Source organism: Hibiscus syriacus, unplaced genomic scaffold (genome assembly GCF_006381635.1).
Source record: "Hibiscus syriacus cultivar Baekdansim isolate YM2019G1 unplaced genomic scaffold, ASM638163v2 tig00110503_pilon, whole genome shotgun sequence".
Classification (NCBI taxonomy): Eukaryota; Viridiplantae; Streptophyta; class Magnoliopsida; order Malvales; family Malvaceae; genus Hibiscus; species Hibiscus syriacus.
The window spans coordinates 4,715,807-4,787,895 of NW_024062764.1; the positions used below are offsets into that span (position 1 = coordinate 4,715,807).

At 32.7% G+C, this 72,089-nt stretch overlaps 3 protein-coding genes, 1 long non-coding RNA gene and 1 pseudogene across 4 annotated transcripts; 3 read left to right on the forward strand and 2 right to left on the reverse strand.

Moving 5' to 3' along the window:
- Window positions 1-14,597: 14,597 nt before the first annotated feature.
- LOC120129746 lies at window positions 14,598-15,012 on the reverse strand. The gene is made up of 3 exons (XR_005516780.1): window positions 14,930-15,012; window positions 14,692-14,797; window positions 14,598-14,613 (listed from the first exon to the last, which is right to left on the reverse strand). It is a non-coding gene; the product is annotated as an uncharacterized LOC120129746 (long non-coding RNA).
- A 23,101-nt stretch (window positions 15,013-38,113) lies between these two features.
- Window positions 38,114-40,421, forward strand: LOC120129554 (uncharacterized protein OsI_027940-like). The gene is made up of 6 exons (XM_039147019.1): window positions 38,114-38,243; window positions 38,674-38,860; window positions 39,531-39,684; window positions 39,924-39,961; window positions 40,057-40,123; window positions 40,216-40,421. The coding sequence occupies exons 1-6, from the start codon at window positions 38,239-38,241 to the stop codon at window positions 40,329-40,331; spliced, it is 567 nt and encodes a 188-aa protein (XP_039002950.1). The 5' UTR covers window positions 38,114-38,238; the 3' UTR covers window positions 40,332-40,421.
- Window positions 40,422-43,661: 3,240 nt separating this feature from the next.
- LOC120129765 lies at window positions 43,662-44,072 on the forward strand. Its single transcript, XM_039147191.1, has one exon. It carries the CDS (start codon window positions 43,662-43,664, stop codon window positions 44,070-44,072), a length of 411 nt encoding a protein of 136 aa, XP_039003122.1.
- A 3,015-nt stretch (window positions 44,073-47,087) lies between these two features.
- Window positions 47,088-48,843, forward strand: LOC120129818 (annotated as a pseudogene).
- Window positions 48,844-52,215: 3,372 nt separating this feature from the next.
- On the reverse strand, window positions 52,216-52,617 carry LOC120129743 (protein RALF-like 1). Its single transcript, XM_039147173.1, has one exon. The coding sequence runs from the start codon at window positions 52,595-52,597 to the stop codon at window positions 52,226-52,228; it is 372 nt and encodes a 123-aa protein (XP_039003104.1). The 5' UTR covers window positions 52,598-52,617; the 3' UTR covers window positions 52,216-52,225.
- Window positions 52,618-72,089: the final 19,472 nt, after the last annotated feature.

The window sequence follows — 72,089 nt, forward strand, 5'->3', positions numbered from 1 at the left end:
TTGAACAAGTCTTACTGCATCGGCAAACGAACTACAAAAAGGGATGAAGCTATTGAAAGACCACCGACAAATTATAAATCAGAGTCAAACGATGTAAGAAAACTATCAACAAACGTAAAACGCGTATCTAAAGCAATCTGACGGTTCAAAGCACGAAAGATTAACATGATAACAAATAAGTGTCATCTTGATCAATAATAGCGATGTTAAATCCTACCCTGAAAAATATAAACAAAAATCATGGTAAAAAAAATGAAAATTGCCAAAAAAAAACAGAGATAAACGCGTCAAAAAGACAGAGATAAACATGTCATAAAAATATAATTATTCATAAACAAACTAAAAAAATACAACTTACGGTCGACAATCAATGTCAAAACTTGTGTCACCGTCGGTTAAACAAAACCAAAGAATAAAAATTGATTTGATATGTAAAAAATAACACGAATTGCAAAAGAAAAAAAAAAGAGAAAAGAAGAGACGGAGCGACTAGGGTTTTTCTTTTTATAAAGAATAACGATACTTTAATATGTAATTTTATTAGTTGTGCATTTAAATCTTAAATGATATTTTTAGCTGTTTTATTCAACAATTTATGTAAATATATCTATAAAACCTTATATAATAATGAATTATAGAAAAACATCTTGATCATTTCACATTTAACTTAAGAGATCTAATTAATTAATGATATCAATTTAATTCTATATATTATTTTTTTAGGATACTAATATAACTATAAGATAACAAGTGTCAAATTTTAAATATAAATAAATTTAAACACGTATATAAATAAAATTATTTGAACCAAATCATTCGGAGACAGCAATATTTTCTTTATCATTATAATTGTACCTTAAGTTCAAATTATTCACATTATATATTATATAAATATTGAAATACTTAATTATATAAATTATGTTCATATCGGTTATATATATATATATATATCGTGCTTTATAATCGCGCCCATAGTGCTTTTGTATTTAGATAAATTTCAGGGTAAATTTTCATTTAGTATCTAAACTATCAATTTTGATTCGTTTTAGTACATAAACTTTTAATTTTTTCCAAACTATACCTAAAGTTTAGTTTTTGTTCCATTTTAGTATTCAGTTCAAAATTTAACGTTAAGTTTTGAAAAAATTGAAAGTATAAGTACTAAAATGGACCAAAACTGATAGTTTATGTAATAAATGCATTTAGTTTTTAAAGACGAGGTACTAAAATGAAATGGAAACTAAAACATAAGGTATGGTTTTGAAATTTTAGGTACTAAATGTGTAGTTTACCCTAAATTTTATGTTAATAATTTATTTTATTTTCTATTTATATAAAATTTTTGTTATGTTAATAATTTATTATATTTATATTCGATTTGGTACCGTTTACCCTAAACGGTCAATTAATCGTTATAAAAGTTAAGAGATTTTTTCTAACCGTAGCTAAACCATTAAGAAATTGTTAACCGCTAACGGTTAACCCATTATAGTTATTTGTAAAAAAAATCATTATTCATAATATAGAAAATTGTAGCGTTTAATAAATACTTACACTGGTGTAAGTAAATAAGATAAAAAAGTATAACACTTAACACATATTTATACCGGTATAAGTGAATAAAATAAAAAAAGGGGCAGCACTTAATATATAGTTACAGCGGTGTAATTATGTATATCGCCCAATATTTTAGTACTTAACAATAAACATATAATTATATTTGTTAAGTATGTTTATGTATTTATAAAGGGATAAAAATATATATTTAGTTATTGGTGTAAAAGTTTTATTAGAAATATATATAAATTAGAAATAATAGAAAATTATAATAAGTTATTTGTATAAAAATATAATAAATTAAAAATATATTTATAAATTTAATTTATTAACGATTAACCAGTTATCAAGATCCATAACCGTAATCTTAACCGTTAATAATCATTTTTAGTGGTTCAGTTAACCGAAATTGTTTATTATTAACAGTTTGGTTAATTAATTTGTTAAATGTAACGATTATACTGGTTAACGGTTACGAGTTTTTTTAAACACCCCTAACATATAGGGATAGATCGAAGGGAAGCGGATGTGGGCAGTAGCCCCCTAAAAATATGAAATTATTATATATTTTAGATTTTTCTATTTATTTTTTATTAAAAATTTGTTTCGTCCTCTGAAATTTTATAAGTTCAAGTTCGCCTTCCTAAAATTTTATAAGTTCAAGTTCGCCTTCCTAATATTTTATAAGTTAAAATTCACTCACTTGACATAAAATTATGTGTCCGTCCTTATATATATATTATTATTATTATTATTAGAAAACATTAAGCATCCTCATTTAAGATCTTTTTGACAATTTCAGCCTATCGAAATAAATTTTTCGCCAACTTTTCTAATACAACTTGTTGTATTTGTTGTTTTACGCTTCTATTTCCTTTTTCTTTTTTCAATGCCCCTTGTACCTAATGGGTCAATAAGGCTTTAGCATTTATATATAAGTCATTAATTGAGATAGTTTTACGAGTTAATTATTATTAATTCAATTTAAAAAAATATTAAAAATTAGGGATGAATATAGCTTAGTTGTGATCATGTTTTTGACTTATTCAATCTTGACTAAAAAGTTTAATATCTTACATTTGACTTAATCTAACTCCACGTTTGATGATTTTTTGTTTGATTAGTTTATAATAAAAAAATTAGGTTAAAACTCGCCTCGATCCGAAAACAAATAAAACTTTTCTACTTTCATTCGAGCAAGGAAAATAAAAAAATATGAAAAAGAATATTTTTAGTAAATATCATTATTTTCCTCCTTTTTCATTTGATAAAAATAAAGAGTTAATTGAAAAATATAAAGTGTCAGATATTATAGTAATTATTTCTAGATATATGTATGAGAGAATTATATTAATATCTGGGATCTTGTATTTTTTTACCTTAAATTCGAATTCGACCACCACCCTAGCTCAATTTAAAAAAAATGATCCAATAAAACTCAATCAAATCAAAATTTATCAAATCCGAATCTCATACTCATATATAATAAAAACGCCTCTTTCTAATGATAAAATATTATTATAATAATATTTTCATGTTTTCATATGCTTACATAATTCTTTTTTTTATTAAACTCATATAATTGCAAGGTAGTAAATGTTCTAAAGATTTTAAATCATTTGATAATAAACACTCAAATATTTTTGCAGACATTGGTGCTCAAACTCGGAAAATTTAGAAACAACAATCATTCCTTTAATCATTGAGATACCTAGTTCGTGCTAAACTTACATAATTCTTAAATAAAACAATAAAAAAAAGTCATACATCTAAGAATTGAACATGCTTAATAAAAATTCATATACATCAAATATTTTCTTTCATTTCTACAGTGTACGATAAAATTTAATACTCCATCCGTCTTATTAAATACACCTCTTTTAATTTTTAAAAAAATTTCATTCAAAACGTACTATTAGAAAATAAACAAACAACAACACTTATATTTCTTTTTCACCCTTATATGTCTCACTCTTTTATATCTATATCAATCATATTTTAGGAATAATTTTGTCATTTTCATTGATCAAATATATCTAGTAAAACTATGTGTATAATCAATATAAAACCCAAACTATGAGATAGAAGGAGTATTAAATTACATTTATCAACCGCAATTTTTCTCATTTCTTCATGAAAGTCAATGTCCCCACTGGTTACTTAGACTTGAAATGAATAGAAAGAGTGTTTCCAAGGATTAGAGATGCAATTGGCCTAATCACAACTTTGAATTGCTAGACGCCATCACATTTATCTTTGCCAAGTTTTACAAAACTAGTACTACTCTAGTGCAAGTTGAAATTCATAGGATAAGGCTCTCTTTTTTCAATTTTGTATATATATATATTTAAAATACAGCATGAATGTAAATATCTGTATAACACAAAGTGTATTTTATTTCATACATTAATAATACAACTTGAGGTGGAAACAGATAATCTTGAAGTTTACAAAATCTACAACTTATCGGATGCTTTAGCGGGAAATACGCCAATTACCATGATCTTTGCGCTTCAAGATAGAAATTGGATTATCAAGATAAACCATGTTTGCCGAGAAGCGAATGCTGTGGCAGGTAGACTGGCTACGACGAGTCATAATGCTCTTGTTGGAATGAATGCCTTCATTGAACCCTCGGTGGAGTTGGCCGATATACTGCCCAATGATATTCAGGGTTGTAGCTAATTTGCATCTGCTTATTTCGTAATGTGTTACCAAAAAATAATACAACTTTTTTAACAAATAACTATAATTTATTACAAAGATATATTCAACAATATTTTTAAAGATAGACACATGTATATTAAGAACATAAATTTTTATATAAGATAAACATAAATAAAATTTTAGAGTGTGAACAATTAATAAAATAAATAAATAACCGAATAAAATTCAAATTTTATAGTCAACACTCACCCAATTATCTATCCTAAGTCCGGCGTGGATCTACCAGTGATATACTATCATGTGTTTCTATAAATATTCAAATAAATAAAATACAGTGTATATTAAGATTCCTTACATGGAAGTGGACAAAAGAAAATTTAGGGAAGTCAAATTAAAACGTTTTAAGAGACAAATATGAAAACTAATTTTATATAAATTAAAAAAATTTATAATTATTAAAGAGATTAAATCACAAAATTATTTTCTGAGAGGATTAAAATATAATTTTACTACTATACTCATTTAAAATGTTACCATTTTTAATTGGAACAAAGTATCAATTTTATCAGATTTGGTGGAGACTAGCACTCATGATTCATCCTTGTTAGGGACGGGGCATGAACCGGTTGAGTCGGGTTTTCGATCAAACCGACTTAACCTGAAAATATATAACTTCCATCTAAAATTCGATTTAACTCAAATTTAGAGTGATTTCATCTGACCTGAACCCGACCCAATTTTTTAAGATAAAACTCAAACTCAAATCCGACCTGAAATAAATATATTCAATAAAAATAGGGATCTAATTGAAAAAATAATATATAGAGGATTATTATTGCAATTATCCCTAAACATATAAGGTAAATTTATATTATATATTAGGTCAGACCGAGTTAAGTATTTTTTACCCTAAACCCGAACCCAACTCGATCCGAACATTTTTTTTTTAAAAATCAATCCGACCTGACTCAAGCTCGATTTTTTTTTAAATACTAACCCAATTAGATCAGAAATCGTTGGGTTCGGGTCCCTCTCCCATCCCTATCCTCGACTACTTTTAGAGATAAATAATTATATTTCGTGTATCAAACAATAATATGAATATAAATTAAGGGAAATTATCTATTTGATCAGTTATTTATTATTTTTGTTAATGTTTTGGTCACCCAATTATTATTATTTTTAAATAATACTTAATTTTACATTTTGGTTCTATTTTGACCATCATTAAAAATTTAATAATAATGTTGACGTGTCATTGTAAGGTAATGACATGTTAATATTGAAAAATAATTTTAAAAATGACATGTCAGCATCACTATTAACTTTTTTGGTATAATCACTGGTATCTAATCTGTTAAACTTTTAACGATGTGCAACCAAACTAGAACCAAAACATAATATTATGTATGATTTTAAAAAAAATAATAGTTAGATGACCTAAATAGAAACTAAGTAATAGGTGGATGACTTAATAGATAGTTTACCCTATAAATCATTAAGAGTTAATTACACTATTTTCGTAACGTTTTTTTCAAAAAAAATTATTTTTAAGGTATAATCAATTTATATATTTTGAAAGTAGAATAAAATTTAAATCGGAGTCGCCATTGACCTTTGGGTTAGGTAGGTTGAGTACCTAAAACGTCTTAAAAAGTTTTTTAAAAAGTGATTTAAACAAATTGATCTACGTTTACCAAAAATTCATTTTTTATGGATCAAAAGTCGATTACGCATAGGGAAGGGTAAGCACCCCACAGCGCCCAAAACTGGTACATAATCATTTATACATCATCGTGGTAGTGGATTAAATAATGTTAGAAATCAAGAGTCATCTAACGATTTAATTTTATTTAAGGTTTTGTAAGGGACATTTATTTTATTTATTTAATAATAATAATAATATTAATATTAATGTCAACATAAAATGGTGATTACAGCTGACCCTCTTTACTTATTACAATGAAACTAGAATAGATTAAAGACATAAATCACTATTTTGTCGTGGCCATCGAGCTCTTTGAGCTACAAGTTCTTCTTATTACGAACTTCTTCTCTTAGAAATGCTTATCTAACTCCTTCTATGATGGAATCGAGCAAAGGTTGAACATGTTATTCTCATTATGAACTTATTCTCTTAGGAATGTTGATCCAACTCCTTCTATGGTTGAATTGAGCAAAGGTTGAACAAGTTCTTCTCATTTTGAACTTCTTCTCTTGGGAATGTTGATCGAATTCGTTCTATGGTGGAATCGAGCAAAGGTTAAATAAGTTATTCTCATTATGAACTTATTCTCATTATGAACTTATTCTCTTAGGAATATTAATCCAACTCCTTCTGTGATAGAATCGAGAAAAGGTTGAACAAGTTCTTCTCATTATGAACTTCTTCTCTTGGGATGTTGATCTAACTCCTTTTGTTATGGAATCAAGCAAAGGTTGAACAAGTTCTTCTCATTATGAACTTCTTCTCTTGGGAACGTTACTCTTTTTCTCTTTAAGATCTGAATTCTTTGTTGAAGTATGTTTCTTTCGCTTGTGAAGAGACAAATTGAATCCTTGTTGACTTTTAGTTTCCCGTCAAATATTCAATAATTGATAACAGTGGATGTGTACGCTCCTATTTTGTAAATGCCTAAATATGCATGAATGATATCATTTTAGTATTGTAAACATCATTGTCTTGTCATTCTCTACTTCGTCGTCTTCATTGTGGTCTTTGCTTGAGCCCTAATCTTTATTTCTCTTTAATTCTCAACTTAAGAATTACATATCATATATTTCCTTTGGGTTTTTGCCTTAAAGGTCTTAGAGAACCCCTTTTTCGGGTTTTCATCTTACAATTTTGGATTGGATTATCATCATTTTATTACACCCTTCCAAAAGTTGGGCCAATGACATCCATTATGTCTCAATCTGTCATACATCACCATCGACAGATATAAGTGTTGACACGGTGGTCTGATTTAGATTTTCTGCACTTAAAGGTTAACTCAAAGTAATACCAAGAAATCTTTTTTTTTAATTTAGGCTATTTTAACCTACTAATAAGATGCTAAAAATGAATGGATCTGAAGTTTGAATAGATGAACATGAAATTTATTGATGAAATCTAGAAATTTACAAAGTCATGGCAATCAATCAAAATAAGAGAAAAAATCTAGAAATAAAATACATATACCATAAGGATCTTTAGCACGAGTGTTCTTGAACCAATCACTTTTGATATAATTTGGAGCACTAAGGTGAGCCTCTATCTAGAAGATCTCAACACTGCGAAGATGTCTGCAGATGTGAAGCTTCTCTCGAACTCCTAGATCTCGAGAGGTTTTAATTGTCGGATGTCTAATATCAAGATGTATTTGAGCCGCCCTTTCAGGTTTTCAACTTAAATCCTTCATTTAGTTTCAATATGTACGTTGTGGATTTTCATCTTGAATCCTCCTTTTTATTCTTTTTTTTTCTTTTTTAAGACTAATATTTCTTGACAAAGTTTGAGTTTATCGGGTTCTTCAAAACTTCTCCATCCATTTCTTACACCATTAATGTTCCTCCAAAAAAGGCCTTTTCGATAACGTATGGCCCTTCCCAATTAGGCATCTACTTCCCACATAAGTCCTTGTGAATAGGCAAGATCTTCTTAAGCACTAGATTATCCTCTTTGAACTCTATCGGGTGAAATTTTTTGTCTTGAGATTGCATCATCTGTTTCTAATACATGTTTAAAGCATATGGCCTTTAACCTCTTTTCTTCGATGAGATTTAGATTATCAAATCGAGCTTGAATCCACTCAGCTTCATTCACCTTTATCTCCTTCATGATTCGAAATGATAGAATTTCAACTTCAACATGTACGACTGCTTCCATTTCATAGGCCAAAGAGAAAGACGTTGCCCCGTTGATGCATGCACAGTAGTTCGGTACCCATATAGGAAACAGAGTAATTTCTCATGCCAGTCTCTGTAAGTTTCAGTGGTTTTTGTGATAATCTTCTTGATATTCTTATTTACAGCTTTTAGTGCCCCATTCATCATTAGATAGTAGGTTACCTAATTAGCATACTTTATATTGAACTATACATAGAATTCATCCATCATTTTATTGTTCAAATTGGTGGCGTTATTTGCCATATCGGTCGATTATCTCTTTCTTTATGAACTTCAAAATTGTATATCTGGTGATGTTGGAATAGAAAACAACCTTTACCCACTTAGTGAAATAGTTAATTTTCATTAGGATGAAGAGATGCCCATTTGAGGCTTTTGATGTGAGTGCCCCAATGACTTCAATACCACACATGGAGAATGGTCATGGCACGGTCATGACATGCAGAGGTTGAGGCAGTGCATGAATCTTATCTATATATATTTGGCATATGTGGCATCTTTTTACATACTCAAAATAATATGTTTGCATCGTGACCCAATAGTACTAATATCTCATAGTTTTTCTGGCCATAGACAGACTATTCAAATGCGTTTCACATATCTCATCATGCACTTCTTCTAGAATACTTCTTGCTTCTTTGAAGTCCACAAATCTCAACAGGACTTGATCACTACCTTTTCTGTATAGAAACTATTCGTCAAGAACATAATCGGCTGACATTCTTCTAAGTATTTTTATCTATCTCTGGTCCATTATAGGATAGGTTTGATACTTGATATATTGCATAATATCATAGTACCATGGGTGACCATCTACCTCTTCTTTTATGCTATAACAATGTACTGGGGTTTAATACACTTGCACTCTGATTGGCATAATATCAGCTTTTTATTTTCTTTCAACATTGCAGCCAGTGTTGCCAAGGCATCGGCCATTTGATTATCTTCACAGGGGAGATAAGTAAAAGTAATCTCCTCAAAATTCTTTATTAGTTCAGGGACCAAATTTTGGTATTCAACTAATTTTGGATCCTGTCTCCCATTCCCCTCGTAGTTGATATACCACTAAAAAGGAGTCTCCATACACCTTGAGAACTTTGATTTTTCTCTCCAAAGTTGCTCTCAACCCCATGATGCACGCTTCATACTCTGCCATATTATTGGTTCAAAATAATTCCAATATACTTGTAAAAGGGTATTAGATCTCTTCTCGTGAGATTAACACTGCCACAATTCCTCGTCCTAAGGCATTAGAGGCTCCATCAAAATAAAGCATCCAATCGTTTGAAACACTTTCTTCTTCATCTGAGATGCACATCAAATCTTCATATGGGAAATTAAAGTTCAGAGACTCACAATCTTCTTAGGCACGAATTACGAGAAAGTTTGTTATGACACTTCTTTTATTGTTTTTTTGTTAACATACACGATGCCAAATTTATATTAACAACATCTGTCATCTTGTTATTCTACCACTTAAAGCTTGTGAATCCATCAAGAACTTCATAGGATTGAGTCTAGATATCAACCACATTGTGTGGTATAGGATATATTGCATGACCCTCTTGGTAACCCATACAAAAGCACAACACAACTTCTGAATTGATGGGTGTCAGATTTCAGAATCAGTGAACTTCTTGCTTAGATAATAAATGACTCTCTTCTTTTTTTCAGACTTATCAAGTTGCCCCAATACATATCCCATTGAGTTATCAAAGACTGTCAGGTGGATAATTAATGGTCTATCGAGAACCGATGCCACTAGAATTAGAGCGTTAGACAAATATTTCTTAATAACTTCTAAATTTTCTTGGCACTCATCATTCCATACTTCGGGGTTGTTCTTTTGATATAGTCTGAAAACTTGATCACATTTATCAGTTAACTGAGAAATGAACTGGGATATATAATTTAGTCTCCCTAGGAACCCTTAAAATTATTTTTGTGTACGAGGTGGTGGGAGTTCTTGAATTGCCTTCACCTTATCTGAATCTATCTCGATTCTCCTTTTACTAACCACAAAACCTAAACACTTTCCTTATATTAGCCCAAAAGTGCACTTAGCCAGGTTAAGCTTCAACTGATACTTCCTCAAGCATTAAAAAAGTCTTCTTAGATTCAGAACATGCTCATTCTCAGTTCGGGATTTGGAAATCATGTCATTCACATAGACTTCAATTTCCTTATGCATCATATCATGGAATAAGGTCACCATTGTTTTTTTATAAGTTTCCCCAACATTTTTCAATCCAAATGGCATTACTTTATAGAAGAATGTTCCCTATATGGTCATAAATGCCGTCTTCTCTATGTCTTTAGGGCTCATTCTTATTTGGTTATACGCCGAGAAACTATCAATGAAGGAAAACCATGAATGTTCTACAGTGTTATCCACTAACGTGTCTATGTGAGGCAGGGCAAAATTTTCCTTCAGACTAGTTTTTTGAGATATTTATAATCCACACACTTGCGAACTTTCTCATCCTTCTTCAGTATGGGGACTATGTTGGCCACCCATTCAGGGTACTTGGCTACTTATAGAAACCCTGTATCGATATATTTTCTTACTTCCTCTCTGATCTTTAGTAACATTTCTAGCCTAGTTTTCCTGATTTTCTATTGGACTAGCTTACACTAAGGCCTAATCGGTAGCTTATGCACCTCTATATTTGTGCTCAACCCAGGCATATCTTAGTATGACCATGTAAAGATGTCCCTGAACTTTTAGAGCAAACCTATCAACTATTGTCTTATTCCTACAGACAAAGTAGTATCAATCTTTATATCTCTTATTTCTTCTTGAGTCCCCAAATTCACAATCTCAATTTCTTCTTTGTGGGGTAAAATATTTTTATCTTCATTTTCCACCAGCCTTAGTAATTCATTAAGAACATTACATTCCACATCGTCCTTGTACTCATTGACTTTTTTCGAACACATATTCTGCTCGAACTTTACCTCATGATTGAATTTAAGAACATTCATGCTATTGAAATTGTGACATCTGCACAAAAAAATGATTCGAATATATATTGGGATAGAGACCAAGGTTTATGAAATGAATGTAAAGAATGAAGAATAAAGAATATGGTGCAAAAAATACAAAGAATATAAAGAATTCTTGTCATTTGAGAAATTAAAAAAATCTTTCATTAAGGATTTAGTAGTCTTAACATAGTTGCCCTTTACAAAAGGTCCCTTAATGCTCTCAAGAAGGAGCATAAGGTTGGTTCTAAGTATTACTCTGAATTAGTTTTAAAAACTACAGGGAGATCCTCTGCAATCCAATTATTGAGTTTTTAACTAGGGAAGCGAGGATGAATTCCAACAAAAAATTTTAGGTTTGTTACCCCCAACGATCATGATGATGAACAGTCCCTTCATAGCCTCATTAAATATCTCTTGGTCCTTTACTTGCTCACCTTCTCTGGCACTGATCAATTGTTGCTCTACATATTCCACTCCTCCATATTTGAAAGTGTCGTTCAAGTGGGGGATAAACACACAATTTATCGGGGTATCATCCCCTTTTAGATGAGCTCTTCTAGCTTCACTTCTCTTCTTTATCTCTTTGTTTCGTTGCTAGAAATTGGGTTTGAACCCTATTCCAAATTAGTCCCTCTTCATCTTGATATATATGGAGCATAAGTTTTCCTGTAGACGCTTACCAAAACCCTTTCCAGTCTTTGGCCCTCTGTCTAGAGTTTTCCTTACCCTCATCTTGGTGCAGTTGGATAGCCTAGAGCATGGCATTTTACTTGCCTCAGCAATGTAAGTCGTGTTGATAAATTCCAACACCTTAAAAGAACACTCCAATGTATCATAATTGGTTTCAATGTATGGGGCATCTGTTGTTACAGAAGCAATGATCTTTTCTTCAGCCCCCAAGCTGACTAGTTTTCCATCAATAATGAACTTCACCTTATGGTGCATAGATGAATGGACTGCTCCTGTAGAATGGATCCATGGTCTCCCACGCAAGTAGTTGTAGGTCAGATGGATGTCCATTACAAAAAAAAAAATCAATGTTGTAAACCGTTGTCCAATAAGTAAGGGTACATTTATTTTTCCCATCACATCTTTTTGTATTCCATCAAATACTCTGACGACATTATGGTAGTCTTTCATGTGCGATCTTTCTATGGGCAATCTTTGTAGACTGGTTAGAGGCATTACCTTTTAATGTATACTCATTGCCTATCAGACCCCTGGTAGGACATGGCCATGGCAGTGAGTGGTGATATTCAAAGCTTTAAAAAACCTCATTCCACCTTCAGGGATCTCATCATCAGTGAATGTGATGTAACTATCAGCAGCTATATATCCCACTATTTGATCAAGTTTGCTTATGGATACATCTTCAAGGAAAAATTTTTGGTTCAACACTTTTAGTAAAACATTAAGATATACGTCTGAGTTCATCAATAGATCCAGTATTGAGATTTTTGCTTATTGTTTGTTAAGCTGCTCTGCCACGCTATATTCATTGTGCTTTAAGAACCTCAAGAATTCTTTAGCTTGGGTCTCAGTTACTTGCTCATTAATTATCGATGGAGGTTCATCGTTACAAATCTTCGATATTGTAATTACATTGGCTTTGGTTTTCGTCTTGTATGTCTCTTTTGAAGTCTTAGGGAAATAACATCCGTAACACCCATATTCTATATACGGTTAAATATATGAATACAAATGTCACATTACATAAAATACAGTATACTCGTTTTGAAAATCCTTTAAAAATTTGTTGCAAACTTAATTTCACATAATTAACATCATAAATACATTTTCATTAAAACATAATACAAAATATTTTTGTTATGTATGATTACATGCTAAACAGGTCCAAAACATGTTATTAAAGTTCTAATGTTACTGGCGAGTCAACCTTAGTTGATGATGTCTGCTGCTATAGCTTCACTCCTTACTAGATGATTTTCTATTGTTACCTACACATGAAAATACACATGGTAAGTATATCTTAGTGAATCATGATATAATAAATACCCTTTGGTGTTCAAACATATTTTATTTCCCATTTATCAAAACCATTTGCCATGATTCTTCCTTTTCGTTTGTAACTTCCATTTATGAGAGTAATACATCATTATGTATTTTTTACTATAACATCTTTTTTCACTAGTAGAAAAAACCCCTTTAATGAAACGCATTGCACGTCATCTATGGGTGCGGATGACACACATTTTCCTGTCGTTGAATCCACCGACATGAATTTAAGATGACGCGCAATTGTGCGTCATAAATTTATGACACGCATTTATGACACGCATTTATGACACGCATTTATGACTTACATTGCGTGCCTTTGAAGCACACGTCATTAAAAAAGATGACACACATTCTTGTGTCGTGAATGTATTTCGTAAATTATATATATATATATATATATATATATATATATATATATATATATATATATATATGTAGATTGAAAATAATCAAACTAAATCACATTTAATGCCTCATAATACTAAATATATATATCATATTATATATACGCAATCCATTTCCATACAATATATTCACATTAAGTTATCAAAAATATTTTAATCATATGTCAATACAAAATATCACGGCATAATATAGTTCTACTAATATGCCCTCGCCATCCGGGTGTGTACACAAGAAATAATTGAAAATAATTGAAAATAATTGTAACAGTTAAAACTAGTTGCAATATATAGAACAAACATATTCCTAATATGCACATTAAACTTCCGAAAACACCTTCCTTGGTCCAGTATATTTATGCACAAACATGTACTCATGTTTCAACAAACCAAGTGACAACTTACTTTTTGAAACTCTATCAGATTTTTCAGCAACTTTGTATTCTCAATTCTAATGGAGTTGAGGCTTCCTGATTCTAGTTGTGTTTCATCAACCATCAAGTTTGAGTTCGCAGGTAGCTGAAGAACTCCATGAATCAATCTGCAATACAACGTGAAGTTATTTAGAAAAGAAAAAACTGAAGGTTCCAAGCTGCTTTCTTAATGCTTGCAGACATTAACTTCCCCTAGCTGTAGGGATACGATTAACGATACATGTTTGTTTGATCATCCTTTTTTGGGGCAAGAGAGGCAGTGTTTAGATATTCCAGTGGAGAATCATATATCTGCAATAAAAAATGGAAAATAATCAGCCTTGGTTGAAAAGATAAGAACAAAGGGATTAAGAATCATATATCTCAAGAAGCAATAATCTGATACAAATACACCATGTATATGCAAGAATAATCAACTAGAAATAAGACAAACAGATCTAGTAAATGTCTTTATAAAAATAAGCAGGAGATTCTCAAATCATTCAAAAGAATTGTAAATTTTTCATATACAAATATAAGAATTGATCTCAGTTCCACTTCCATGAACAAGAAACTACACCTTGTAACCACACCAGTTCTATTAACAACAATTGTTTTGAAAAATGATGGGGAGAAAAATGTAGGCAGTTTGTAGATTTCTTTGGTCACTAGTTTGAATTCTAAAACATATAGAAAGTAGAAAATGAATATACTACGAGTTCTAGAAATATGTGTTAAAACACATGCATTTATCTTACCAAGCAGCTGTAACCCATCTGGATGTCCATAGAAGAATTGACTGATTCGAAACATGCATTGTTCTTTTAGATCATTTGGAGGCGGACGACCATTTTTGAAGTAAAACTGGAGGTGCTCTCAAGTACAAACGTAACAAGTTATAGCTGATTTCGGAATAGAAAGGAAAATAAAGCATATAAAACACAACCAAGAAACCAAGAAAAGAAAAATATAACATCAAATAAACAAGATCCAAACCTGAGGTATGAACTCTTTCACAGGCTCACTAACTACTTTCAGTGGAGAACCTAAGTTTGAAGGACCAGCCCTTTGTTTTGTTACTCAAATACACTTCTTGGTGAAAGGGGAGGAGCACTGCCAGCAGGAAATAAGGAAGGTAGAGTATTGCTTATTGTTGTACTTCCAGAGGAAACATTACCAGGAATAGCCAAGGGAATACATGCCTTAGCATCATTAACCAATTATGTCACCTTGCAAAGTAAAAAATTAAACAAAAATCAACTCCTCTCCTAGGCTCAAAGGACATTTTAATAAATCACATGAATTCAAATATTTTGCTTCAAAAACATGGTAAACATTCCATATATAAATACAAAAGAGACTACTGGCTTTCTCTCATTCAAGAATATACAAAAAACTATTCTAGAATATTGTTACAACTGTTAAACCTCCAACAATCGTCGGTCAAATATTCCTTTCACATCAAGGTAATCCACTAAATTTACCTAATCCTCCAATCCATTTGAAAATTAGAATTTGAAAATTTGGACTTGGATTTCGTTTGCTATGTAAATGATAAAAATCAAATTCATATACCGTGGATAGACAATTAAGAGTCAATATAATATATGGATGAAAAGTATAAAAATATGGATTGATTAAATCCAAAAATAAATTAGTAATTCCAAAGTCATTACTATATAGACGTCTAACAAATCCATAGATTTGAGAAATAATCATCAATGTTACATATCCAAGTATTTGTATTACTCAATTTACAATATCTTTGAGACCCAAATTCTAAAATCAAGTTCCCAAAAGCTACCTAAATTTAGTCTTTATATATGGTTCACATAAATATCTACAATGAACTAAATAAACCATGAAGAATCAAAATAATGTGTCATCAAATAGTTTCATCATCATACGCTTAAATTAAGTTTCTTTTTTCTTCAGAAATGATCTACCACCAAATAATCGAGTAAAGAACTGACTAGAAAAATGCAAAGGAAATAACGATAAAGTATTTTCCCACTTGCATGTTCGTTGTATACTTATCAAGAATCTCATCTACCAAATAAGAGGGGGGATCTAGTATACTCTGCATTTTCATGGGCAGTAAGTCATTTTCAATGCTCAAATTCACATTTTTCTTGGTCACACACAGGGCATCGAACAAGTTGTAAATCTAGAGAAAAAAATCAAGACGAGCTTAGTTGGAAATGATCACAACTTACATACAGAACATGCTTCCATCTTACGATAGCTAAAATGCGAGGCAAAATTTTATAGGATTTGAACTGTACCAGCTATCCAGATTCCGGTCTTGATATTCCTTAGTATACATGAGCCGCTAGATTGTAACATATCATCTATGTTTCCTTGTTTTGGGATTTTCACAGGTGGATTCACCATCCTTTCACAAAGAAATGCTACTTCTGAATCGAACGAAAATGCCCCAATCCGCATCCAATCTGAAAAAACATACAGTCACTAGCAAATTGTCCTTAAACTAAATCAGTAACTGATGATCTCATTATAAATTAACGATCAATTCAAATGCATACAACAAATTGTTCACCCTAGCTTTAACTTCTTACTATTAACAAAGCAATGGGTTGTTGAAGACTTTGTTTAACATTTGTGTAAGACTCGGATGCAGATATATATATTAGTGTCCGAACCCGAATTCGAGTAACATAGATAACTAACCAATATGTTTCTCCTGCTACCGGAAAATGTAGGAGGGACTTCCATCTACAAAACCCATTGGAATTTCAATATCAAACAGTTAAGGCGCAGACGTTAAAGTTATCTTAAGGGATTTGATATTTACCAACAACTGAACCATAGAGTTTTGACCAACTGAATGCTACGTGACCAGGATCAGGAACCTGAAGCTCCCTCAAGCATTTGAACTTCCATATACATTCTTGCATGATAACATTGTTGAACCATTTATTTGTAGCTCCCAGCATCACCAGCGATCGTCCATCTAAAAACCTTGCTATGTATGTCCACAGATCCTGCTCATACCTTTTTTAGCATATATGAATAAGAGATGGTTAATTTAACCAGCTCCATATGGTATAAATTTAACAAATAATAAATGTTTGCTTGCTGAGAAAACAAAAGCTTTGAAATCCGATAGTTCAATCTACTCTAAACTTAAAATCACCGTCACTTTCGAGACAATGCCCAGTACCTCATCCACACAAAATGAAGCCACCGCTTCATTATCTAGACTTTACCTCGACTTGCGCCTCCTCATAATCTTCTTTTTTCTTTTTAAATCGAAACTAGTGCTGACACTTCTTTTTACAATCACGTTCGAACCTTTGATAACTTTTGAAGGACAAAACTTATCTAGAGAAATGAGAAAAACCTGGTTGGTCTGCTGGTAATGCGCCATTTCCACCGTACGAGAAATTGATGCAGGGTCCTCGACCACTACACCATTAAGAACCTGAAGCCTACCACTAGCATTGATAAGCTGGAGATTAGGACCAACAAAATTTAGAATCGGTGCATCTTGCATAATATCTTCGACAACTTCCCTCCTTTCCACCTCATAATCCACTAACCCCATATTAGCTGTCTCCATTACACAAACAATTGAAAAGCCTAGATCTCCATGGAAATAGGGAAACCGAGCTTGGAGATTTTTCTTTCTTTTTTCTTTTTTCCCGTTAGCAAGCGAGTGATTTGTGAAGAAATAAAGTGGTTTACAATTGAATGGTGGAATAGAGAACGAGGAATACCTGTGGAAACCCTTGAATTTTTACTCCCTCGTCTGTGTTGTGGTGAATGGCCAAAATAGTGGGAGGTTGAAAAAGAGAAAAATGGAACTTTGTTATTGAGGGGGAATAAGCAGGAAATGAGGAAAATAATGGGGGGGAAAAATTAAAATACGACTTTTACAGATGACACACAATTAAAATTGTATTTCGTGTTTTTTCAATTTTTTTGGATTATGACTATTAAATATGACACACATTATTGTAAGTCATAAATCGTTCAGATTTTAAAAAACATGACATTTTTTTATGACACACGTGTTTTGCAAGTCATAAATTACCGTGTGTCATCGTTCGTGTGTCATTAAAGGTATATTTTCTTGTAGTGTTTGTTGATAATGCACCCATATGCATTTCAACTCTAGTATACTTCTATGTTGATAAGGTACCCATATACATTTCAACGATAGTATACCTTATCTATTGAGAATGTACCCATATACATTTCAACTCTAGCATACTTTTCAGTTGATAATGCACCCATATGCATTTCAACTCTAGTATACTTTTCTGTTGATAATGCACCCATATGCATTTCAACTCTGGCATCCTTTCTTGCCACTAATGCACCCATATGCATTATTCTTTTATACTAATAATGTACCCATATACATTTCAGCTATAACATCCTTTATGCCATTAATATTTTACATTTGTTTTAGAGCATTTCATACTCTAAAACCTCATTCACAACATCAAGTTCATATATTCCATAACACATAATAATTTCAGCAAAATATACATTATCATATAAATATTTCATTCTAAATAATTTCTAATCGTATTCATCTAAATTATATACAATAAAGGTACTCACCTGGCTAGCCTTGCTTAGATATCCAAAATGAGAAGATAATTATTCCGGAACTTGACCCTTGTCTTTCAACTTACTCAACTCATGAGCTTGTTTGCAATCTATACCATATTCATTAAAGACATGCATAATATCAATTGTTAGTATGCTTCCTAATAATTATAACTCAATATCAATCAAAATATTTATTAATAACTTCCCATAACATTATCAGCCCCAACTTAACATTTCTGGCCCTTAGGTATCGATACCCCTGCTTATGGTATCGATACCCCTGTTTATGGTATCGATACCCCTGCTTATGGTATCGATACTACCCTATTAGGGTATCGATACCACCTTCATGTGTCAATACCGAAATTAGCTTTGATATAGACTGGTATCGATACCCTCACCATGGTATCGATACACTTATGTTATGGTACCGATACCCCTTCTAGGTATCGATACCCAAATTGAATTCGATGTTTACTAGTATGGATACCCCTACCATGGTATCGATACACATTGCTTGGGTACTGTTACTGGTTGAATCAGTATCGATACCTCTTATATAATTTAGCCTAATTCTTGCCTATGGTATCGGTACTGTTCCATAGGGTATTGATACCCTTACCCAGATTTCCCATTTTTTCATTCAAAAAATTACCCAACTTTGGGCAATTTTCATCTCTTTTACCCCTAACAATATTATATAACACTTCTCTACTTAACCTTACTAACTTTCCTTCATTTAACCATTCAAAACATCTAATATTCCTCAAGAGCATTTGAATTTAAGAATCACACCATAATTTCTAACTTGTTATTTTACTCAACCAATGCATCTAATCTTTCATTTACCTTAATGACAAGTCAATTTTACCAACAAACCTCAACAAACCTTTATATATTAACTTTTCATGATAAAACCCATTTTCTTTAATCTCTAATATCTCATTCATAACTTAGTTTTAATCTCCTTTAAAACCTTTATTAAGTTTGTATCATATGCAAGGATTTGATAACTAACAAAAATTGAAGGAATAATTCATTAATTGGAAACTTACCTTTAGCTAGGGTTAAATGTTTTTCAAGTAAATGAGGAAGAAGAGAGAGTGTTTGACTTTCTTTTCATCATCTCTCCATTACTCTAATATATATATATATATATATATATACATACCATAATAAATTAATTTTAAATTCATTTATATCCAAATACCCATAAATACCCCTTTTTAATCTTCCTCACTACATTTTAGTCTAAACTACTATTCACACATCATTCTCATTTTTATCAATTAATCAATTTAATCCTCTATATTTTAATTCCTTTTAATTTAATCACTGTCCTATTATTTAGGGTATTACAAATCTTCCCCCTTAAGAAAATTCGTCCTCAATTTTTTTAAAAAAAATACTTGAAGCAAATAGATGTGGAAATTATTTTTTCATATCCTCTTCTCTTTCCAGGTAGCCTCTTCCACCTTATGATTCCACCAAAGCACTTTAACTAATGGAATCCTTTTACTACGCAATTCTTTGGTTTCTTTAGCCAAAATTTGTACTGGTTCTTTCTCATAAGTCAAATCTATTCGGATTTCTACTTCTTCCGGAGTGATAACATGTGAGGGATCTGATATGTACCTCCTAAGAATTGATACATGAAAAACATTGTGGATTTTATCCATATCCAGAGGCAAAGCTAATTGATAAGCCACGGGTTTAATCATTTTCAATATCTCATACGGTCCAATAAATCTCGGACTTAGCTTTCCTTTCCGCCCAAATCGTAATACTTTCTTCTAAGGCGATACTTTTAGAAATACTTTGTCTCCCACATGAAATTCTATTTCTTTCCTTTTCAAATCTGCATATGACTTCTGGCAATCTGAGGCTATCTTCATATTACTCTGTACAATCTTCACTTTCTCCTCCATATCTTTCATCAAATCCGGCCTGATTAGATCTCAATCTTTCATTCAAACTAATTTAATGATGTTCGGCATTTTCTCCCATACAAAGCTTCATACGGGGCCATCTTTATACTGGATTGATAACTATTATTATACAAAAATTTTGCTAAAGGTAAATACCTTTCCCATGATCCCATAAATTCAATCACACATGCCCTAAGCATATCCTCCAGTATCTGAATAGCTCGCTATGACTGCCCTTTTGTCTGGGGATGAAAAGTTCTACTAAAATCCAATCGAGTACCCAATGCCTCATGTAACGATTTCCAAAATCTTGAAGTAAATCTGGGGTCTCGATCAGACATTATCGATATCAACACTTCATGCAGTCTGATTATCTCCTTTATATACAACTTCGCAAGCTTATTCATCGAGTGGTCTACTCGCACCGGAATAAAATGAGTTGCCTTAGTTAATTTGTCCACTATAACCCATATCGAGTCCTTTTTACCTGGTGACAAGAGTAACCCTGAAACATAATCTATTGTTACTCGTTCCCACTTTCACTTAGGAATAGATATAGGTTGCAGTAATTCAGATGGCACCTGATGTTCAGCTTTCACTTGCTGACATGATAAACATTTATCCACAATTTCTGTTACTGCTCTTTTTATTCCAGACCACCAATAATGACTCTTCAAGTCTTGATACATCTTATTCCCGCATGGATGCATAGTCAAAGTGCTATAATGGGCTTCGTAAAGAATATATCTCTTTAGATCATCATCGTTGGGAATATAAAACCTTCCCCGGTAATATAGGCATCCATCATCTCTTTTTTCAAAATCTTTGTTCTCTTCTTTTTCAACCGGAGCCAATTTCATCAAACACTTTTTATCTCCCCCTTGCAACTCTTTTATTCAGTCCAACAACATCAGTTTTAACTTTAATTCGACAATCACAACACCATCTTCATCCACAGACATACGTGCATCTAATGCCCTTAAAGCTGCAAAAGTTTTTCTACTGAGTGCATCTGCTACCACATTAGCTTTTCTTGGATGGTAATAGATAAACAAATCGTAATCTTTCAAAATCTCTATCCATCTTCTCTGCCTTAAATTCAGTTCTTTTTTAGTCAACATATATTTTATACTTTTATGATCTGTGAAAACACAGCAATGCTCACCGTACAAATAATTGCACAAGATTTTTAAAGCAAAAACCATTACAGCCAATTCTAAGTCATGTGTCGAGTAATTTTGCTCATGATTCTTCAATTGTCAGGAGGCATAAGCCATAACCTTGCTTTCTTGCATCAGTACACACCCCAACCCATTATGGGATGCATCACTATACATGACATATTCTTTACCCGACTCAGGTTGCACAAGCAGGGGAGCCTCCGTTAAAATTCTCTTTAACATCTCAAAACTTTATTGGCACTTTCCTGTCCACACAAACGACACATCTTTTCGTAACAACTTAGTTAGCGGCAGGGATAACATGGAAAAATTCTTCACAAATCATCTATAATAGCCTGCTAGCCTCAAGAAACTCTGAACTTCCGCCATATTCTTTGGAGATTGTCATTCTACTATGGCTTGGATCTTCTCGGGGTCGACTCGAATGCCTTCCACCGACACTATATGACCAAGAAAGGAAATTTCAGACAATCAAAACTCACATTTGGACAATTTAACATATAACTTCTTGTCCCAAAGTATCTCAAGGACCACTCTAAGATGAGTATCATGATCCTCATTTGACTTAGAATAGACCAGGATATCATCTACAAACACTACCACGAACTGGTCCAAGCATGGTTGGAAAACTCGATTAATCAAGTCCATGAATGTCGTTGGTGCATTTGTCAAACTAAATGGCATCACTAAAAATTCATAATGTCCATATCGGGTACGAAAAGCTATCTTTGAAATATCATATTCTTTGATCTTCAACTGATGATACCCCAACCTTAAGTCTATCTTTAAAAACACTTATGCTCCTTTCAGCTGGTCAAACAAATCATCAATCCTCATAAGAGGATATTTGTTATTTATGGTGACCTTATTCAACTGATGGTAATCGATACATAATTGCATTGTCCCGTCTTTCTTTTTCACAAATAAAACAGGTGTTCCCCAAGGAGAAACACTAGGTCTTACAAATCCCTTATCAATTAATTCTTGCAATTGGGCTTTCAATTATCCTAATTTCATCGGAGCCATTCTATATGGAGCCATAGACACCGATTCAGTATCTGGATAAATCTCAATCCTAAATTCTACCTCACGATCTGGAGGTAGTCCTAGTAAATCCTCAGGAAATACATCCGACAATTCTTTAGCCGTAGGAATATAATTTAATCTAACTTCTAAAATTCTAGTATCTATCACATTGGCTAGAAAAGTTATAATCATCTTCTTCGCAGTCATAGCAGATATAACATTCGAGGGTAACTATGATTTTTTTCCAAATACTACTATTTTGCACCTTCGACATTCTTTAAAAACAACATTTTCTTACGACAATCAACCCATCTATAATGTAAAGATATCCAATCCATGCATAGAATAATTTCAAATTCATTGAAGGGCAATTCCCTTAAATTGGTCAAAAACACAACCCCCTGGATCTTTATAGGACATTTGTTACAGACTCTAGATACTCTCGCACTATGGCCCATAGGATTTATTACTATAATCTCACTCATTATTGATTTTAAATTAATTCCTCTAGCTCTAACCAATTTGGTACTAATGTATGAATGTGTAGAACCAGGGTCAACTAAAACAAATACAGATTCATCGTAAAGATGGAAAATACCTGTTATGATTTCAGGGTCATCTCGATCCTCAGTGGTCTTAAGATTGTAAATTCTGGCCACTCTTTGAGTCTCTTGTCTTGTTATTGAGTCTTTCTATCCCCTGGACTTATCCCTTCCTCTGATTCTATTTGAAGCTTCCACTGATCTTTCAGACTGCGCCGAATTATCACCAGACTTTTTAGGGAAGTTTCGAACAAAGTGACCCATATCACCACATAAAAAGCAAGCTCCATTGACAAATCTACAAACTCCTTAGTACAATTTACTGCAAGTTTGACATGGATTTCTTTCCCCATAAGCTTTACCCGAGCTAGTAGAAAAAGGTTGGGATTGTCTACCCTTCTTTGATGCTGTTGCAAAACTATCTCTCTCAAAGACTCTCGAGCTTGAGCCTTTTCCTCTTTTAGCATAATGGGGAGTGGAAGACATTTCCACTATTTTCCACACTTGAACATTCTGTTATGCTGCTAATGTTTCCTTCTGAGCTCTTTTAATGGCTTTAACTCTGTTTATAACTTCTTGCAGACTCGACAAATTCAATGCCATCATTATTTCTTTTAACTTCGGCCTTAAGCCCTCTATGAACCAATCACACCTGGCCTTATCATTTGGCACAATCTCAGTGGCAAAACGGCTCAACTTGTTGTATTCAGCCTCAAATTCATGGACAGCTCGGTCACCTTGCTTTAAATTAAGAAATTTCATCAACATTGCTCGTTGGAACTGCTCACCCATATATTTGTTTTTGAATTCTTCCTGGAAAAATTGCCATGTGACTTGCTCCGGTGGTACATACATCGTAGTATTTGACCACTATATTCTAGCTGATCATCTTAACAAAGACACAACTCCTCTCAACTTCTCCTGATCCAAACATTGCAGGCTTTCAAATATCATCATCACATCATTTAACCATATATCAACCTCTATCGGACACACACCCTCATCTCCTCTGAACTCTAGAGCTCCTAAACTCTTCAACTCCTTTGGAATCATCATTCGAGGAACTGGAGGAGCAGGGGGAGGTTGAAATCGATTCATTATAACATCAAGGGCTTGTATTAAAGTTCTAAAATTAGGTGCTGGAATCCCTTGAGGTCCAGGTGCACTTGCATTTTCAGAAGGAATAAGTTGTGCACTATTATCCTTATAACTTTCACTCCCCGTTCCCAATTGCATTTCTTGTTCCCCCGCTCTTCGCGAATTCAAGGATTTTGACATCTAATAAAACATATATAATAATAACATTATCATTATTAACATTTAACACCATCTTAGTAACATTATCATCAGTAAGGAGTGTTATCAACCATCCACTAATGACACCATCTCAATAACATTGACACCCTTATTGGCATTTAATTCTTTTTTTCTATTTTAAATATAACTAATTTTGGTCGAGAATCGGCTAAACCTATAGCTCTGATACTAATAAATGTAACACCCATATTCTATATACGGTTACGTATATGAATACAAATGTCACATTACATAAAATACGGTATAATCGTTTTGAAAATCCTTTAAAATTTTGTTGCAAACTTAATTTCACATAATTAACATCATAAAAACAGGTTCATTAAAACATAATACAAAATATTCTTGTTATGTATGATTACATGCCAAATAGGTCCAAAAAGGGTTATTAAAGTCCTAATGTTACTGGCGAGTCAACCTTAGTAGATGATGTCTACTGCTACATCTTCACTCTTTACTAGATGATTTTTGATGTTACTTACACATGAAAATACACATGGTAAGTATATCTTAGTGAATCATGATATAATAAATATCCTTTGGTGTTCAAAAATATTTTATTTCCCATTTTTGAAAACCATTTGCCATGATTCTTCATTTTCGTTTGTAACTTCCATTTATGAGTGTAATACATCATTATGCTTTTTTCACTCTAACATCTTTTCTGTTGATAATGCAGACATATGCATTTCAACTCTAGTATACTTCTATGTTGATAATGTACCCATATACATATCAACCATAGTATACCTTTTCTGTTGAGAATGTACCCTTATGCATTTCAACTCTAGCATACTTTTCTGTTGATAATGCAGCCATACGCATTTCAACTCTAGTATATTTTTCTGTTGATAATGCACCCATATATATTTCAACTTTGGCATCCTTTCATGCCACTAATACACCCATATGCATTATTCTTTTATGTTGACAATGTACCCATATACATTTCACGTATAGCATCCTTTCATGCCAATAATCTTTTACATTTGTTTTAGAGCAGTTCATACTCTAAAACCTCATTCACAACATCAAGTTCATATATTCCATAACACATAATAATTTCAGCAAAATATACATTATCATATAAATATTTCATTCTAAATAATTTCTAATCGTATTCATCTAAATTACATACAATAAAGGTACTCACCTGGCTAGCCTTGCTTAGATATCCAAAATGAGAAGATAATTATTCCGGAACTTGACCCTTGTCTTTTAACTTACTCAACTCATGAGCTTGTTTGCGATCTATACCATATTCATTAAAGACATGCATAATATCAATTGTTAGTATGTTTCCTAACAATTATAACTCAATATCAATCAAAATATTTATTAATAACTTCCCATAACATTATCAGCCCCAACTTAACATTTCTGGCCCTTAGGTATCGATACCCCTGCTTATGGTATCGATACTACCCTATTAGGGTATCGATATCCCCTTCATATATCAATACCGAAATTAGCTTCGATATAGCTTGTATCGATACCCTCACCATGGTATTGATATACATATGATATGGTACTGATACCCCCTCTAGGTATCGATACCCAAATTGAATTCGATGTTTACTGGAATCGATACCCCTACCATGGTATCGATACCACATTGCTTGGGTATCGATACTGGTTGAATTAGTATCGATACCTCTTATATAATTTAGCCTAATTTCTTACCTAGGGTATCAGTACTGTTCCATAGGGTACCGATACCCCTACCCATATTTTCCATATTTTTATGCGAAAGTTTATCCAACTTTGGGCAATTTTCATCTCCTTTACCCCTAACAATTCTATATAACACTTCTCTACTTAACCTTACTAATTTTCCTTCATTTAACCATTCAAAACATTTAATATTCCTCAAGAGCATTTGATTTTAAGAATCACACCATAATTTCTAACTTGTTATTTTACTCAACCAATGCTTCTAATCTTTCATTTACCTTAATGACAAGTCAATTTTACCAATAAACCTCAACAAACCTTCATATATTAACTTCTCATGATAAAACCCATTTTCTTTAATCTTTAATATCTCATTCATAACTTAGGTTTAATCTTCTTTAAACCTTTATTAAGTTTATATCACCTTTATTAATTTATATCATATGCAAGGATTTGATAACTAACAAAAATTTAAGGAATAATTCATTAATTGGAAACTTACCTTTAGCTAGGGTTAAAGGCTTTTCACGTAAAGGAGGAAGAAGAAGATATTGTGTTTGACTTTTTTTTCATCCTCTCTCCATTACTCTAATATATATACCATAATAAATGAATTTTAAATTCATTTATATCCAAATACCCATAAATGCCCTTTTTTAATCTCCCTCACTACATTTTAGTCTAGACTACTATTCACACATCATTCTCATTTTTATCAATTAATCAATTTAATCCTCCATAGTTTAATTTCTTTCAATTTAATCATTGTCCTATTATTTGGGGTATTACAACATCTCCCACTTTTCGTGAAGTGCCTACTTTACTCACTACATCAGCAATTTGTTTCTCTTCTATTGGTTTTTGTACTTCCTCCATTTTTTTGGTTGGTCTTGATCCTTCAGGTATGGACATATTTGCAGTATAATTCTAAGAAACTTTTCGAGTATCCTTGAATGGGAATGGTGACAGAGTTGTTAACAACGAGCTCTCTGCTCTAGGTTTAATCATGATAATCACGAGCTTCTTTGCTCCATATGTCACATTGGAGCTCTCAAACGTGTACACGTCTATTTTTTTGTCTTCACTACGGTCGAAGAATTATATCTCTCTATTGTTCATCATTCTTTGAAGTAACTCCCTGAACTCATGAAAAAATTGAATCTCATGACCTTATTCCATATAGTACTTACAGTATGATCCAGATTTAGCAGGTTTTGGTTTGTGGTCGTGTTTGATCAAACCATATTTACTTAACTATCCAAATACCTATCTAAAAGGTTATTTGATTTCAACAATGTCTTTCTTCATCTTTTTTTGTTCTTCTTAATGAACCAAATTTACCCCTTGACTTCCATGGTTCGGCAACAGATGATTAGTTGGTGATTTGAATTCCAGGTCCCCTGTATTGATCAAATTTTGTACCATTTTCTTGAAGGTTAGGTAATTTTCAATTGAGTGCCCAGCAATCCCAACGTAGTAGTCACATTGAGTATTAGTGTCATACTAGCAAAGATACGAAGATTGGAGATGATTTAGCTTATTTGGTCGCACCACATCTGCCTTTAGTAATTAGGCATGTATCTTAGTGTACGGTATCGGTAGTGGCGTTAAGGTAATCCTTTCAGTTTCTCTCCTAGGGCCTCTAGACTCATTCTTAGTGGAGTTGGTAGTTGTTCTTTGAACTCTATGTTTTGTAATCATAATGTTCTTGTTATAGGTACTTGTTTTGTTCACCTCATTCTCCTTGTTCTTATATATAGGTATGTTCGAGCTATACCTATCCCCTCCTTCGATCTTGCCACTTTTTATGGCATTCTCGATTAACTCACAAAAAAATAACTAAGTCTGCAAAGTTTTTGGTAGTGCTTCCAAGAAAATGTCCCAAGTATAGAGCCCTTAGGGTGTTCATAAAAATGACAGTGGCTTCTTTCTCCATTAGTGGAGTTTAAACATGGGCAGCCACATCACGTCATCCCTGGGTATATTACCTGAATGTCTCCTTGTGCTTCTTCTCCATGTTCTAAAGAGTCCACCAGTCTAGTACTAGGTTGATGGCATGGCAGTATTGTTCCACGATAGCTTTTCAATATCCCTCCATGATTTGATATGTGACCTGGTCAACTGATTATACCACTTAAGCCACAGATCCAGTCAGGCTATCCCGGAAATAATGAATTAATAGTTTCTCGTTCTCCATATAACCAGACATTCTTCTGCAAAACAACATGATATGTGAAAAGGGGCAATTGGTTTCATCATACTTCTCAAAGTCTAGCACCTTAAACTTAGGCAGGAGGATGAGGTCGGGGAATAGACTCAGTTCTCTAGCGTCGATCCCATAAAATGCCTCAATCACCTCAACTAACTTCACTCTTCTTTTCCAGATTTTTAAATTTTTGTGTGAGTACACTATTTTCCTTCTACTTCTCAGTATTTCGTTTAGGTCTGGGTAGGTCCTCAGTACTATGTTCTCCTAGCCATGTTCCTATCCCAAGTGGGTAGTTTACTCGGTAAGAGGGTCTCATATGGTGTTGTTGATTAGTAAAGTAGACGCTAGGATGAGCTTCTTGTGAGGCTAAAGGGTGAGCAATAATATGGACGAGAGTGAAGCCCGGGGGATGCAAAAGATCTAGTGTAAAGCCCGGTGGATGCTGAGAATTTGGCACAAAACCATGAGGGTACGGCGGATCCAGTACGAAACTTAGAGGGTGAGAGCGGTTTTGATTAGAAGAGGTAGGATGATCTACCTGAGCCCTTTCAGCAGTAGCATGTTTTCTTAATATATCTTATATTTTCTTTATCAGGTCGATCTGCGAACTTGAAATATCATCCTCGATCTTATTCAGTCTTCCTTTTACTTCCTTTTGCATGTCCTTTTTTCTTGATCTATAAGGACTAATCTTTCTTCCATCTTCCCAGTTGTTTTTCTAGTGTCGTATGGGTGTGGGGTGTCCTTCATGATAGCAAAGACCAGGGTCAATACAAACGATCGGAGATCTTATTTTATTATTCAATGTGTCTTTTTAAATGAATGAATGTTAATATGTGGTTAAAATATAAGCATCTAAAATGAAAAATGAATGTATACAAAATTGTTGAATTTTCCTATCAAATAAATTGATGCAGAAAGTAAATGCAATGTAAAAGGCATTTATCCCCAATAGTGAACATTACAGAAATACTTTCATTGGAAGAAAAGCCTCAACCATCACAAAGAATTTTGTTCATAGATAAGGGCTGGTATCATAAGGGCTTAGTTCTACAATTTCATTCATTAGCTTAGTGACCTTTTCATAATCGAACACTGAACTAGCAAGATATAAAATAAATTTTACCATATTGGCCAACTCCCTCGTATAGCAGGTTATGCCTCTTATCTGATTTATTACCTCTCCCATCATGCATTCACGCTCTACCACTATTGCTTGGTAGTACTCAGAAGTGTCATTCCATCCAACGTTTGTGCTATTAATTTCTTACTCCAAGTTGGTGACTTGAATCCGGTATTATTGGTACTCATCTTATAGCCTCTTAATTTGTTCACGCACGGCTCTGTTCTCTTCATGAGAAATCATAAAATTCATTGAGGCTAGAGGGACTTGCTCTTGGCGAAAAGTTTCCTGGAGTAGTGAGACATGACATCCTAACTCTTGATTTCTAGCTCGAGTAAGGTTTAACTCTTCCTCATGCCTCAGCTGCACCTCTCTCATCACTTTGTTAAGTTCTTCGATTTGTTAGTTTTTTGTGGAGTACCTCTATATCCAAGATTGGATTTCAGCTTACTTTCTATCAAGGACACGGTTTTATCCTTGTCTCTCAGCCCAGATCTCATCCTTCTTTTGCTCTCTCTTCTTCTAGCTCTTGGATCATTGGCTCTCGGCCTTCAATGTCCTTAATTATTGTACTCATTTTAGTTTCCAGTCCTTGAACTCAACTTTTATCCATTTACAACTCTCTCAGGTTGTCCTCTATCTCTTTCTTCAATTCCTCAACTTCACGATCCTTAGGCTTTCTTTCATTGATCAAGTCTCTTTTGTTGGCATCCAGACCCTCCATATTTTTCCTTGTAGCCTCTAACATCTTGGGTTGAGACTTGTTCTCATCTTCTAGGCTCTTAATCTGACTTTTTCCCTCTGCCACTTCCATAGCCCATTGTTGAGGCATCTTGTTTAATCCGGCTAGCCTTTTTCTTCGAGACAAGTCTTGATAGTCTTACTTCCATTTTTTCAGTTTGGATTCAATTTCATTCTTCCTCTCCCACATCATATGGAACTGTCTAGCAAGGAAATCGCCCTCGATGGACATCATGAAGTTTTCTTCTCTCAATTCTCTTATTCTTTTGGCATCTTTGGCTTTTTATGATTTAAACTCTCTCCTCTAAATCTCTAGATTTGACGGGATAACCCTAAAATATTCTTCCATAGAGGTCAATACTTCCTTATCAGATAAAGGTATCTCATCATTAACTCTTGTGATTCTCTAAGCTATATAGTTTGGGGTCAATAAAACATCGACTTTCCTCACCTTCATTCGGTACGTCATTTCCCATGACATTGTATCTTCTTGGACTCTTTTCTTATAATTGATTGACTTGTAGTCAAAATCAATACTAGTAAGTCCAAAGGTTGTTGGGACAAATTGTCGCGCTTCATATTGTTGCAAAACTAACAATGGAGTATGCCCTACTACTCCCCATAGCCCAAGGAGTGTGACCCAATCATCTTTGCCATATTTATACAAGATTTGAGTATACAACAACCACGGGGTTCACCATGCGATATATTGGTCTCAAATATCCCTAAAGTAGTTAATTCACTAATTTGGGCATGAGGCTACAAGTTATTTCTTTATGAAATATTCTGTAATGGGTGAGTAACCCTTCAAGAAGCGATTCTAATCAACATTTTCTTCATTCCAGAAGTGACTCTGAATCTATATAGTAAGCAATTTTGTGCATCCCAAGAATCGAACACCTCTAACCTTTCAAAAAATGATCAATGATCTAAAAGTCTCAGCCAAGATGGCGGGCACAGGGTTTAGTTCTCCCTTTAATTTTTCAAATAGATCAACCACATCCAGCTCGACAGAACCAATACATTTAGGAAATATCACTAAACTGTATATCCCCAAAGCAAAAACATTTCTCCTTATCTTCTTATCCAGGTGGTTCTCAACTATACTTTGTAGATGAAACCATGGTACTACTTCACTCTCATTTTTCTTCTACACATTACTAGTTACTCATTTCTCGCTTGTACTGGATATTTTTGCAAGCACTTTGAGGGTCGACCTTTTTGTTGACTTAGAATAAACCTTGTCCACTTAGCCTTTTGTAAATTCAATAGAAAGTGGTACTCCTCTAAAATCGGGGTCTTGTCTTCACGATTAAAGGTGAAACAAATGTATGTCGGGTTCCAAAATTGTATCAAGCTTCGAATGAGTATCGAGACTACTTTGATGTACATCAAAAGAGATATGTCACCATAATATTGCTAGAAAGCTCATTTCTCAATCTTGATCCAACCTTCCCAAATTTTCTTTAAACCCTAAATACCATTCATCTTAAAAGTGGAGGGCGCGTAGCTAGATAATTATGACACATATTGTGCTAATAGATTATCCCTAAATTTGTTACTTTTCCTCAGACCAATCACATACATCTGCAGGGTTTATTTCTTTGTTTATGAAAATTTTCTCCACCTTAAAAAGTCTTTCAACCCAGATGTACACTTAGGATTATTCACCTTTCAAAATGCTATAAACATGCAAAAAGTCAAACAAAGCAATACAAAACAAATAGATCGGTCAGTATACGAAATAAATAAAGACATAAAAATAAATTTAATTAATCATACCCTCATGCAATCTACCCAAAACATTATATGTTGAAATAGATCCTACCCAAACATGTTTTCTACCCTTGTGCATTTATTCGGGCAAGAAAAACCTAACCACATAATTTTATAGTTCTCATACTTTTATTCGAAAAAGTAAATATATCTTATAACTTTAAATTAAAGAGAAAAAAGGTTAGAGCATGCTCATCCTTCGTGTATACCTATTTCGGTACCTATTGACAGACGAAGGTTCAATATGACTCTACCTAGTGTGAATGGTCTATGATTCACTATATGCATGGTTTCAGCTCTATGGGAAAGGGTACTCAAATTGTCTTTGATGTTGGTGCCCCTTTAGGCTTCCAAACCCTCGATCTATGCTCATTACAGTCTTCAAACGGAAATAGTTCAATTCGAGAAAATTCACCTCCCTATACCCATCCAAGGAATTAAATTCCTACTAAGGCACAAGGCGTGTATCTCAGAGCTAGTATCTATAGCTCATACGGGGAATAAATTCACCACAAAAGCATAACATTCACCCCTACTTAGTCGTGATGGAGCTCAGGTATAGAGCTTATGTCATGCGATGTGAATGTAGTGTGTGAGGAGGAGCATGCAAACCTTTGGTCAAACAGGACGCCCAACATAAAAAAGCACCTTTGAAGATATTTGATAAATATACAAACAAAAAATTCAAATATTAGTACAACTAAATAGTTTGAAAAGAATCAATCAACATTCAATAAAAATAAATCATAAGATAACTCTTGATTTAAGCTCTCTAATATCCACTACCATGATGATGAATAAGTGATTATCAACTTGACTCTAGTGTCCCTAGTGGAGTCACCAAGTTGTCGTAACGTTTTTTTTCAAAACGAAAATGATTTTTATTTTTAAGGTATAATAAATTTATATATTTTGAAAGTCGAATAAAATTTAAATTGATTCACCATCGACATTTGGGTTAGATAGATCGAGTAAATAGAACGTCTTCAAAATAATTTAAAAATCATTTTAAAAAATTGATCTACGTTTACCATAAATTCATCTTTAGGGATCAAAAGTCGACTACGCGTGGGGAAGAGTAAGTACCCTCACATCACCCAAAATTGGTACCTAATAGCTTATACATCATTATGGTAGTGGAATTAAGTAATGTTAGAAATCAAGAGTCATCTAACAATTTATTTTATCACTTATTAATTAATTTGTTTTGAACTATAAGAAATATTCCCTATTTTGAGAAGAGGTCCCTCCAATAGGAAGGCTTTCTCATCTACCTCTCCCTTGTAAGATAATATTCCCCTATTATTTTGTTTAGGATCTCATATTAAGCATGAATAGAAATTAAAAATTAAAGTAACATATAAAAAATAAGCAAATACAATGTTATTATTAAAATAAAATAATAATTATTTCATTTTATTCAAGCATCTTCGAGCATACTCGATTATTTTCAAGTTCAATTTCGTTTGAACGTTGTATTGAATTGTGCTACCTTGATAGGTTGCACTTTTCACGTCCATTCTACAAATTATGCTCTTGACAATTAATACAAGTATATTTATAAAAATTAGTGACCATTACTGCTTAATCTAAGGGGCATTTTATCATTTTTACACAAATATTTACATCACATATATCAAAACATATAAAAATAAAATTAGTATACTAAATTGGGATTATACTATAACTAAAAGGAACTATTAGTAAATAGCTCACTTTATTTAGTAATAATTAAACTAGGTGAGTGACCAGAACAGATATTCAACAAAACAAGGTGGATTCATACTGTAATTTGCACATTATTAAACGTAGCAAGAATTTAGGACTAAAAAAGTATTGCTTCGAAATTTAAGGACTAGGTTAGATATTAGGCCAAATGTAATAAAGCATGCATAATGGCTAAACTATAAACAAAATAGAACTTGAAATTCAAATCATAAAATCAAAATCTTGCATTCGGTGACTAAATTGAAAGATTACAAACTACAAATGTATGAGAACGGGGTTCTCCTAAGTTCTAAAATACGCGCATCTACTTCCCTAAAACGGCGTCGTATGATGCCTAATATATATTTCAAATCAAAGCCAAAAATGGCCTATTCTCTCATTTCTCTTATCTTTTTGTTTTTGCCAAAGAGAGAAACAAAAGGTTCTCTCAACTCTCCCCTCTTCCTCGCTGTGGGGATGAACTGAACTCCCCACTGACTACCACGAGCGAAAACTCCGATGGTGATGACCCCTCTAAAATGTTTTTCCGTCACCTCTAAAGCCCAAAAATCAAAACCCTTCTAACCCCAAAACACCTCTATCCCCTTCAAAATCTCTAAGAAATAATCCTAAACCCCTCTCTTATGAACCAAAAACCATAGATCTACCACATGCAAAACATTACCTTCCACAAAGGGGCTCTTCTGCTCTAGTCAAATGTGCTCCATGGTAAAGCTATCTCATTTTTCTTCCATTCTCTCTTTTTTTTTCTTTCTCTTTTCCGTTCCTCCTTTTTTATCTTCTCCAAAATCTCTTCTTTATATTTGAAGTATTTCCTTCTTTTCTTTACACCTACGGTGTTGCATGTTAAAAACTTTGTTTTTTGTTTGTTTTCCTTTTTCGACTTTGGCGTTCTGACCAAGGATGAGACAAAGTAGGGCTTGACACTTCATTGGTGGCGGTGACGTGAAACAGAGGGGGTAAATTATTTTTGCTCGAGGACTTTTATATCCTTTTTATGGTGACCGACGAAGATACCGTGTTGGAATTTCCGGAAGCTCGAAACGACAACCGGAACGATTTGCAAAGAAGGGTCGGAACGGTTTTGTGTTTAGAGAGTAAGGAGATTGAAAGATAGAGAATTGCACAGTGATTTATAGTGGTTCGACTTTCTCAATCAAAGTCTACGTCCACTACCTTAGCTCCTCACCAAGGATTTTCCAACAAATTCACTAATTTGTTCTTTCTTTTGAGGATAAAGAGTAACCTTACAAACTCCCTAGTTTTTCCGGGCTAAACTAGAACCTTTCCCTAGCTTTTACACGGGATTAGCTAGAACCTTTCCCCTTTACAATAGGATAAAAGATGTAAACAAGAAAACCTCTCTAAGGTAGGTGTTTACAAGATTGAGCTCACAAGAACAAAATATTTACAAGAGAAAGATGAAATAAGAATGAAAAACTCTTCTCTTGTGTTTGATTTCTTGGATAGTTGTTCTCTCTCTTCTTCAAGTGTCCTTAGCTTGTATTTATAGCTTGGAATGTGTTTGAAGTCATATCTAGCCGTTGGGGATATTTTGGAGCCGTTTGGGAATGATTTTTCTGCAAAAATAGGCTGCCCAGAATGGGGGGGAATCGGTACCCCTTTATAGGGAATCGATACCCCTTCATAATATTCAAATATTATGACCGTTGGGCTGGTGAACAGTGAGGGAATCGGTACCCCCTTGGGGGAATCGGTTCCCCTTTTACATACTGGAATTTTTTAGCCTCGGGTTACTGTTCAAACAGTAATTTACTGTTCAAATAGTAATTTACTGTTCAAATAGTAAATTACTATTCATAAAAACATTTTTGTGCTCAATTTTAAATTAAAAGAACTTTGAATTATTTTTGTAAATTTTGAATAAATTTAATTAAGTCCAAATACATTTTGTAAATTCAATTCAAGTCCAAAAACCATTTTGCCTTAAATTGTTATATCGAAACATAGTTCAACATACCGACAGTGGGAGCAATAATTAGGAGTTGAGGAGTCACGGACGAGCATAGGAGACCGGCGGTGTACCTAACGTGCGGAGGCTTCAAGCGCGTGGAGGCGGCTGCTGGAGAAGGGTTTAGGTTAAAACCTTAACTGATGTCATCTAACGGATAGGGGAAATGACAAAACCCTAATTTCACTAGGTCACTCAACGTGGGCCCTGATGTGTTCCTATTTTGTAATTTGGGCCTGTTCATTTTTTTGGGCTTTGTAAGGGGTATTTATTTTATTTATTTATTTAATAATAATAATAATTGTAACATAAAATGGTGTCACGGGCGAGCATAGGAGACCAGCGGTGTACCTAACGTGTGGAGGCTTCAAGAGCGTAGAGGCGGCTGGTGGAGAAGGGTTTAGGTTAAAACCCTAATTGGAAATGAATTTGGGTCATTGGATCAAGCACTGATCCAACAACTGATGTCATATAACGGATAGGGGAATATGACAAAACCCTAATTTCACTAGGACACTCCACGTGGGCCCTGATGTGTTCTTATTTTGTAATTTGGGTCTTTCCATTTTTTGGGCTTTGTAAGGGGTATTTATTTTATTTTATTTATTTATTTAATAATAATTAATAATAATAATCATCGCAACATAAAATGGTGACTACAACTACATGTTTCTAAACTATGAATTTCATTCTAAAGTAGTCCTAATTTTTTTAACATTTCAATTTCATCCTTAATCTATGACTTTATTCTAAATTGGTCCCTAAACTTTTTAATATTAAAACCCCATCCCAAAACTTTTGAATGATTGTAAGGGAAGTTATTGGAATTTTCAAAAATTTGAGGACCAAATTAAAATGAGTGTCATAGTTTGGGAATGAATCTAGAATGTTTGAAAGGTTAAGAATCAATTTAGAATAAATCATAATTTAAATATATATGATACAATTAACTAAAGTATTAAACTTGTAATTTTTTTATAAATATAAAGGTCTAAACTCACACACGTGTAAACTACACACTTCAATTCGAATTACCTAAAAAAATAAATTTATCTTAACCACTAAAATCACCTCAAAAGTTCATAAAATACTATATAAATATAGAATATTATTAATTATTTGAATTTTTATTATTACAAATAATAAATTAAAATATCTAAACATATTATTCAGATTAGGCTTAATAAACTTTTTAGTGACTAAATTATATCTCAAAAAATGATTTGGTGTCTAAAGATTTTTTTTGCTAATAATAGGTGTCTAAAGTTTCAACGTTATACTTTTAGGTGTCTATATCGTAACGAAATTAAATTTGATCGTTATGTTACATGTGCCACGCATAAAAAAATTCAAAAATTGTTTTATTTAAAGAACTTAATATTATAATTGAACTGTCCAGCTCAGTTGGTAGAGCGCAAGGCTCTTAATCTTGTGGTCGTGGGATTGAGTCCCACGGTGGGCAATTCATAATGCTTGAGGTCTCCCACGGAAGTTGTTCTCAACCTGGCGTTGGGGGCAGTCTACTATCCTACCTCTCCCTTATCTCATTACATATGGGAATAGGGTCAGTTAATTTTTTAATATTATAATTGAAAAAACATAACCCACAAATTTTATATCTTCCACCGCCGATCAGTTATCGTCGGTCTGTGGCCGTCACCGTTGACACCATCAAGGTCGTCTTGCCACCGCAGCCAAAACCTAGTCCCCCACCCACCATAAAACTGCTTCAATCGTCTTGAAAACCACCACGAATGACATTGAATTTCTAAGTTTTTCGTTACTGTTTTTTGTCGATTTCAACGACTATAACCGTCCGTACATTACACGGTTTCCACCATTGAGTTCCTTGTCCTGCTCCAAACAAAACCCAATTGGTGGTGACCCTTCACCATCTAGGAGATGGGAGGGAGAGAGGTGAAGCATGGGGTTTGATTTTAAAATAGTATCTTTATTATTTAAAACATATATATAAAATCGCAGGCACTTAAAAATTTAAAAAAACACAACAGTAGACACAAAAAATGCTAAGCATCTATTATAAAAAAATATTCTTTAAACATCAAATTATATTTTAAAATTTAATTTAGACACTAAAAAGAAGCTTGAAATAATTCCAACATTATCGATATCTTTTTCACAATCCTTAATAGTTTGGGCCCATAAGATCTGAATGAAAACCCTAAATCCAAATTTAAAACCAAAGAAAAGCCTGTAGGTCCAGTTTTCAAGGTTACGGTTAGGCTAACCAGACCCTTTGATGATAATGATGATTACGATAATCATTTTGACCGTCTGATGTCAATAATCAAACGAAGCTGATGCAAAAAAACATCAAAGAAATTTCTAAAATGGAAGTACTAGAAGCAGCAAGAACCTTTCTTCACCCTCAAACTAAAAACTTTAAGAAACCAAAGGCCAAATCTTGTCTGGTTCCATTGCACTTCTCTTACACATTGTTCTATTTCTCATAGGGTTTTACAATCTGTTCTTTCTTCTCAATAACCATGAGGTAAGATTTAAAAATCTCTCCTTTTTCTCTTTATTTCTTTTTTTACATGTTTTGATGTTGTATTTTTTTTTCATTTCAGTTTCGATTGGTTTAATGATTTTTCCATTGTTGACATGTTTTTTTTTTTTTGTTTTTTTAATCTGTTCTTGAAATCTTAGTCGACAACACAGTGAAATGTAGGGAATGTTTGAACATTGTTGGTAAAAGAAAATTTTTAAGTAGTTTATTAGGTTTTCTTGATGAATTATTGCGAATAAATGCAAAATTGGGGTTTTGATTAGGCTGTCTATCTGGGATTTTCACATTACCTTTTTTTTAATTAAAATGATCGAGTATCTGTTCGAAGAATGGTATAATTCTGTTTTTTTTAATTATTTCCACATTGCCAATTGCTCATTTTGGGGTTCTTTTTGTATGTTTGTTGTTGTAGTCGTCATCCTGAGGTGAAGTGGGCTGAAAGAGCTGACAAGGTTTACATTACGGTGCTATTACCAGATTCGAAGAACGCCAAGGTCAATCTCGAGCCCGAGGGAGTGTTCACTTTTTCGGCTAATGCCGGAGCTGACAATAACCTTTATGAGTTGAAGTTGGATCTTCATGATAAGGTCAATGTGGAGGTAACATACTGAATTACTGATCCATAGTAATTGCCGAGAGTTGACATAACATTTGCCTCGTATCTTAGGGTTTTTTATTATTCGATGACGATTATGATCGATGGTACTCATGTAGTTATTCTGATGATTCGTTGTTTCTAAATGAATTTTGAACATTTGCTAGCCAGCCAATTGTCCCTCTGTGCTCATTTTCACAGCTCACCTCTTTCTGGAACTGCTAGATTTCCTGATCTCACGGTTTGGGTGTGTTAGTATACTTTCTATTATAGATTGCATACGGTTGATTGGGGTTGAACAATGTTTTACGTTTTTGAACACTAATGTTTCAGGATATGAGGATGAGTCTAGGGTATCAATGATTGATGATTGGTAGATGACACCAGTAGTATTATGCTTCTGATTGGTGTTTATTTTCACCGATTTTCCGAAGGTGCTAGGTTCTATAAACTCAATTTTCAGGTGTATTAGTGTACTTATAATTGATTGTACGATCGAACAATCTCCTCTTTTTTCGAATATTTTGCATGGTATTGCCTTGTTGATGCCCCGTACGCATGTCGTAAACATTTTGTAGTTCGAACATTTGGTTGTTGTTGTTGTGATATTGATTTCTAAGCAAGTTATCTACCGAAATTTTCTTATCGTATGCTTATTTATTTCGGGACAAAAGGAAAGCAAAATTAGTGCAGGAGTCCGGAACATTGTCTGCGTATTGGAGAAGGTTGAGAAAGCGTGGTGGAAAAAACTATTGCGTGGCGATGACAAGGCTCCCCATTATATTAAAGTCGACTGGGACAAATGGGTTGATGAAGACGAAGACAATGGTGAGTCTTTTATTACCGATGCTTCTCCTATTATTATTCCGACTCTTCATTCTTCAAATAGTATGATGATATGATCACCAAAGAACCCTCCAAAAGTATTAAGAAATATATCATGCTCATATCCGAAACCCGCATCCAAGCGTTCGAGTAAAATAGTGCTTTTATGTTCAGATTGAGTTGATTTAAATGTTTGTACAATTTAAGCTGGCGACTTTCTGATTACTAATTGTTTTAATTAGGTCCTGGCGATATTGACTTCGGAGGAATGGACTTCTCGGTACGGATATATAGTACTTGGTTGACAATTTTCAATTTTTAGCATTAAACTACGGATATTTCCGTTCTGACCGAATAAACTGCGGTGTGTTGCAGAGCTTTGGTAATATGAGAGGCATGGATGGTGGCATGGATGACTCCGAAGACAGCAGCGATGACGAAGGTAAGAATCCTGCTGTATGTTGCCATTGAACATCCTTCTCTCGTTGTTGGTTCGTTGGTTTCATTGTTGGCTAAACGTTTCACCATTCGTAGAGCAAGAAGAGACACAGCCAGCGGAGCCGGATACAAACAAGGTGGACAGAAATGCTAAGCCGGAGGAGCAAGGTGCCAGGGAATCGGAAAAAAAGGAAGCCGATGCAAGCACGTGATTTGATGTTAGCCAAGGATAAATGTCAAGTTCTGGTAAACCTTCTAGTTATCTTTGTTGGTGGGATCGAAGTGTTGTTTTTATGAACTGATTGAGCTAAAAATTCGCATTAATCAAAGTTCGATTGACAATCGTAAATTTAGCATTCATTGATTATGCATCTACAAGATGTGTTGAAAGAAAGGGCCTAAAGTTATATAAAATTATAAATTTAACCCTCAAATCAATCTAATAAAGGACATACCTTAAATCACTATATGTTATAGATATTTTTTTTATATATTACATTAATTTTATTTGTCTTTTTAAAATTTTATAAATTCGTGGTTCTCTAAAATTGATCGATGGACGAAGTATCTGTATAGAATTTTCTAAATTTATTAATAATATACATATTTTGTAAAAATTCAAATTTTCTAATTCAAGATTTTTAAAGAACAAATTTTTGATGAGTTATTTTTAAATTATTTCTCTTTACTAATTAAATTGTATTTAATCTAATTGTATGTAGGCGTCAAATATTTTGTTAGGTGTTAAGCATTCTATATAGACGTTGAATATTTTATTTTATTTCCACCTCTGTATTTCTAATATATTGGTTTAATTGCTGAAATCTAAGAGCATCTCCAATGCTGCTCTACTGTAGCGCATATCTCCACTGTGGAGTGGTCCAATGTTGCGCTGTATCTATCTCCACTTTGAAGAGCTCTGGGCTTGCCAACGCTACAAAAAACTTTTTTTTTTATGATTTTTAGTTTTAGTTTTTTTAATTTTTGAATAAATATTACTAATTTTTCTCTACGAAATGCATTAATTGAGCATTTGTGGAATGAATATTCTAATTCAGAGAATTAAAATAAATAATTATGCAACTTATGTTTTTAGTATTATTATTATTAATTGTAATTTTTTTATTTATTTATATTTTCGTAAAATCAATATTTTTTTATAAATGTATATATTTTATTTTATATTTGTAAAATCAATATTATAATAGTTAAATATTGTAAATAAAGTAGAGTTGGTGGTAATGTAGAGATAGCGCTGGAGATGAATTATTTATTCATCTTTAGAGTAGAGATAGAGATGTTGTAGAGTAGATATGAGGGCTGGAGATGGCCTAATTCTTGATTATTCTTTATTTGTTATTTTTAAATTTTAAAACCTTAATTTTTCTTCATATTTTTTAACCAATTCACTAACTTAAATATTTAAAATAATTAGAGCACCATAAATATTGGAATATGAATATTTATTATGAAATGGTTGAAATTATTTAAACATATATTGTCTTGTATTTATCTCAAATGAATAAAAAAATCACTTAAAATAGATTATGTAATACTCAATACTAAATTTTGTTTTAAGGAAAAAAACATTGTCCAAGGCATTAGGAATTTTACGTGTTAATTTTATGGGTAAATTACATGAACAGTTCCCAGTTATAGAGTATTATATTGTTAGATTTTTTATTATTTAAAGTTATAAAATAATTATCTACTTATAAGATGTTGTTTATTGAGTCTCTCAATTATTAAAAGTTATAAAATAGTTACTCGAGTATTTATATGTTAAAAAATAGACAATTATCTGAGCTAAACATTATTTACTGACTAAGATATAATTAATTTTGATCTCAAAACTGTGTCATACATGGTATTCAAACAGAAAACTTTAAGAAACAACAATAATTCTTTTATCGTCGAGTTGCATAATTCATGCAAAAGAACTCATATTTATTGTTATCGAAGAAAAGATAATTACTAATATTAAATATTAATCATAAAATGATGTGAAATAGATAAAAATATAATTAAAAAATCTCCATTATCAATAGAAAATTAATAACTCATCAACTACCTTAATTATGTGTTGATTTAATCATTCAATTATTAACTTTGGAAATAAATTATTAACTCATATTTATATTAAATAATTTTTAATTTAATCATTTAATTTTGGAAATTTATTTATTTTCATCATTCAACTATTATCTCTTTAATTATGTGTTGATTTAAGTTTTTTATTAACTTTTTAATCGCATAGATATCAACTCATATTCTAACTATTACTCATTATAGTTGATTACTGTGTCAACCATCATCGTTAATAAACATTAGACCTAAAATTTTTAAATCATTTTCATTATGATCCATTGAATTTAAGTATCACCTTCCTTCACCTGAATTTCAAGGCCATAAATATTAGACCCAATAATTGAAGATACTTTTGGCAAAAACATAAGTTCTTGATTTTGGGTCTCGTTTTGTTTCTTTATTGTATGTAAACACTAAAAGTTTTTAGAATTTATTGAATTACTTCAGTATTTAAGAGAGTTTTGTTCGTTCTTAAAATATTGAATTCGAAAATTTATATTTATAGAATGTGTATGATCTGTTAATAATTTTAAAAAATTATCAATAAATAATATCTTGTAATCATTTTAAAATATTAAAAAAAATATTTTTATTTCGATGAAATCAAACATGAAAATGTTGGGTCAAAGTTGATTTCCCCTTTATATGAAAACAACACAAAATGTACTTGTAACATAGGGGGATTAAACTAAAAATATTGTGAAAGGAAAATAAAAAAAGTTTAATATAAAAATAAATATTCAAACTATATTGTTTTTTTTATTTACATGTTTAAACTTTTTTCCGGTTAATTTAGGAGTTTAAGATTTTCAACGTTGTTCTTTTAGATGCTCGACTATAATGGATGTTAAATTTTATCATTAAGTGACACGTGTCACGCTCAGGTAATATTGAAAAATCATTTTTTTTTTAAAATTAAATTTTTAAATTTTTATAAAGGCTATATGTGTCATTTAATAGTGGTAACGGTTATGACACTTAAAATTGTAATGTTAAAAACGTTAAACTTCTAGATTGATCAAAAATAATTTAAGAACCTAAATGAGAAAAGTGTATAGAACACTTATTTTTATATTAAGCCTATAAAAACAAAACAAATAGCAAATTAACAAGTAAAGTAGCACGAACAGATACTGCGATATACTTATATTAATAAAAAAACAAGTAAAGAAGATGGAAATCCTAAAACCTTAAGAATAGGTAATTTTAAGAATAATATCATTAAAATTGTTTAAAATTATTGTTAAAAAATGAACTTAAAAAGATAAAATGTTCAATATAGACATTTGTTATTATGTTGTAAACTAAAAATATAGAATTTAAACGGTATTTACATATATTAATATTATGATATATAAATATATTAATTTAAACTGTAATAAAAAAAATTCATATAACTCATTAATAATATTTTTATAAATCGAAAATGGTGGGATGGATTTGCATTAATACGGATGGTGCAATCTCCTCCACAACCCACCTCAGCTCTGTCGGTGGTGTTTTTTCCAACAAAGTCTCGGTTGCTGCTTGACTCCGAACTATGGGGTATCTACACCGGCCTCCGCCTTGCTTGGAACCTGGGATTTAGGAACGCTCTCGTTCAGGCTGAGTGTTTGGAAGCTATTGAAGACCCTCATTCAATTGAGCATCTTCCCTCACTGGCTCAAGCTATCGCACATCTCCGACAACGTTGTTGGGAGACGGCTTGTCGATGGATTCCGCAAGAAGCCAACAAGATTGCTGACAGCCTTGCAAAGTCATTCTCCTTGGGTTTATTTGAAGTCGCCTTGCTAGAATCTGCCCCACCTTCACTTGAGAGGCTGCTGCCCTGTGATATAGAAGGCTCATCGTATATCCGAACTTAAGATAGATTTGTTCTTTTTAATTCAAAAAAAAATTATTAATAAAAATATATTATCAATTATTTTAACACTTGGATATAAATTATTTTGAAATAATAATTTAAATATTTTTTGATAAAAAGAATATTAAAAAAATACATTAGCGCTTACAAATTTAATTTAATTTATTAAAGCGAATTTAACATTGCATTTTAATTATTTCAATTCAACCATAATTACTCTTATAAATTTAAAATAAAATAATTTAAATGATATAATATCTTTTTAACCATTCAAAAATAATATATATTATAAATAAATTCAAATAAATTATGATTATATATGAAATATATTGATTTAAACTATAATAAAAATATAAAATAAAAATAAAAATATATTTTATAATAACTCACTATTAATATTTTAATATATCAACCATGAATTTTATTTACTTTTAAGTAATTGAAATAAATTATTTTTAAGGATGTAGAATTAAATTATTAAAATAAAATACAAATAAATATTGAGTAGAGCTCATGTATTAGTAAAGATAAAATTATAACTTGCTGTCAAAATTAAAATTAAAGTAAAAAAAACTATAAATCCCAGCTTTTGTAATCGGTTTGAAACCACTGTTTCCGCAACAATTTTGTTTTTCATTTTTACCCGTTTGACGTTAATTTTGCGATCAAAACATATTTTTTATAGCTAAAAGTGCTTTTTTTAAGCCACACCAAACGCACAATTAAGGAAAGTTTTTTTCTCTTTAGATATTTTGAGTTTAAATAGTTGCGTTTATAAGGTATGTGTATGTATGTATATTATCAATTATTACAGAAATATTTAAACAGATAATACCTTTTAATTATCACAAATTATTAAAAAATATATCTTTTTAGCCACTGTAAACTTTAATTTCTCGATAAGTTATAATTTCCATCACTCAATTTTTGTTTATTTTTGTTTTGATCATTAAAATTTAAATATTTATTTTTATGAATGAACTTTATTTTTCTAATTTAGTCAATATGCCGTTAAATGCTTAATTGTATTATCTTTAAAAAGTTATGAAATAATCTTAATTTTGTATGTGAAAAAAAATTATTGATTTCAAATTTTCTTTGATTTTTTTATGATGAAACATTTTTTTTTCAAATTCTAATAGTCACAAATTTTAACGGGGAGATAAAAAATGAAGCGAATTATATATAATAATTCTAAATTGATCAGAAGATAGATATTATAAATAAAAGTGATTTGAGGTAAATTTTAAAGTGACTTTGGAAAAAATATGAAGTGATAGAATGATATGGGTTGTTGAGGTGAGTTCGTTAGAAGTTTATTGAGAGGTAAAAAAATATTAAAGAATGATGATTTCGATATTGATATGATAAATGATACATAATGTGACATGTCATATTGTCAAATAAATATATGTGAAAATGTACATTAATAATATGGGTTAACCGTTAATCAACTAAAATTTTACATCTAATAAGAGTTATTTTGACAAAATTAAAATGTTTGGACTAAAATATTTGAAAAATACAGATAAAATGATAATTTATGTAAATATTAAGGATTAATTTTATCATCTCGCCAGTTAAAATTAGGGGCTAAAATGGTATATTAACCCAACATTAAGGGAGGTTTTCGATAAGAACAATGTATCAAGAGTCAAAGTGTACACGTCAAATGTGTAAAATATAGTTTAATATGGAACAAAATGAAATTAAAATCAAATCATTCGTTTTCTTTATAAATCCCTTTTCAAACGGCATGCACTTTATTTATTTATTTTTTAATAATTTTGTTTTCTAAAGTATAAAAAAATCTATAATGCATATATTCTGTGATAAAGAATATGTTAAAAAATTGTAAGAATATCGAAACAAGTTTTGTCTATTAAGTCATTGAAAATTCTGTTAGAAAATAACTCGAAACTTAAAATCATGTGATTAAAATATAAAGTTATTCATAATTTAGTGATTAAATATAAAGTCACTCAATAAAATTAATCCCTACTAATAATAGACCTATTAAAAGTTATAAAATAATCATTTAATTATATGATGTTGTTTTTTAAGTCTCCAACTAATAAAAGTTACAAAATGATCGCTCCACTATTCATTGTCTTACAAACTCGCCCATTTTTGTTAAAAAATTGATGATAGTTTGAGTTGGACGTTAATCTATTGACTGAAATATGATGGTCGTTTGAGATTCTAAGTTCATATTATATCATATCTCAATTAGTATGTTAATGTCCAATTCAAACTGCCATTAATTTTTTAACGAAAAAGAACGAGTTTGGAACAAAATGAATAGTCGAGTAACTATTTTGTAACCTTTGATAGTCCAGGGAACTTAAAAAAGTAACGATTTATAGTTGAAAAATCGTATTGTAACTTTTAAAAGTCGGAGGGCTCAATAAAGTAAAACTCTATAATCGGTGACCATTTGTGTATTTACCCAATATTTTTTTATTGATCTATACATAAAATAATATGATGTAAGTTTTAGAAATATAATAATTTAGCACGAACCATGCGACTCGATAGTAAATGAATTATTGTTATTTCTTGAGGTCCTGAGTACGAGCACACAAAAAAACCCAGAGATGTGAACATTTAATATCAAATGGTTGAAAGTTATTTTTGAACAGATATTATGTACTTGCCTCATATAAATAAAAATATATAATAATTTAATTATAAGTTTATTTATGATATAATAAATTATGATATAATTTATTATATTTTTAAACAGTGGTGTCAATTAATTTTTAATTAGTTATAAAAATGTTTAGTTACATTAAACAAATTTAAAACAGGAACGTTTAACGATAATTATATGTTTAAAAAACAAAAAACGAGGGGCTGTCAAATATTTTAAACGACAAAAGAAACCCCTCCCCGACACATCGCGCCGCGTAGAGTCCCGACAGCTGTGTTAAAAATTTCCTGTCTGAAGAATAATTAAAAAAAGGCCATTTTCATCCCCCGAAAAAAGCCAAAAAATATTCTGAAAATCTCTAACAAATCTTCCAAATTCCAAATCCTAGGGTTCTCACTTCTCTCTTCTCCAATTCGGCCATTGATAGACACTGAAGTTAAGACCGGGTCGGGTCTAGGAACCGGAATATGATAGACAATTGTTTGGGAGCTCAAAGATCTAGGAAGATCCGTAGAGCTTTACGTCACTGCAAGGTCACGCTCTTCTGCCTTGTTCTCACCGTCGTCGTCCTACGTGGCACTATCGGAGCCGGGAAATTCGGTACTCCGGGGCAAGACTTCGCAGATATCCGCGACCACCTCTATTCCCGGAAACGCGTCGAGCCGCATCGCGTCCTATAAGAAGTCCAAACGACGTCGTCGAATGAAAACTCCGGCGCCGACACGAACGCCGGTACCAACAACTACAACGAGTTTGACATTAATAAGATTTTACTCGACGAGGAGTCCGACGAGTCGAAACGCGACCCTAACGTCCCCTATTCTCTCGGGCCCAAAATCTCCGATTGGGACGAACAACGATCTAGATGGCTAAAAGAAAACCCTAATTACCCGAATTTCATTGGTCCCAATAAGCCGAGGGTTCTCTTAGTCACTGGGTCGTCTCCCAAACCTTGTGAGAACCCTGTAGGCGATCATTATTTATTGAAATCGATCAAGAACAAGATCGATTACTGTAGATTGCACGGGATCGAGATATTTTACAACATGGCGCTTTTGGATGCGGAAATGGCAGGGTTTTGGGTAAATTACCATTGATTCGAAAGCTTCTGCTCTCGCATCCGGAGGTGGAATTCTTGTGGTGGATGGACAGTGACGCCATGTTTACTGATATGGCGTTTGAGGTTCCTTGGGAACGGTATAAAGACTCCAACTTTGTTATGCACGGCTGGAATGAGATGGTTTATGATCAAAAGAATTGGATTGGGCTAAACACTGGGAGCTTTTTGTTGAGGAATGGACAATGGGCACTTGATATTCTCGATGCTTGGGCGCCGATGGGTCCGAAAGGCAAGGTTAGGGAAGAAGCAGGGAAGGTTTTGACCCGGGAACTTAAGAATCGCCCAGTTTTCGAAGCTGATGATCAGTCTGCAATGGTGTATTTGTTGGCTACTCAAAGAGAGATGTGGGGTAATAAAGTTTACTTAGAGAATGCTTATTATTTGCACGGTTATTGGGGGATCTTGGTTGATAGATATGAGGAAATGATTGAGAATTATCATCCAGGTTTAGGCGATCATCGTTGGCCATTGGTGACTCACTTTGTGGGGTGTAAACCTTGCGGAAAGTTCGGGGATTACTCAGTCGAGAGGTGCTTGAAGCAGATGGATAGAGCATTCAATTTCGGGGATAATCAGATTCTTCAGATGTATGGATTTGCTCACAAAACTTTGGGTAGTAGAAGGGTTAAGAGAGTTCGAAACGAGACCGACAATCCGCTCGAAGTGAAAGATGAGCTTGGACTACTTCATCCGGCTTTTAAAGCCGTTGAGGTATCCTCCTCTTGATGATGATATAGGCATATGATATCATATCATGCTAAGTGATAGGATAGAATGTTGAAATGGTTGTGTATGCAGTGAGAATCTTATGTTTTAGGTCTCGAGAAATAGTCGTTGTTGGTCTGCTGTATGGAGCGTCGTCTCCTTTTATTCGAATTTTCCATGGCCTAATTATGTTCAGAGAAAAAAAGGGTCTGGAGAAATAGTATTCTTTTGTTCCTTATCTGTCTTTAAGTTATGAGTTCGTTAATCAATGCTTTCCAAAGGAAAAATTAGCCCACACTTTTGTGCGCAGCGATTCGTATTTGTAGCAAATCAATCAGCAAACTTGGTTCTGTCAATGTTTTAAACATGGTGATACATTGTCGATCGAATATGTTGCTAGGGAAAGAATAGATCGCAGAGGATGCTCCGATTTTAGAAACGCATAGTTGAATGAGGCGTTTAACTAAACGATGATCATTAGTCTCGTTCTTTATCACTTGTTCCTTTGGTTAGAACTATTTTAGATAACTGAGGTTAAGAATGAGGAATAGGAGATGATGAGTTGCAAGGAATAAGATGATAGCATGCTCTGCAGATTCTCACCTTTTATCTTTTTAATGGCTGATGTTAATGATTCTCCAACTCTTTTTTTCTTCGTATTCTTGTTAAATATTCATGTTCGATCGGATATGTGTCTGGTATGGGCATGATCTTCAAACACCTGGAAGAATTAATAGACTCGTGTCGAAAATATACTCTTCCCATATACCAGGGTGGTTCACAAATATAGATAGCACTGAGCAGCATGGACGGATGCATGATCTTATGTTAGAGGTAAATTTCTAAGGGAACAAACTTACGAAGAAAACAGATTATTAATTGAAAATACAAAAAGATATTTAAAATATATATGAATTTAAAATTTTTAGGGATGTCTTCATCCATCCCTTCCGTCCATCAAAGTGAGCATTTCGTTTGTTCATCGTGGACTTGCATTCCATTTTCACTTTCGTTGACGTATAATCGACATGACCTTCAATATATATAGGGAAGACAATGGATCGGATTTTTGGTTAATTTGATCCGATCCAAAAAAAATAAGAATTCTTTTATCTGAATTCGATCCAATCTGAAAGTTATATATATTTCACTTTATATGTTTCAATCCGAAAATGTTCTTTATCCACTTTGATCTGAGATAAACTTTTAGAGTATAAATTAAACCCAATTTGTTTTAAAATAAGGGTTAATTAAAATAATAATAATTTTTGTTACCCTCTATACAACCTTGGCCCGGCCTAGTCTCACTCCCTTAAAAAAACCGATCCCATCCAAAAATCCGACCTTTATCAGATTAGTTCAGGTCATAGCTCATCGTTTTCATGTTAAATTGACATCGACATGCATGATATAGTAAAATAGCTCATGAAAGCCTAGAATGGGTTATGAATTTCCCGGTAAATAGGCTTATACGTCCATGGGCCGAGTGGGTACATAGGCTTCGCCTTGCTAGTATAGAAAATTTATTTCGAACCCCCCAAAAATTGAAATTATTTTTTATCGGTCCAAGTCTAAATAGATTCTTTAGTAGCTAATTGAATATTTGTTTGGTGGATACTTAAGAATGGTTTACAATTAAGCTTAATTGAATAATAAGATCTAAATTATGTCTTTTTGTATCTATATATATTTTTACCAACTAGATGTCTAACGTTTTTTCTGTCACCATTTAAGGTATCTAAAGTTTCATTTCGTTATCATTCAAAAAAAAAAATTCAGTTCGTTACTATTTACTATTTTGAGATCATTTCTTTGATAAATATTTAAAAAAATTGTCAATTAATGATTACTTGATACATCATATTATTAATATTATCTTTTTAAGTAAGCAATATTAAAATTTAAGATTTCTAAAAATATCTTATCTTTTTAATTTTTTTAATTCTTTCAAATCCTTAATCCCTAAATCTCTTTGAAGATCAAAGATCATGCGGTGAGCGTGCGATCAGGGGTTCAAGGAACAGTGTAATTTCATCGATGGTGAAAATTAATGATCGGACGTGCGATGACAAGAGACAATCGACTAATAAGAGTTCATTGATAGAAGAGGTGATCAATTTTAGTGGTGGATTCAATGATAAATATGTAATTTAGAGATATATAGTATATGTTCTAAATACTCTCAACTATTTAACAAATAACGCTCAATCGCTCTACTGCAGCCGTTGGTGCTCGAACATGTGACCTCTAAAAACAACATTATTTCAACTATTGAGGTAAGATGATTCATGCATTTAAAAAAAAGTTTAAATACCTAAAATAGATAATAACTATATTTTAAGTGTTTATCATTTAATTATACTTTAAAATTATATATATTTAGACGTTGTAATTTTTAATCTCAAAAAATGATTTAATATAAAATATATTTTTAGTTAAATGTAATTATAAACTTATATAATTATTAAAACGAATATAATATTTTTTGGATAAAGTACACAAATTGTCCATCGACTATATGATATTGCTTTATTAAGTTCCTCGACTATTAAAAGTTACAAAATGATCTTCTGACTATATAGTGTTGCTTTGTTGAGTCCCTTAACTGTCAAAAGTTTCAAAATGACCACACAATTATTTGTTATGTTCCAAACACATTCTTTTCCGTTAAAAATTGATGGTATTCTGAATTGAATGTTAACTTGATGATTGCGATATGATAAAATCTGATCATAGAATCCAAATGACTATCACATTTCAGTCATCATGTTAAGGTCCGACTTAGACAACCACCATTTTTTAATGGAAAAATACGAGTTTGGAACATAGTGAATAGTCGGATGGTCATTTTGTAACTTTTAATAGTAGAAGGACTTAACAAAATAATATTTTATAGTTGGATGATCATTTTATAACTTTTAATAGTTGAGAAATTTAATAAAGCAATACCCTTTAATAGGGACCATTTGTGTACTTTACCCAATTTTTCCTGTCTTGTTCATAATTTGTCATTGCGTGTTTCAGTTACAAAACAGGGTTGACCAGAATCTCCTCCCACGTACACCCAAAAAAACGTATAAACAATCAATACTTTATGATACATAAAAAAAAAGACAGTCACTGTCTTGTTATTGAGTTCGAGCTGTTAGTATAAGCATTTGTTATTAATTGATTAAAAATTTTAAATAAATTCTATCTAATATATATGTATATCTTAAATTTATATATATATATATATATATATATATTAAATTTATATAAGAAATTAAAACGAGATAAAAAATTTCTTTTTTGAAATTAAGATGATTTAATATATTAAATTTTTAATTAAATTTTTATGTCGGTGTTTTGTTATCTAAATTATAAGTGTATATTGAGTCAATCACGAGTTTTATAATACTCAATTTATGTTTGTTAAAATATTTTATTATTCAACTCAACTCATTAAAATTTTACTCAATTTATATTCGTTAAAGAAAGATTATTACCCGACTCGACATAAATGGGAAGTTCTTCAACAACTTATAGACATGCATGCATACTGCATAAATATGTATATACTATATATATCTTCATCACACCATAAGGGGAAGCTTCACACTCTCTAAGGTTATCCATTTATTGCTATTATTATTTCCATTTTACAAACGAAGAAACAGGGGACGGCGGACAACCTTTAACCCCGGCAGCGAGCGATGGCGCTGCAGCCTCGGTCGTAGGGGTTGGCTTGCGCTCCCGGCTGGCAGTTATAATACGACGCGCCCCTCAGAGAGCACGGTGTGGTGTCCCTCTGAAGAGCCCCGTAGCTTATGTACTGTGTGTTCGACGTTTGCAATACGCGCCTGTTGAACTCAAGCCCATCATCATCCATGTTGTTCGCCATGCACTCGCCCCGACAGCTGCTGCCGGACTCGTTCGTCGTCGACGTCGGAAACCAGGTCAAGCCTTGCAAGCCGCTCGAAGCGGAGGAAGACACGGCGGTGATGAGAGTTGTGGTGCCGAGGAGGAGTAAGGAAATGGCCAGGAGAAAACCAGAGGGATTAGCCATTTGTTTTGCTTTTTTTTTTTTTTTTTTTGGGTATGTTGCAGTTTGTTCAAGTGGAAGGGGAGAATGGCGCGCAACTTGATTTTAAAGGCAATGATAGAAAGAGTTTGAAGATTGCCATTGACTAACTCGTTATTTACTAGAATGCCACTTTTTACTTGACCCCACCAACTGACCTGGCATAATAAATTGGAGATTTGGCACAATAAATATTTTTATATAAATGTCTATCCACATACCAATTAGGGCTTTAATATACGATGGAATCAAGTTAAGTCGTATGAATTAAGTGTCTGTGTGGTAAATGAATCACTATTAATTCTTAAGGTTATGAGTTCAAGCACTAGGAACGTCATAGGTGTAAGCCTTCATTGTCAAATGATTGAGAGTTATCTTTGAACAAACATTGCCTTGTATATACTCCGAATTAATAAAAAGAAAATAAAGTTAACTAAAAAAATTGAGTTAATTAACGGAGTTGGTGAAGTAGTAAGTAACTTGATTTTGTTCTCGAATTTGAGTTAGTGTATGTAAAAATCTTTCGTTGGGAGGCTCACCTACAAAAACTAGGTGTGCAACATGGGTCGATTCAAACTAGTCAGGGCAAAGCCTAGAGGAATCAGGAGGGCAACTAGAAAAAAATTTCGAGTTAATTGAGTTGATAAGTCTTATTTTATAACGTAATATTTATTTGAAACTTTTTTACTCGATTTTATGAAATTCGAGTTGAGTTGAATATTTCTAGTTTCTGTTTGAACTTAATTGTAAATATTTATAATGTTATTACACTAATTTAAACAACTTTCTATAATATGTATCATGTACATACATAATTTGCTTCATATTTTTTTCGTATGTGATACGCATATATCATGCAAAGTTGAAAGATTTGACTCGAACTTAAAAGTCAATCTACTAATTTTTAAATTTTTTGAGTTATTCCAGTTCTATTTTATAATTCAAACTTTATTTAAAAACTTTTAAATCGAGTTAAAATTTTATTTCTTTGAAATGGAGTCAGATTTTGTTTACTCCTACATAAATTGCGTATTAATTTGGGTTTTGATTGGTCGAGTATTGTATTATATTTTGTAATATTTTTATTATTTAGTTTTGTAATATTTTGATAATTTCATAAGTTTCCATTTTCTTTCATTTTTATCTAGGTGATTATAAGGCAGTATTTGTTTAGATTTTTCTTAGTTTTTTACGACACAAATACATCATGCAAACATTATTGTTTTTGGGTAATCATATTTTCTATAAATCAAACATTTGAATTTTGTATCTCAATCAAATAAATCAAATAAGATAATATAATATATCCAACAAACTACCTTGTAATATTAGATTCCTGTATATAGGGGTGCTTATCTAGCGAGTAGGTCGTGAGTTGGGCAATGTTCGACTCGTGCTTGTTAAAAACTTTTGTTGTTAGACTCGACTCGTTACTCATTAAGCTCGTTAAAGTTTTGTTCTACTTGTGCTCGACTAAAAAATTTGTTGCTCAACTCGTTGCTCTTTAAGCTCGTTGTTCGTTAAGCACATCAACATTTTTACCTTATTTTATGAACTATAGGTAAAATATACTAATACTATATAGGGCTTAATATAAACATAAATTAATAAATTTAACCAATAAAATATCAAAAATGAGTACGAAGCAAATTCAAAATCTAAACTTGTAACAATCCACAAATACATTAAAATAATAAACAAGGTTTGATTTTTGGATGTAGTAAAATATTAATTAATAATTAGTATTTTTTGTTGTTTTTTAATAAAATTATTAGATTAGAAATTTATCAACTTTTCATTTTCTATTAGTAAATTAGTGAATTTTTTGAATGAAATAATATTTTAAGATAAATACTAAAAAATTATATATAAAAATATTAACCAGTTGCTTACAAACTTATCAAAGTCGAGCTGGAATATTAATCGAGTCAACTCAAATCGAAATTTTACCAAATTTTGACCAATTCAAATTCAAACTATTTAACTCATTAAGCACCCCTACTCCTACTCCTACTTGTATTCTTACTACGAAACCTAATCTTACATTCCTTAAACCTAATTTATCCTCAAAATACATGATTTTACTTTGATAGGTGTAAATATGAAGAAAATGATGGTTTATCTTCCGAACACACAAAGGAAACAAATACAAAGTGTAACAACCCGGAAATTTGAAAATAATAATAATAATAATTAATTGAATTTGGAGGTGTTAATTAAGTAAATTGGTGAAATTTGGGGACTAATTGGAAGTTTTTAAAACTTATAGCTTGTTTTAGAGTTAAAGGAAATTCAGGGACCAAGCCCTGAATTTACCCTAGAATGATTGGTAAGTTTGGTATTATATACGGTTTCTGAAAATCAGAAACTAATTGCTCCCAAAATTGCCTCCCCCAACACCATCTTCCAACCACGATCCCGACGCCGTCCGAATTCCGATCGTCATTTTGAAACCACCATCGTGTTCATCATCGAACGAGGAACAAACCTCTTAAATTAATTGAAGTGAAACGCTGCCAAACACCGGAAATTTCAAGTCAAAGTATCGACGTTTTTTAGCACAATCGCCGAGAAAATCTTAAATTCACTGCCGATCGTTGATCCGTTTTCAACACCTCCCGCATCATCGTGTTCCTTGTGCCATTCCGAGTCCGCCGATATCATCCTTGGTCTCCGTCGATGGCGGCGCGTGAGGAGATGAGACGGTCAAAGTATCCGATTTGTTGAAATCGAGCTCTCCGCCGTTCAAAAATTTGAACCGAGCTTTGTAAGTATCTCGAAATAGCTTAAAATAATTTTTAGGAATTTTTCCGTGAATTATAGGAGGCCAGAGGAGGTCCTACGCGCCGCCACTTCGCGTGGGGAAGACTCTGTCGTTGCCTTGTAACCGGTTTGACCGGTCTGAACCGGTTTGACCGGTCTAAACTGGGTTGACCAGTTCGAACCGTTGACCCGACCCGACCCGACCGTTGACCGGGTGATATTTTGGTAATTATTTTGAAACTGATGGTATTCTAGTAATTGTTTTGAAAAGGGTATTATTTTTGTAATTTTTAAAAAATGCTATTTTCGTAATTTTGAAAAAATTGGTGATATTTTAGTAAATATTTTTAAAATGGTGATATTTTGGTAATTATTTTAGAAAAAGGTGATAAATGTGTAAAATGGTTAATCATATTTTGACCACCTTTGACCGGTCATTAAACGACTTTTAATCTTTTCCGTATATATTTATCCTGACATTTTTCGACGTCCCAAATCTGTTTTTGGGGTATGTTTCACTAAATTCAAACCCTAAAGTCTCCAAATCGTCAGTCAAACCCGTTGACTTTGATTTTGACCAAGAATTCAAAATTTTGGAAGGTCACACTTTATGTTTTTCGACGTCTTGAATCTGATTCTGAAGTTCGTTTTGCCAAATTCTGACCTGAAATCCCTGAATCGAGCATGTGAACCCAAAAAGCTTAGTATTTTAGTATCTTAATTATTTATTTGAGATTTGGTTAAGGAATTGATTCAATAAAATATTTTATGAAGGTACTCGTGTTTCACCTGAGCGAGGATCAGTTAGGTCCGGAGTTGTCCGTTCGTCAGATCAGTTCGAACCGCGTACTACAAGAATTACCCGTAAGTTTCCGTATATTATTATTTAAATAAAAATTAAGATTATTTATATTAGGATTCCAATATAGATTTTTCCAATTCGTAGGATCTAGCGCTGCAGCAGAGCGTGATTGACAAACCCAGTAATAAGCTTCCCTATCTGATTTTTCAGACTGTTACAGGTGTGTTTCCTGACAGTGTTACATTATTGTTTTAAAGTATATATATATCTTAATACTGTGTATCTGATATCTGATTTACCGCATATTTCTGATATGATTTCTGGTTACGGTATTTTATACCGATTTATGAATACTGATTACCCATCATCTGAATTATCATGCATTACTGATTTGATTTTTTTATTTATGTATTTTTGCTTATAGTTTTCAAGCTTGAAACATTCTTATGTTTTTAAAGAATTATTCATTGTTTTACTTAAATTACATTCATATTCAATACTATCATTGGGGGGAAATATTGTTGGAGGAAGATTATCTGCAGGCTCCTCGGCTGTGTGCTCAGGGCCTTACTAGTTGTGCGGGTTGTATGGTTCTCGGGAACCTACACAAATAGATTGTGAAAGAATGAGGGTAGTGTTCATGTTTCCAAAACATGTTGCATAAACAAATTTTATTGAAATATTTTATTAGTATATATTTTTATATAATGTATGGAGCACACTGGGTTTTTTAGCTCATTCTATAGTTTTACCTTTTTTTAGATAACAACAGACCGTAAGCTAGTAGATTTGGCATCAGGGGAGATCAACTACTCATTTTGTACGAAAGTATATCTCTATATGTTTTTCAGTTGTGTTTGGTGACATGTATTTGCTATCGTTTTGGATATATATGTATTATTAATATTTTGTTATGTATTATATTTAATGTATTATAAGTCATATTTAAAAAAAAATCTCTGAATGGGATATGTGACCACTTAGGTTTGGGTCTAACTTACAGACCGGGTCTGTGGGGTTACATTTGGTGGTATCAGAGCTTTTGGTTTTAAATACTCGGACAGTATATGGGTCCTAAACTTTGGATTTTTAAGAAATTTTTAAAAAAATGTCACCTTATATTATGATTTAAAGTTTTCTCGAGATCCCTGATGCTAATTTGACATATATTTTAAATTCTTTCTGTAGAGCCTTATAGATCCAACGATGAGTGCTGCTAGAGGTCGTAGGAAAAGACGTGGCCGTGGTCGAGGACGAGTCACTCGACCTTCTGTTACGATAGACGATCCGATGTCACCACGTGATCCTCCTGTTCCGCAAGTAGATCCGACCCTTTCTTATGATGACCAGTTTACTCCTGTGAGAGACCCTCCCATCACTGGAGATGAGGATACTGACATGAACAAAGATGCCATTAATAGAGCTATATTTTGCATGTTTTAGAGAGCTACCAGAGCCACTAGTAATATGGTTACGGTTGAGATTTCAAATTCTCTGGTCAATGCTAGTGTAGTTCTATTCGAGGGTATTACTGGTGGACCTCCGACAGACGCTGAGTATTGGCTGGAAGATACAGAGAGGATTATGGATGAGATGGACCTCAGACCTGAGCAAAAGTTGAAGGGGGCCCTAACTATGTTGAAGAAAGAAAGCTTCAGATAGTGGCAATCAATTTCTGGTAGTATTCCGAGGAACCAGTTAACATGGGATCTTTTTAAGACATGATTTCAGAGTCGCTATATTGGGGAAAGATATCTGCAGGAGCGACGCCAGGAGTTTCAGAATCTGGAGCAGGGTAATATGTCTGTTATGGACTACGAGGTTGAGTTCATCCGATTGAGCCACTATACTCCTGGACTTGTGGACACAGAGACAAATAAATGCTTGAAGTTCGAGAATGGACTCCGATATGAGATCAGGAGTCGAGTCGCTACCCATCGAGAGAGGAATTTCGATGTATTGGTTGAGATAGCCAAGACTACTGAGGAAATGGAGCGATTGGGCAGGGAGCGTAGGAGAGATAGAGATCGAGCTCCATACAGATTCAGGAGGCCTTATGGTTCTGTTGATTCTTCTACACACCCTAGCAAGAGAGGCAGGGGTGAGTCTTTTCAGAGAGGTGGTAAGAGTGTTAGACCTGTTGCATCTGGTTCTTCAGCTGTTCAATCTTCTAGACATGGTGGTTCTTTTGGGTCGCATTCATTGCCAACATGCGATTATTGTGGGAAACCTTATTTTGGGGAATATAGGAGGAGATTGGGTACCTATTTTAGATGTGGTTCAGGTGATCATATTGTAAAGGATTGTCCAGAGTTAACTCATTCAGTTCAGACATTAGCTCGTACTACAGCTAGTTCTCATAATACAGTTCAGATTCCAGCAGGGGGTCGTACTCAGGAGAGGGCACCTGGATCGGCTACTAAAGGCCGAGCATCTTAGAGTAGGGGTCCAATCAGATCTGAGGCCAGACAACCTGCATTGGTTTATACTACCAGACTTCGACAAGATCGTGATGGGCCTAATGTGACTGCAGGTACTATTACTATTCATTCAGTTCCCTACTTTGCATTATTTGATAGTAGTTCTACCAATTCCTATGTATCGCATTTCGTTTATGAGGGTCTAAATATTCCTGTTAAGAATATTGAGCATTCAGTGATAGTTTAAAGTCCCTTAGGAAAGTCTATCGTGTTGGATCGTATTTTTAGACAGTGCCCTATAAAGATCAATGGGGAAATTTTTCTGGCTGACCTGTTGGAGTTACCTTTGGAAGAGTTTGATTTGATTCTCGGCGTAGATTGGTTGGACAAACATCGAGTAAATATTGATTTTGAGACCAAGAGAGCTGTTCTGAAGACCCTAGATAATCGAAAGATTGTAATGATCGGGGAACGCCGTGGATTTCTGACGAATGTTGTATCTGCTTTGGTAGCTGAGAAGATGATCAGGAAAGGTTTCGAGGCGTTTCTTGCTTATATATTGGATACCAGGAGTTCTCAATCTGATATTGAAGGCATCCGGATTATCAAGGAATTTTCTGATGTTTTTCCCGAAGAGTTGCCTAGATTACCGCCAGATAGAGAGGTTGAGTTTGAAATTGAAGTCTATTTTAGTTCCACTCCGGTTTCAATGGCTCCTTATCGTATGGCCCCAAAGGAGCTTAAGGAACTAAAAGTCCAACTTCACGAGTTGTTGGACAGGGGATTTATCTGACCCAGTGTATCACCATTGGGAGCCCCAGTTCTCTTTGTCAAGAAGAAAGATGGGACATTGAGACTCTGTATTGATTATAGGAAACTGAACAAGCTCACGGTTAAAAACAAATATCCTCTGCCCAGGATCGATGATCTATTTGAACAATTTCGAGGGGCTTCTATTTTTTCAAAAATATACTTGAGGTCTAGGTATTATCAACTCAAGGTGAAAGATTCAGATATTCCGAAGACTGCTTTTCATACTCGATATGGGTATTATGAATTTTTAGTGATGTCATTCGGGTTAACAGATGCCCCTGCTGCTTTTATGGATCTGATGCATAGGGTGTTTCGACCTTATTTGAACCAATTTGTAGTTGTGTTCATCGATGACATATTGGTGTATTCTCGAACTGAAGCAGAACATGAGGAGAATTTAAAGATTGTTCTACAAACTCTAAGGGAAAATAAGTTATACGCTAAGTTGAGCAAGTGTGAGTTATGGCTCAGCGAAGTGACTTTTCTTGGACATATCGTTTCTGCTTATGGTATTCGGGTGGATCCAAACAAAGTGGAGGCTATTCTGAACTGGAAGCAACCCATGAATGTTTCTGAGATCCGTAGTTTCTCGGGCTTAGCTGGTTACTACCGTCGTTTTATTGAGGGATTCTTCCTTATTGCAGCTCCTCTGACGAAACTATTAAGGAAAGATGTTTCATTTGTCTGGTTTAAGAACCAACAAGCTAGCTTTGAGAAATTGAAGACTGTTCTAACTCAAGCCCCACTGCTGATTCAGCCTGGATCTGGAAAAGATTTTTCTGTCTATAGTGATGCTTCTCACTCTAGATTAGGATGTGTTTTGATGCAAGATGAGAAGGTTGTCACTTATGCTTCGCGTCAGTTAAAGTTGCATGAGCGTAACTATCCTATTCACGATCTGGAGCTAGCTGCCGTGGTTTTTTCTTTAAAGATGTGGAGACATTACCTATACGGAGAAAAATGTTATATTTATACTGATCATAAGTGTTTGAAGTATCTGCTTACTCAGAAAGAATTGAATTTGAGACAGCGTCGCTGGTTGGAGCTTCTAAAGGACTATGATTTAGAGATAAAATGTCATCCAGGGAAGGCTAATGTAGTGGCAGACGCCTTGAGCCGTAAGGTGATATAAGATATCAGAGCCTTATTCACCAACTTGAGTTTATTTGATGATAATAGTTTGTTAGCAGAGTTGTAGGTTAAACCTACTTTGGTCGATAAGATTAAGACCAAACAACTTCTGGATAGCTCATTGCTTCCCATTATTGAACAAGTTAAGTAGGGAACGAGTTTAGAGTATACTATGAATCAGGATGGTATTTTGTGTTTTCACAGTCGTTACTGTATACCTAAAGATGATGAGTTGAAACAGGTTCTTTTTTAGGAGGCTCATAATAGTCCTTATGCTATGCATCCTGGCGGGGAAAAAATGTACAATAATCTCAAGGAGCGCTACTTTTGGACTGGTATGAAAAAGAATATTTCAGATTTTGTGGCGAGGTGTTTGACTTGTCAGCAGGTTAATGCAGAACACCAATATCCATCTGGATTGTTACAGCCAATTAAGATTCCTGAGTAGAAATGGGAGCGCATTACAATGGGCTTCGTTATTGGTCTTCCTCTGACTCATTCCAAAAAGGATTCTATTTGGGTGATTGTTGATCGGCTCACCAAGTCAGCGCACTTTATCCCTATCCGGATTAATTATTCTATGGACAAACTGGCTAAGTTGTACATTTCTGAGATCGTTAGACTTCATGGTGTTCCGTTGTCTATCATATCTGATCGAGATCCGAGGTTCAATTCCAGGTTCTGGAAGGCTTTACACGAGGCTCTGGGTACTCATTTGAATTTCAGCACAACTTTTCATAATCAGACTGATGGACAGTCTGAGCGAGTTATTCAGATGTTGGAGGATATGTTACGGGGTTGTGTGATTGATTTTCTTGGTAGTTGGGAAGATTTCTTACCGTTAGCTGAGTTTGCTTACAATAATAGTTACCAGGCAAGTATTCGCATGGCACCGTACGAGGCTCTGTATGGACGTAGATGTCGTACTCCTATATGTTGGACAGAGTTGCATGATAGAAAAACTTTGGGTCCAGACTTGATTCGAGAGACTGAAGATACTTTCAGATTGATCCGTGATCGCTTAAAAGAGGCATTTGATAGGCAGAAATCATACGCAGATAAGCGACGTAAGGATATCGAGTTTGAGGTTAGAGATCAGGTTTTTCTCAAGGTATCCCCATGGAAGAAGGTATTGAGATTTGGACGTAAGGGTAAACTGAGTCCCCGATTTATTAGGCTGTATCGTATTTTGAAGAAAGTTGGACCTGTTGCTTATCAGCTTGAGTTGCCTCCCCAGCTCAGTCGTATTCATGATGTTTTTCATGTGTCTATGTTGAGGCGATACCGGCCAGATCCAAATCACATCATTCAAGTTGATGAGATAGAGCTGAGACCTGATTTTTCATATGAGAAGGAGCTTGTTCAGGTTTTAGAAAGGGATGAGCGAGTTCTTCGAAATAGACGTATTCCAATGGTCAAAGTTCAGTGGAGTAATCGTAGCCCCTCAGAAGCTACTTGGGAGACATTGGAGTCAATGTAGGCTCAATTTCCTCATCTATTTTCATAAGGTAAATTTCAAGGACGAAATTTCTTGTAGAGGGGGGAGACAAAGTTCTCAAATTGGTTTCAAACATCCGAGTTCTACCCAACAACCTTAAATAGTTTACCTGTCCAAATCCTTTGACTATTAATAACAATAATGAGAAAGCTTAACCTAACCCACCAATGGAAGAAGAAACAAGTGTTTATCAAAGATATGACTTACTGGTTTTTGTCATTCTTTAATAAACCTCATTAGTTCAATTGACTCATTTACATGTTCAACAAACGCCTAGATAAACTACTTTGAAAGTTTTTTTTGGGGATATTTTTATTAGCCTTTCCTAAACCTAATTAAAGAAAATGACTATTTATAACGATGTTTTTTTGTTGTTGTTGAAATAGATATATAGATTGCATTAGTCATAAGCGACATCATTTAAAATAATATCAAAGATACATTCAAAATAAATATAAATAAAATATAATGGTGAATGATTAGTGATGTGCAAGAAGATTCCTTTAATTGATCTAAAATGACTCAATCAAATGGTGATGTTTCTAAAAATCCTTGTTTAAGAGGTTTGGACAAAAGATAATGAGTTGTAATCTTTTTGTCAGAGTTGATTATCGATTATGTCTTGATCTAAACAACTCATGGCACGGCAGTTTATTAAGACAAATAAACTAAAAGAAAAAATAGAGAGGAATAAATTAATATTAGAATAAATGAAAAACCAAATATATAATTTATCTAAAATTAAAAGATTTAATTTTATTTATAAAAATTAAATAATACTCATTGGAATCTTAGTAAGAATCAAGATTTAAGTCTCATCATTGATTCTGTTTATTTTTTAAAAAAAATATTGCATTAGCTAGATTTCTTTTCTTTTGTTTATTTCCTAATATAAGAAATGAAATTTTAATTTTTTTAATTTATCATAAAATAAAAATAATATTTCTTATTAGTATGAATTGAATATAATATAATATAATAATTAAATTTTTTTAATCATTGATAACACGTACCCACCATGCATATGTAATCTTAAAATAAAAATAATATTTAATGTTTTTCTCTCATATAATGGTTTGATTTCTTAAAATTTAGTATTTTATTTAACTATTCATTAAATTTTAAGAAACAAATTATCTACATCTCGATTTGATCACCAACTAGTTGTTTATCACTCGGTTGGTCCAAATATCAGTTCTTTGGCAACGAAATCATACCTGGATTTGTTTGAATATTAATATTAATTTAGGCAAAAAGGTATAAAATGTTTCTGTATTTAAATAAATAATTGGGCACTTATATTATTTTTTCTGTTAAGTTAGTCTTCTAATTCAGAAAATAAATCCAATGTGATCTTTGACTAACGTTTTTCGTCATTGATCATTACAGTACTAACATGCCAATTCATGATGTTGAAGTAACTTTTCACGGTGTTGACGTGGTAGTCTATTTATTATGTTTGAGTTACCAATTTAATTCATTTGACATGTCATTTGTTATGTTAATCTGCCACTCTAGACTACAAATGTTAACATCTTAGTCTACCACATCATCACTGTGATCTATCACATCAACATCATAACAGTCAATGATAAAAAATATTGATCAAAGGATCACATTAAGTTTATTTTCTGAGTTGGAGACTATAATAAGTGAAAAACTAATATGAGGACCACATAATTTTTCTTTTTAAAGTGCAGAGATCTAGTATATAGTTTTATTAACAACTTATTAATCTTAAGCACAAGGGCCGAGTTGGTCTAAGGCGCCGGATTAAGGTTCTGGGCCGAAAGGGCGTGGGTTCAAATCCAACTCTCAACAATTTTCTATTTTCCTCCTCCTTCAGTTTCGTTTGTTGTTTGTCAATGGGATAATTACAGAACCAACCCCTGTACGTTATCAAATATTTTAAATATATTATTCAATAAATAAATGAATTTTACATAAGAGTTAATTCCATCATATGTCCTCTAACTATGATCTTTATTTTAAATTGATCTTTAAACTTTTGAATAATTTACATTTATCCTAAACTATGATACTAGTTCTAAATCAGTCCTTAAACTTTTAAACATTTTAATTTCATCTCTAAATTATGACCCTCATTCTAAATTAGTCCCTAAACTTTTCAATCTTCCAATTTCATCCCCAAATTATCCAAAAATATAATTAGTTTCAACCATAGTTTAACCTAAATTTTATTTTTCTTAAAATATGATAATATAACTTGGCCTAACAATTTTATTAACAAGGAATGTGATTAGTACATACATATAGTTGGAGATGAAATTGAAATGCCCAAAAGGTTTGAGGACCAATTTGGAATAAGGTCATAGCTTAGGATTGAAATTAAAATTTTAAAAATTTAAGGACTAATTTAGAATGAGGGTCATAATTTGAGGATGTATAATGCAATTGACTCGTTTAAATAAATTATTTGAAAAAATTGCAAGTACATCATTTGAAATTGACAGCTCATCAACGGCGAAATTGCAATTTTGTTCAAACGTCTTTATACGTGGTAAAATTGGGATGTTAATCCCTATATTATACATAAGTTAGATATGTAGTCTTTATACTTCAATTTGATTTATTCTATACACGTACTTTATGAATTATGAACTTTTATGATCCAAACGGTTTAAAGATAATAGGACTCAATTATAGGGATAAAAAAAGATCAAATTGAAGAACACAAACTATATCTACAATTTACTCTTAGTACATGAACTAATAACAGAATTCGATTTAACATATTTAATGACTATCTATCGTTTAATAACCGAAATTTTCAAATTAATAAAAATAACTAGATTAGAACACAGATTAAATTTACAATTTATACATAATACAATAACTAATAGCAGAACTTAACATAGGTATCATGATTTTTTCAAATGTTGAGTAGTGACCGATCTAGTGTTGCTGGGATTGCCGATGATTTTAACTTTGGTTTAACGTTGAGTAGTTACTTGATACCGGAGAGAAATCTAATTATGTTTGAGACTCGTAATTATTTGTTAGGTTAGACATACTTTGGTCGAGTGTGTTTAGTGCAGTGACAGCGAGAGAGACACTTCTCTAACGAGTTTGTCGAGATCTTAGTTCAGGTGTATCGATACTTAGCATCGGATCTACAGTGCTATTTACAACATCGAAAAAAAATCTTCATCAATTCAAACAAGATCAAATCAATAGTCGCCGACATGTCTCTGTATCATCATCATCGTCTAATGTCAACGGGTGGGATGTAATCTATGATGGATTCAAAACAACAAGAGAACAAGATGTTCCCCCCCTTGAAAAACCTAGATCAATAACACGAATCAAATCTTGTTCTCAAGAAATTCGATTTCATTCTTATTGGTATTGTGATCACCATTTTTCAACCCACCCTATTATTATCATCTTCATCATAATATTAATACTAATAATAATTGTTATTTATTTTACAGATCCAATTATTGGCCCAATTACATCTCAACCATGCCCAATTACATCAAGGCCAAATATTACAAAACCCTAGCCCAACCTAAACTAACCCTAACCTTAAGTCTTCATGTTTATTGCCGCCGCCGTTAGAGCATACCGCTGCCGATGAAGCCGCTCCATGCCACTGCCAATCGCCACTACCAATCGCCACTATCGCTACCGAGACGATTCCATAGTTGTTCAACCCCTCAGCATCATCAGCTTGTACAAAACAGTAAAAAGGGGAGAAAAATCAGAAAATCAAATCAAATATTTAAAACCAAACCTACCTAATACCAAAAAATCAAATCAAATATTTAAAACCAAACCTACCTAATACCGGAAAATCTAGGACATCAAATGTCTCGATTTTCCTCACCATCCAAAAATCATCAACCTCACCAACCAAAAATCATCAACCTCACCAAATCTCACCAAACAAGCAAAAACGTGGAGATATAAACATGTAACCAAACGAAAGAGAAAATGGTTTTTTTTTTATTAAAAAAAGGGTTAAAAAATAGAGAGATTTTCAGAACAAAAAAAAGAGAGAAGAACCATTTAAAGGGATTCAAGTACCCAAAAAAAGAAAGAAAGAAAAGAGAGTTTGACCTCTTAGAAACAACATCCTCTATTCGTTGGAGTGTGGAAACCTTCCATCGTCGAAGGTAATATCTTCTTTCTTATTAATCGAGTTTAGGATATAGTTTGGTTTAAGGGAGAGTCTAGGCATGAAGATAGACCTTGGGGTTTATTTCTTTGTTATCAGTGCCACCACATAGGGCCTATAGGGTTGATTTCCCTTTCCCACGTCAAAAAAGAAGAAAATATGGGGGGGAGAGTCTTATTTTTGTTTGAAAAAACAACTTATTCTACTATAACTCTGATCACCTTTAGCATCAACTCTCCTCTCCAAGCTTAGTTTCTTATTTTTTCTTGTAATCTTCAGCATAAACTTATCCTACTACAACTCTGATCACTTTTAGCATCAACTCTCATGTCCAAGCTTAGTTTCTTAAGTTTTTTTGTAATCTTTCGTTCTCTTTCTTTTGTATAACCATCTTCTACCCTTGTAAAATGCTTGTAATCGTTTCTGCACCCTCATCTCCCTGTAATTGGTATCAGCCCCCAGAGTTTTTGATCTTTGGAGTAATAATATACAAATATTATTGTAAGTTCTATCTTTATCTTACATTCTATTTATTTCGTTATTTTATCTTAAAACCCATATATATGCTAGTCTGCTTTATTTTTGCCCAATTTCGGTGAAGTGACGTTTAGACCTTGTTGTTGTAAAACTCATGATTTTCACATATAACAGAAGATTTTAGGTACCGAAGATAAAATCATGGAAGAAACAGTCTGTTTGTTTAGAGATAAAAATTACAATCATACTATGCATATAGACTCTAAGAACGAAAATAATATTACTTATATTAGTAAATGTTTTAATAGGTTAATAGATATGACATCTATATAATATAATAAAGTTAATAACATAGAACAAAAAATTAGTAGTATTGGAGAGGTAACTGAGATAGATCCAAATAGTGAATCTAAAAAATTATTATATGATATTAATAATAAACTAGATCAAATTATGATTTCTTCTAATCAAGAAGATGATATAGATTTAGGTCCTTTATATTATGGAAATGGAAACACCATATTAGTATTATCAGATGAATAAGAAACTTTATTTGAAGGTTCATCTAAAGAGGATGAACATAAGAAAAAAAAACAAAAGAGGTTTACTCCTCAACAAAAATATGATTTTCAATCTTATAAAGAATTAATAGAACATAGGAAATTAAATTTTTCCACAACTAAAGAGAAAAATGAAAAATGAAAAAAATTTAAAATTAATAGAAAAACTTTATGAAGAACATAAAGAATTATTTGCTTTGTTTAACTATCATTATATGTTAAATTATGATACTACAGATAGTAGTACCAATTCTTAAAATAATTCAGAAGATATAAAAGCTATAAATGTTTCAAAAATAACTGAGACATATACATATGATGAAGAGAAAAACTCTTAAATAGAAGAAAATATTAATATTCCAGAAGAAAATGATTCAAATCATATGGAAACAAATCAAACATATTTAAATCCAAAAGGAAAAAGAAAATTATATTCTGATCCTTTTGAAGACTATTATTTAAATTCTTTTAATAGGGACTATGATAGAGACCAAAATACTACTAGGATAATAGGAGAACAAGTAGAAAATATTTACACCAATGAAGTTAAAACTAAACAAACAGAAGAAACTTGACAACCATTTCCCTAAGTATAGAAAATCTTAGTAAAAGAAACGTTGCTCAAGAATGCACATATTTAGACTTAACTAATATTCCTATATCAGATTATGAAAAAACCATAAATAATTGGGCGCAATCTATGGCAATTGTTGTAAACAACAATAATTGGCTAAAAGAAGATTTTTAAATTATTTTATTGGAACTTTTCAATGAGACGTTTTACAATTTATTCGTAGATGAGAAGATTCAATAATAGACATAGAGCAAAAAGGGCTTTTAATTAATCAAATTCAAACAATTAAAGATGTTTTAAAAGGATTAATACAAATTCTAAAAATAGAATTTTATGGTTATACTGAGAAGTAAGATCAAGACGGTCAAGCTAGTTATATCTTATCAAAAATAAAATTTTGTGATGTAAGATATCTAGAAGAATTTTCTAAAAAATTTCTTCATGAATATCAAAAATTAAAAAAAATTAAAAAATAAAATTTTGGAAAAACCAATATTTTCGTAAATTACCACCACCATGGGATGAAGTTTTTATAAATAAATACGAATCTTATCTTGATAAACATAGTAAATCAGCAGATGTAGAAACTAGTGGAATTAATTCTATAGGCAATATAATTAATTTTGCTAAAGAAAGAGAAACCTTATATTGTTTAAGATCTAAAACCACTAAACAAGTGAAAAATAAATTAAGTGATTGACACTGTTAAAAATTTTTAGAAAATAAATGAGAATTTGGATGTAAACAAATACATTCAAATAGAAAAATTAAAAAGAAAAATAAAAAATATAAGTTAGTTAAATGTAGACCTTGGAAAAATGATAAGTACCCAATGTTACACTCATTTTTTTAAAGTTAAATATGGGGCTTAAAGTATCAATCTAATTATAATGTTAGATTCACTAGAAATATTGAGAAGAAAAAGGGTGCTTAATTGTAAAATTTCACTTCTTTGGTTTTGGGACATTCAAGAGTTCACGTGAATCCATTAATTGTTTCATGTGAATTTCATTTAATTATTATTATTATATTCAAAATAAGGAGAACCACAAACATGAGATATTTTGTGGGAAACCCTGGTTTTAAGAATCGATAACTAGGACAATAAGAGAAAGAAAGATTAAACCAATTTAATTTTTTTTACTCTACTAAATAACCCATTCTATAACTTGACCTGTCAAACCACCCCTTTGGTTTATCGGATCAGTGAACCGGTAAGGTAATCCAACCAAACTAATCAACCGAAAAGTTATTCGCAACCATCCCAGTGAATCACCACAACTTGGAATTAGTCTTTCAACAACAACTAAACATTCAAAATGAGGAAAACATAAAGGATGAAGCAACCGGTGGAAGTGGGGCTTTGATTTCCAGTGATCTAGGAGTCGTCCAAGAGATATGTGTCGTGTAAATGTTGAGATGGCGACTAGGAGCGATATTCTTCGATTTCATCCTCATCGGATAGCGTATAGAGGAGATCAGACATGATTTGTTTTAGGAAAACAAATGGATTTCAACTAGATCTATGAAAATAGAGAGAGTTTCTGTGGAATCCATCGCTAGATTTGTGACAAAGAAAAACAAGATGAATCGAACAGTTTAACTTGGATTTCGACCGGCGGTCGATGCGACACTCATTAACGTTCGTAATCGGCCTGTGAAGCAACTTTCTTGGTTCTCCAGAGCACCACCATAGAAAAGGTGGAAGAGATGGTAGAAATGAAAAGAAAATAAAAGAATGATAGGCGCAGTTGATTTGGAGATTGTTAATAAAGTGAGAATGAGAAAATTACAAATTAAGTCATCCAAGTTTGGTAAAAGTTTAAACTATTTTTCTAACTTCTAAATTGTTATGATTATGTCATAATTGTTTCAAAATTTACTTCAAATGTCATGTGGTTTTGGAAAGGGAGATCGTCAAATTACAGTTTAAGTCTTCCATTTTTGGTAAGATTCTGATTTTGTCATCTTGTTTTAGTATAATTTCAGCTAAGCTTTAATAGTTTTGATTAGTTCATTTTAGCCCTGATTTTTGTAATTTAATATTATAATAGCACCATCAATTTCTAGTTTTACCAATTAGGTCCTTGAATTATTATTTAAAGTTATTTTTTATGGCGAGGGAAAATATTTTGGGAATCAAGTTCGTGTATTTGATGGTGTAGATATGTGAGAGAAAAATTAGAAGCACGACCAAATACCTCCCAATCCATCCGTATGCGATTGTACACTGCTGTAAAGCGTAACAAGATGAGTACTCAGTAGAACCCCTAATCTAACTCGTTTTACGAGGTGTGTTCCTTGTGTGCCACACATATATTTGAAATATCTGTTTGAAATACCATGTGCACATGATTGTTTTATCTGATTTGCAATGTGACTATCTGTTTAACTTGATTTCGTATGATTTATCTGATTTAAAGTGTGATGCCTTATTTACTAAAGTAAGCTTGATTGTCTAAATCATGTTCTATGGTTAGTTTTAACTGATAAATAAATATGTATGAACTCTGATTTCCTGCTATCACTGGTTACTGTCTAAAAAATATTTTTCTCCAGGGTACTCTGGGATTTAGTATGAAGTCTCTACAGGTTCAACTCGGTCAAACTAGTAATTGCTTATATAGGTTCAGACTGATCGATCTGGTGATTCCTTATGGACCTAAGGCAACTCTTGGGGTGGGCTTTTAGGCCTAATGGCCCTAGTGGTAACACCTTATGGACCCTAAGGTATTCCCTTATGGTGGCTCCTCTGCTGTGTGCATTGGGTAAGTCCTTATGGGTCTGAGGGCACTCCCCTCAGGTGGGCACGTACGTTTCGGCTAGGGTAAGACCTTATGGACCCAATTTGCTCCCTTAGGTTGACACATACGCCCTTCAGACCTAGGGTAAGTCCTTATGGATGTAGTTCTAGGGAACTGCATATGGTATTCGATTGGAGGGCGATTATGTATTTTTTAAGCTAAAAACACTACTGATGTTTTCACAATTTGGAACTGAATTGATTTTGGAATATTTATTGACGTTTCATGACTTTATTGATGAATTGGTTTTGAAATCTAAATTGTATGTTTTATTTATGCACTGTTGGAACACACTGAGCTCCCTAGCTCATTCCCCCAAATTTCTCTCTTTCAGATACTTTTTAATAGGCGACCATTACCAGGTAGTTGGAGGATCGACACTTTTATACTGTACCTTTTGTTGTAATGTTTTTATCTTCCGATTTGCCTTTATTTTGGATGGCATGTGCCTATATTTTGGAAGTATTTGTTTTACGACTTATACTGCTTTTGATAATGATGATAAATTTGTTTTAAAATTGATTTTGGAATATTTTATTTTACTTAGTCCTTATGACGACTTTTAAATTATTGGAATCGAACTTTAATATTATCAACAATATTTTTTTAAAGGATGTTTATTCGAAATATGACTTTAAGTTAGTAAAAAATGTTTTGAAAATTTTATCGTTATCCGCTAGATCTGGTTGTAACACATAGGTTGAGTCTAGGGGGTTACAAATTTTGGTATCACAACTTTTGGTTTTTAAAACCTTGGACTATGGAGGAGTCCAAAATAAAAATACAAATTTGGAATGTTTTATAAAATCAGTTACAAAGGCCATATTACCAAGTTTTTACGAGTTTAGCTGTGTATGAGACTCCAAGTGTCAAATCTAATCTTAAGACTTATCTCTGTGTATCAAGTTTCAAAATTTTCTGGTATTAACACTAGACGTAGTCATCGCTTTTTTTGAGGGTGTGATCGGATGACTCGATTTTATGACTTGATAGATAATACGTACGTAGATCCTCCGTTTGTTAAGTTAGTCGACTTAATAAGAGTCGCTATTACAAGATTTTGACTTGATCCTTGGAAAATTAGATTATCAGAGTGTGGCGTTGATCTGAACTTTAAAGTGAGAAGGTTATTTTAAATGCTACAATGATTAAGGAGTAGTGGTAATCGAGCAGGGATGTGAACCCCCCGATAGATGTTGCATTGATTAAAGTGGCTTTAGATGATCAAGTAAGAATCTAAAGTGTTTGCTTATGTCCTGGATGATAAAAGTTTTAGACGTATGTTTGATCCATCCTAAGTGATCACTCTTCTTTCTGAAAATATATTCGGAATATGAGTCATGCTAGTTAAGGTGGAAATTTCTGATGATCTTAAGATATTTATTTGTACGCATTCGATCATGTTTATAAAAGTTATAGATGAGAATTTTGAGATTAAAGTTAATTTGAGATAATACTAGGTTAATCTGAAGGAATGTGGCATTGAGTTATGTT

What these genes read in the sequence shown, in the direction of transcription:
- LOC120129554 (XM_039147019.1), top strand. An exon ending in ATGATAAGGTCAATGTGGAG is followed by an intron (nt 38,861 to 39,530) that starts GTAACATACTGA and finishes TCGGGACAAAAG; the next exon opens with GAAAGCAAAATTAGTGCAGG. An exon ending in TGATGAAGACGAAGACAATG is followed by an intron (nt 39,685 to 39,923) that starts GTGAGTCTTTTA and finishes TGTTTTAATTAG; the next exon opens with GTCCTGGCGATATTGACTTC.
- LOC120129765 (XM_039147191.1), top strand. Translation starts at nt 43,662, where the DNA reads ATGGTGCAATCTCCTCCACAACCCACCTCAGCTCTGTCGGTGGTGTTT.
- LOC120129743 (XM_039147173.1), bottom strand. Translation starts at nt 52,597, where the DNA reads ATGGCTAATCCCTCTGGTTTTCTCCTGGCCATTTCCTTACTCCTCCTC.